The 70,916-nt window shown below is 45.3% G+C and overlaps 4 protein-coding genes, 1 long non-coding RNA gene and 1 pseudogene across 9 annotated transcripts; 3 read left to right on the forward strand and 3 right to left on the reverse strand.

Moving 5' to 3' along the window:
• Positions 1–11,172: 11,172 nt before the first annotated feature.
• On the reverse strand, positions 11,173–12,055 carry LOC120678620. The gene is made up of 2 exons (XR_005676657.1): positions 11,912–12,055; positions 11,173–11,431 (listed from the first exon to the last, which is right to left on the reverse strand). It is a non-coding gene; the product is annotated as an uncharacterized LOC120678620 (long non-coding RNA).
• Positions 12,056–20,132: 8,077 nt separating this feature from the next.
• On the reverse strand, positions 20,133–21,273 carry LOC120678621. The gene is made up of 3 exons (XM_039959873.1): positions 21,009–21,273; positions 20,476–20,863; positions 20,133–20,369 (listed from the first exon to the last, which is right to left on the reverse strand). Exons 1-2 carry the CDS (start codon positions 21,216–21,218, stop codon positions 20,501–20,503), a joined length of 573 nt encoding a protein of 190 aa, XP_039815807.1. The 5' UTR covers positions 21,219–21,273; the 3' UTR covers positions 20,133–20,369; positions 20,476–20,500.
• Positions 21,274–23,925: 2,652 nt separating this feature from the next.
• Positions 23,926–28,510, forward strand: LOC120678116 (ankyrin repeat-containing protein YCR051W-like). Its single transcript, XM_039959275.1, has 5 exons — positions 23,926–23,986; positions 27,248–27,313; positions 27,841–28,008; positions 28,126–28,249; positions 28,492–28,510. The coding sequence occupies exons 1-5, from the start codon at positions 23,926–23,928 to the stop codon at positions 28,508–28,510; spliced, it is 438 nt and encodes a 145-aa protein (XP_039815209.1).
• A 2,725-nt stretch (positions 28,511–31,235) lies between these two features.
• Positions 31,236–32,207, reverse strand: LOC120678117 (annotated as a pseudogene).
• A 22,196-nt stretch (positions 32,208–54,403) lies between these two features.
• Positions 54,404–57,438, forward strand: LOC120678622. Of its 5 annotated transcripts, none has more exons than XR_005676659.1 (4): positions 54,404–54,826; positions 54,960–55,304; positions 56,505–56,589; positions 57,116–57,438. XR_005676659.1 is itself a non-coding variant. In XM_039959875.1 (2 exons), exons 1-2 carry the CDS (start codon positions 54,554–54,556, stop codon positions 55,146–55,148), a joined length of 462 nt encoding a protein of 153 aa, XP_039815809.1. In that variant the 5' UTR covers positions 54,404–54,553; the 3' UTR covers positions 55,149–57,438. The 5 variants fall into 5 exon arrangements, 1 of the variants encoding a protein (XP_039815809.1); XR_005676661.1 differs by having other exon boundaries at positions 56,505–56,585; XR_005676658.1 differs by having other exon boundaries at positions 54,960–56,589.
• A 6,176-nt stretch (positions 57,439–63,614) lies between these two features.
• Positions 63,615–64,234, forward strand: LOC120678623. Its single transcript, XM_039959876.1, has 2 exons — positions 63,615–63,891; positions 64,043–64,234. The coding sequence occupies exons 1-2, from the start codon at positions 63,721–63,723 to the stop codon at positions 64,232–64,234; spliced, it is 363 nt and encodes a 120-aa protein (XP_039815810.1). The 5' UTR covers positions 63,615–63,720.
• Positions 64,235–70,916: the final 6,682 nt, after the last annotated feature.

Genomic DNA, 70,916 nt, shown 5'->3' on the forward strand with positions numbered 1-70,916 from the left:
CCTGACCTTTCAAGTTTTTATGCTTGCCGTCCCTGGACTCATGTTTTCATTCTAACCCCTCCGTTTATATGTTTAATCATAATCTAGCCCTTGGTTTCTTGCAAATAAGTCCCTGCAACCTTGTTTTGGCCAATCTTCTTCGTTTTAACTCTGTTTTCAATGATTCTCGCGCTCACGCGATCCTTGAATCATGATCTACATCTTTTTCAGCTTATTCAATTCTGTTTACACTGTTTTTGTACTTTTTCTTATTTTGTGCTTGTTTTTGCTTGTGTGATCATGTAGACGATGTGCCGTATGAGGAGGATCAAGAGCAAGTGAATGAGGAAGAGCTACAGCAATTTGGCGAGGAAGGCAAGTGGCCTTCCCCCTCTGCATATTCTGTTTTGTTCCAGTAATATCATGTTAATTCACTTTACTTTATTGTTGTATTGCATAAACTTGATGGGATAGCCACTAAGGATTTACCTAGTCTTTTTACCCAAGTCTTGGAACACCCGTTATAACTTTGTTGGGTAGAATTGTTTAGATGCTTTATCTTGGGTTGGTTATGGTTATAATCTTTAAATATTAAACATGACTTTATTTTTGTTGTTATACTTGTTTTAATTACAAGATCATGTTGTTTAAATGGAACATGGAGAACCACCCAAGAAAACCGTACAACCACAATACCACATGGTTCTGGTCTTGGCTGATTAATTAGAAACTATAGCTTGTGACAGTCTTAGTATAGCCCATTCTTCTTGGGGTAGCGGCCTCTACTAAGGAGCTGACCATTAGGGAGGGTTATGCTCTGCTTTTGACTTGAAACCTTAGTGGGTTGTCACTTGTTAGGGAATCTTTGTAAAGGCCTCATAGTGAACCCCTCTCCACTCACCAAAGGAAGTGTTTAATGGTCTTGCAAACCCGGGCGACACAGGGGGACACGAATTGTGGGGAAAGTGTACAACCTCTGCAGAATGTAAAACTGATATATTAGCCGTGCTCACGGTCATGAGCGGCTTGGACCCTCACATGATAATTGAACTTGAAGAATAAATAAATTATGGTTTTGGTTATATGATGTTGGTTCTTTTATGATCTTTATGCTTAAGTGGGTTGGTATAAACTTATACCTAGTAATTAGGTGCTGCTAATAAAATTTGACCAACTAAAATGCTAATTGCAATAAACCTTAGCCTTTCCTTGATGACCTTGCATCTTCACCTCACTTGCTGAGTACCAACCATAAGTGTACTCACCCTTGCCTAATTGCTGTTCAGAAGAGAACAATGAAGTGATTTTGAAGATTTCGAATAGGTTATCGGTGAAACGTTAAGACCTTCGTGTCTATCTATCGGAGTGTGTAATAAAGTACTTATTTCTTTTTATTTATGTTGTTGAACATTGTCTTTGATATATTCACTGATGACGTCTTCCATATGTGTGAAATTTGATCCTGGCGCACATATGTGATACATCTGGTGTTCTTTTCGAAACCGGGTGTGACAGAAATGGTATCAGAGCTACGTTGACTGTAGGACGCAAATCTAGATAGAAATGGACGAATTAAGGACTCATTTTCTAGCAAGCCTTTTAGCTCAAAAGTCTTATTTTACTTCATAAAAATCTATTTTTTTGTTTTGTTCTTTGTCAGTCTCGTTGATTTAAAATGAGTTCTGAGTTTTTGTTCTTGCTCTATCAGTTGACCAATACATCGGACGTCCCCAAGTTCGTCTGCCCCCGCTCAGCCCGTGGAAGAAGAAGAATTGGAAGAAGTCTACTCCTACGTTAAGTTGGAAAACTGTCATATCATGGAACATGGTAGCAACAACAACAACAACAACAACAACAACAACAACAACAACAACAACAATGCCAACACTGATGAAAATATGTGGAATGGTCCTCGTGTGATGAATGGAACTTGTGAGTTTCTGTCCTCAGCAGATGAGCCTGGCTATTTTCCCACTCTGCTCCAGGATGTACTATGGGAGTTGGGAAACACCGTGAAGCCCCTCTATGTCACCAGCCACTACTCCGAGCCTGGCTGCGATGACTACTACCGCCCCCAGGTCCATATCAGGGAACGCTTGGAGACTTCCAAAGGCATAAAGACCTGTTCGGCGCACAACTCCACCGTGCCCCATGCTACCTACGCTGCCTCTGTCAGTGACGCCGCCAGAAGAGCTCTGTGGTCTCTCTGCTACACTCATCACCAGGAACTGAGCTTCACCGAGTATTGTCACCTTCCTTGTCGTACTAGTGGAACTGAGGACACAGTAGTACCACTGGGAGAAGCTGGAGATGACCGTCTCAATGTTCTTGCTCTAGTCACCGCAGCTCTCAACACAGATCTTGAGGGTGCCACCGCCGAGTTGGACAACACCCGCGAGAAGCTACAAGAAGCTCAAGCCAAGATCGCACAGCTAGAGGCATAGCTCGCTGGAGAACACCCACCTGTGGATGCAGAAGAGCCCCTTTATCCTTCCATGTCGCCGCCCCGCAAGAGACTTCGCTATGGCGAACCAGGCTCCACCACCGGTCTTTTAGACTAGGCTTCTAGGCTATTAGGCTGGTTACCCTTTACATGCTTTGTTTCGCTAGTACCGTTCCTGTGAGGACGACGATGGTGTAATAATGCTTGCTTTTGTGAACAAGTGCTTGTTTCGTTTTGTTTAAACTTGGTTTGGCTTAATAAAATATTTTAAACATGTTTTGGGTTCATATCTTGGTTCTCTTCTTCTTTATCTATCTTATCAGTTCAACACTCTTATCCAAAATTCATTTCTCTAACAATCAGATGGTAAACACTAGGTCAGAAGGAGGGCAAGACATTCCTAGCACAAGGCGTGCACACATAGTCAATCGACAAAACCCACTGCCACCTCCACCTCCACCTCCAAATCCAACAATGGAACAATTCTTGGCAGCTCAGATGCAGCTTCTGCAGAACCTCACCGCCACAGTTGCAAATATGCAAGCGCAACAGAATCAGCAATAGCCTCATGTAGCCCAGCAACCCAGAGATAAGCACAGGGAATTCATGAGTCACCATCCACCAACATACTCCCACTATGTGGATCCACTTGATGCAGATGATTGGCTAAAAGTCATTACTAAGAAGCTAGATATCACTCAGTGCAATGACCGTGAGAAGGTTTTGTATGCCTCAGGTCATCTGGAAGGATCTGCAGCAGACTGGTGGGATGCTTACACTGCTGCTCATGCTGATGCCAACACCATCACTTGGGATGAATTCAGAAACAACTTCCGTGAGCATCATGTCCCAGCTGGTGTGATAAAGCTCAAATAGAAGGAATTCTTGGCTATGAAGCAAGGCAATATGTCAGTCAGTGAGTACAGGGACAAGTTCACTCAGTTGTCTCGATATGCTCCCAATGATTTTGATACTGATGCAAAGAGACAGGATCACTTTCTGGATGGTCTGATCGGGCCACTCAACTATCAACTGCAGAGTCATACATTTCCCAACTTTCAGACACTGCTCAACAAGGCTATAGGCTTGGATAGCAAGCGCAAGGAACTTGGTGAAATGAAGCGGAAGTTCCCGTCTCAGGGGCAATCTAGTAGCAATACCCGCCCCCGCTACAACTCTTCCCAGGGTTTTCCATCTCGTTCTGGAGGACAAGGTGTATCAACAGAATCAACAGAGTCAGCGCACTCAGCAGCAACCGCAGCGTTATAATCAGCAGACTCAGCGCACCCCCAATCAGCAACAGAATTGTTCAAGCAACACATCAGGTGCACCAGTGCGAAACAATAACCCAGTTCAACCCAATGGCTGCTTCAAGTGTGGTGAAGTGGGACATTATGCCAACAATTGTCCCAAGCGCAATGTGCAGACCCCCCAGAATCAGAGGAACAGTGGACAGAGGCAGAATCAACAGCAACCACAGTAGCAGCAGCAGCCTAGAAACAATAACCAGATTCCACAGGCAAACAAAGGCCAGCAAAACTATATGCGTGGAAGAGTGAATCATGTGGTTGTGAAAACAGCTCAAGAGGATCAGGATGTTGTGTTCGGTATGTTCCTAGTCCACTCAGCTCCTGCATCAGTTTTATTTGATTCTGGAGCATCACATTCCTTTATTTCCGCTCAGTTTGTTGCAAAATATGGTATTCCCGTGCATACTATGTCAAAACACATGCTAGTTAGTTCGCCTGGGGGCAATATGAAGGCCACGTATCAATGTCTTGGAATTAGTTTCAAGATTATGGACAGAGATTTCTATGCCAACTTTATAGTGCTAGATTCTAGTGGGATTGATGTCATTCCGGGAATGGGATGGCTAAGCAAAGTTGACGCAGTTATTCAGTGTGCCAAGAGGTCAGTGCTTCTCACAAGTCCAGAAGCAGAACGGTTTGAGTTCATTGCAACACCTCTATCCGCAGCAGACTGTGTAGTAAATCAGATGAAGGGAATACCTTTGGAAGATATAAAGGTTGTCTGTGAATATCCCGATGTCTTTCCAGAAGATTTGCCAGATATGCCACCTGATCGTGCTATTGAGTTCAGTATTGATCTTTTACCTAGCACTGCACCTATTTCTAAAAGGCCATATAGAATGGATGTTAAGGATTTGAGTGAATTAAAGAAACAAATAGAAGAGTTATTAAAGAAAGGATTTATCCGCCCTAGCTCGTCACCATGGGGAGCACCAGTTATCTTTGTTGATAAAAAGGATGGCAGTAGAAGAATGTGTGTAGACTACAGAGCACTTAACGATGTGACCATCAAGAATAAGTGCCCGCTACCTAGAATTGAGGACTTGTTTGATCAGATGAGAGGTGCTATGATTTTCTCTAAGATCGATCTAAGATCGGGATACCATCAGTTAAGGATTCGACTGGAAGATATTCCCAAGACGGCATTCACAACAAGATATGGTTTGTATGAGTTCACTGTGATGTCATTTGGATTGACAAACGCTCCAGCATACTTCATGTACTTGATGAACAAGGTGTTCATGGAGTATCTCCACAAGTTTGTGGTTGTGTTTATAGATGATATCTTGGCATTTTCCAAGAATGAAGAAGAACATGAGGAACACTTAAGATTGGTGTTACAGAAGCTTCGAGAAAATCAGTTGTATGCCAAGTTGAGTAAATGTGATTTTTGGTTGAGAGAAGTGTCCTTCCTTGGACATGTTATCTCAGATGGAGGAATTGCAGTAGACCCCAGTAAAGTTCAGGATGTTCTGAATTGGAATCCACCAAAGAATGTGTCAGAAATCAGAAGCTTCCTTGGACTTGCAGGCTACTACCGCAGATTTATTGAAAGATTCTCAAGGATAGTGAAACCTCTTACCTCTCTATTGGAAAAAAGGAAAAGAATTCAAATGGGATGCCGCATGTCAGGCTTGTTTTGAGGAACTAAAAACGAGGCTAACCACGGCCCCCGTGTTGATAATGCCTGATATTCACAAAGGGTTTGATGTTTACTATGACGCTTCACGTCTCGGTCTCGGATGTGTATTGATGCAAGATGGCAAAGTGGTAGCATATGCCTCTAGACAGTTGAGAAAGCACGAGCAAAATTATCCTACCCATAATTTGGAATTAGCTGCCGTAGTGCACGCACTAAAGATTTGGAGACATTATATGATCGGGAATAAGTGTCAGATCTTCACTGACCACAAAAGTTTGAAGTACATATTCACTCAGAGGGATCTCAACCTGAGACAGCGCAGATGGTTAGAGTTGATTAAAGATTATGATCTGGATATTCAGTATCATCCCGGCAAAGCAAATGTTGTAGCAGATGCACTAAGTCGAAAGGGTAAAGCAAACATGGTTGTAGCTCGTTTGATGCCCCAAGAATTGTGTTGGGAAATGGAACGACTCAACTTAGGGATCATTTATCATACTGAAGCTGTGACCATGGAAATTGAACCTACACTGGAACAAGAAATCAGAAAAGGGCAACTAGCAGATGCTAAAATCAAGGAAATCAAGATTTTAATTGGTTTAGGCAAAGCCCCGGATTTCACAGAAGATGAACAAGGAACTGTTTGGTTCAGAAATAGAATATGTGTGCCTGACATTGATTGTCTTCGTGAACTCATTTTGAAAGAGGCACATGATTCAGCTTATTCCATCCACCCTGGTAGCACTAAGATGTATCAAGATTTGAAAGAGAAGTACTGGTGGTATGGTTTGAAAAGAGATGTATTAACCCATGTTGCTTTGTGTGATGTGTGCCAGAGGGTGAAAGCAGAACACCAACGACCAGCAGGTTTGTTATAACCACTGAAAGTGCCCGAATGGAAATGGGAAGAAATCGGTATGGATTTCATCGTAGTGTTACCTTGCACTCGTGACGGCTACAATTCCATATGGGTTATTGTGGATAGATTAACTAAGGCTGCTCATTTCATACTGGTCAAAACAACTTATACCAGAGCCAAACTAGCAGAGTTATACATGTCACGGATAGTATGCTTACATGGTGTTCCGAAGAAAATAGTGTCTGATCGTGATACTCAATTCACCTTATGTTTCTGGTAGAAGTTACATGAATCAATGGGTACAAAGCTCAATTTCAGTTCAGCATATTATCCACAGACAGATGGTCAGACTGAAAGAACTAATCAAGTACTAGAAGATATGTTAAGAGCATGTGCTTTGAAGCATGGAGGCAGTTGGGATAAAAGTTTGCCATATGCAGAATTTTCTTATAACAATAGTTATCAAGCTAGTCTCAAAATGGCCCCGTTTGAAGCTTTATATGGGAGAAAGTGCAGAACACCATTGTACTAGAGTCAGATAGGAGAAAGTCAAGTATTGGGTCCAGAAATTCTTCAAGAAGCTGAAAGACAAGTTCAGATAATTCGGGATAACCTCAGGACTGCACAGTCACGACAGAAGAGTTATGCCGGTACCCGAAAAAGGGAATTGACATTCGAAGTCGGAGATTATGTGTATCTTAAAGTATCACCTATCAGAGGTCTCCACAGATTCAAGGTAAAAGGAAAGTTGTCACCTCGGTATATTGGTCCTTTTCAGATTCTTGAAAGGAAAGGCGAAGTGGCATATCGGTTGGAGCTCCCTGAATGATTGTCGCATGTTCATGATGTGTTCCATGTATCTCAGTTGAAAAAGTGTCTGAGAGTGCCTGAAGAGCAGTTACCTATAGAAGAGCTTAATGTGCAAGATGACTTGAGATATTTAGAGCATCCAGTCAAAATATTGGAGACATCCCAGAGAATTACTCGGAGCAAAATAATCAAAATGTGCAAAGTGCAATGGAGTCACCATTCTGAGGATGAGGCTACCTGGGAAAGAGAAGATGAGCTTATGGCAGAATTCCCTCAGTTGTTCTCAAATCTATCCGAATCTCGAGGACGAGATTCTTCTTAAGGAGGGTAGGATTTGTAACACCCAAAATTCAAATTTGTTTTGAATTCAAAATGAATTTACTCAAATGGTGTTTGTGTTAAAAAAAACAAACAAACCTTCTCTCTTTTCCATCCTTTCTAACCCAGCCCACCGTTCCTCTTCTTTTCCCTTTCTTTTCCGCGAGGCCCAAGTCGGCCCAAAACCTTCTGATCGGCCTAATCAGTCCAACAGAGCCGGCCCAGTCCATCCCACCTCCACCCCCTCTCTCTCACTTCCAGGTGGGACCCACCCGTCAGGGTCACCCCTAACCTCCCGCCATCTCACCTCCACCACTGTACCGATCGCCGCCGGCCGTCTACCTCCCCGCGGCCGCACGTCTCCTCTTCCCCTCCCTCATTGCGTCGCCATCAAGGCTCAGTGGAGCCGTTCCTCCCTACATCGCACCTCCTCCTCTTCCGCCAGTAACGGTCGCCATCACCACCGTGGCCATTAATGGCCGGCCACCGAAGCGCCGCGCCCCCAGCTCTCCCCGCCGGCCTTCCCCCTCCCCTTGCTCGGCCTATAAAGCTTGTGCCCAAGCCTCCTATCCCGCTCCTTTCCATGCTCCAACCTCCCCGCTCGCTCAGCGCCGCCGCGTGAGCTCTGCACGGCGCCGCCGCCATCGATCTGCCGCTGTGCCACCTCTCCTCGACGTCCAAGCACCGCCGAAGCTTCGCTGTGCTATGAGGATCTCCACCAGCCCTTCATTCCCCGAGTTCCCGCCCCTCCGTGCTGGCAATTCCTTGCCCCTCGCCGGCCTGGAACCACTCCGCCGCTCCAAACCGTCGCCCCGACACCTCCATCGAGCTCGACGTCACCTTCTCTACCTCCCCGGCCCTTCTGCGTCGCGAACCGAGCCCCAGAGCGCCGACTTCGGCTTACTCCGGCGACTGCGCCACCGCCCGCTGCCGCAACCCTCACCGCCGGCTCCTCCCGAGCCGCCCAGCGCCACCCGCCGAGCCACGTGCGCAACCGAGCTGAGCTCAGCAGCCAGCCAGCCAGCCAGTAGAGCCGCGAGCCGCAGCCGAGCCGCCCTCCCCGCCTTTTTGCCGTCTGATGGTGATCCGACGGGTCATATCCTTCCAGACCCAGTCAATACCGCTCAACCTGAGCCGGCCCGGTCCTTTTAGCTAAAGAGACCCTGTGTTTCTTCCAAATCAACCCGTCGTCCTGTCCTAGTTCAAAAGTAATTCTGTTTAGGTCCTATTTCTTTCGTTTTGGCCCCTGACCTTTCAAGTTTTTATGCCCACCGTCCCTGGACTCATGTTTTTCATTCTAACCCCTCCATTTATATGTTTAATCATAATCTAGCCCCTAGTTTCTTGCAAATAAGTCCCTGCAACCTTGTTTTGGCCATATCTTCTTTGTTTTAACTCTGTTTTCAGCGATTCTCACGCTCACGCGATCCTTGAATCATGATCTACATCTTTTTCAACTTATTCAATTCTGTTTACACTATTTTTGTACTGTTTCTTATTTTTTGCTTGTCTGATCGTGTAGACGACGTGCCGTACGAGGAGGATCAAGAGCAAGTGAACGAGGAAGAGCTACAGCAATTTGGCGAGGAAGGCAAGTGGCCTTCCCCCTCTGCATATTCTGTTTTGTCCCAGTAATATCATGTTAATTAACTTTACTTTATTATTGTATTGCATAAACTTGATGGCATAGCCACTAAAGATTTACCTAGTCTTTTTACCCAAGTCTTGGAACACCCGTTATAACTTTGTTGGGTAGAATTTCTTAGATGCTTTATTTTGGGTTGGTTATGGTTATAATCTTTAAATATTAAACATGACTTTATTTTTGTTGTTATACTTGTTTTAATTACAAGATCATGTTGTTTAAATGGAACATGGAGAACCACCCAAGAAAACCGTACAACCACAATACCACATGGTTCTGGTCTTAGCTGATTAATTAGAAACTTTAGCTGGTGACAGTATTGCCGAAAGGGAAGAGGGGAAGCATCGATGGGGTATAGCCCGGTCCTCTTGGGGTAGCGGCCTTTGCTAAGGAGCTGACCATTAGGGAGGGTTATTCTCTGCTTTGACTTGAAACCTTAGCAGGTTGTTACTTGTTAGGGAATCTTTGTAAAGGCCTCGTAGTGAACCCCTCGCCACTCACCAAAGGAAGTGTTTAAGGGCCTTATAAACCCAGGCGACACAGGGGGACACGAATTGTGAGGAAAGTGTACAACCTCTGCAGAGTGTAAAACTGATATATCAGCCGTGCTCACGGTCATGAGCGGCTTGGACCCTCACATGATAATTGAACTTGAAGAATAAATAAATTGTGGTTTTGGTTATATGATGTTGGTTCTTTTATGATCTTTATGCTTAAGTGGGTTGGTATAAACTTATACCTAGTAATTAGGTGCTGCTAATAAAATTTGACCAACTAAAATGCTAACTGCAATAAACCTTAGCCTTTCCTTGATGACCTTGTGTCTTCACCCCACTTGCTGAGTACCAACCATAAGTGTACTCATCCTTGCCTAATTGCTGTTCAGAATAGAACAATGAAGTGGACTACTTCAGTGACTTTGAGGAATTCTAGGAGCGTTCACCAGTCAAAATTCCTATGAGAGTTCATGAAGATATTCTGAAGATTTCGAATTGGTTATCGGTGAAACGTTAAGACCTTCGTGTCTATCTATCGGAGTGTGTAATAAAGTACTTATTTCTTTTTATTTACGTTGTTGAATATTGTCTTTGATATATTCACTGATGACATCTTCCATATGTGTGAAACTTGATCCTGGCGCACATATGTGATACATCTGGTGTTCTTTTTTAAACCGGGTGTGACAGACTCGGCCGCTGCGGCGGAGATCTTCGTGGTGTATGCTCTACTTCGCCATCCTGGCCCTTGTCGGGCACCTCAACAGAAGGCACAAGGGCGAGGCCCATCTATCTCTTACCGATGTCTGATTGAGAAATTGGAAGCCCTGGGTGTCTGAATTTTGTGGGTATCTATCGGTGCTCGGTGCAGGTTGGTGGGGGTAGGCCTGCGGTGCGGCGAGCTCTTCCCGAGAGCACCCGATCACACGGCCGTCTAGAGGATGCGCTCTTTGGCCCCGTCACTGCGCGTATCTACCTTGCTTCGTGCGTGCTCTTGGTCGTCGGCTTTCTGATGCTAATGCTTGCGCCGGCAAGGTCGTATCCGGAGAGGGCTGGCTACGTGGTTGCTGAAATTGGGTGGTTCCTTCACTTAGTTGCGTTCTGCACTTCTGCTTCATCATTTGCCCAGCACTTTGTCGTGAGGATTTTGGCATGTGCAACACATGACAAAGCCTTTACCTGGCACGGGGCAAATGTGTTGATTCCCCGTAGTTCATGTGTGCAAGTTTCCACTACTACAGGACATGGATGTAGTAACACCAACTTGTGTTACTATAGGTCATTAAAACTGTTACTGCGCTTCCTAGTAACACATCTTATTAGTGTTACTATTTCCAATGTTACTATAGTCTGATCTATTAGAACACAAGATACATGTTCCTTTAAATCCAAAAAAGTTTTACTACTTTGTAACACAATTTCTTGTCTGTTGGATCATTTATCAAGTGTTGCAATAATTATCAATGTAACACATTTTCTTAGCTGTAGTAACACTTTCACCATGTGGTATAGCATACAGTTTTGGATAAAGGAACATATGTCCGTAACACATATCCTACCTATTGTAACACATTCAGAATTTAAAGTAAATTATTATTTCACACCTGCATATAGCATATAATGTTGACACCAAATTTTAGAGTCAACATAACACATTGCACCAAACAAATATTTCAAAAACCATAGGACCTCACATTGATTGTAGGAAAGTTTCAATTGTAGTACTTTCTTACATCACATGACAGTTCGCTATACATAATTATATAATTCTAAAGAGCAAATACACATAGTAATGAAAAGTACAAGTCTACTCTACTCTACTAGAAAGCAAAATGTAAATATAAATATCTAGTATTCTTGAAATTCGTTGCTTCTGCATCCATCCGTGCACACATCGATTTAAGAATTCAATCGTTGGTACTCCAAACCTGCATAGAGAAAGGACTAAATCTTTGGTTCGTTCTTCTATTTAAAGGGCAGGAAACCATATTTGCAAGTCAGAGGGACGCTAGAATAACTAAACGTAGCAGTACGTAGAAGGCCAGATGTGCTTGCAGCCACAACAAAGACATGGAGTAAATTCAATTTGCAGAACATTCTAAAACTCCAATTTGCAAAGAATGCAATGTGTCACTAATATCTAGACAGTGGGGAACTTTATGTCTTTTCTGTCTATAAAGGATAAAAGTTTTCTGCTCTATTATTACTTGTTAGTTTCACAAACATTATTTTTGGAACTGTGGGTTTCAGAACAAGTTTTGCCGGTAAGATAGCTATATGCCTTTGTTCTGCTACTTTATTAGACTATAAAAGGTGGGTACTGATTATATAAGCACGTTCTTGAAGCAGCCTACTACAAATAAGCAAAGGAAAAACACGAGGGTGAGGTGAATGTAGAGGTTTCTTACCCAATATAATACTCTTTCCATGCCTGCAATCACCTAAGAAAAGAAACACATAAGTTTAAATAAATCAGACATGTAAAAATATTGCTAATAACCTTACAACATTCAAGTACCATATTATAGACAGATTACATGGCTTTATTATCATCAATTTATTATTAGCCAAGTCATTGGTGCAAGTAGAGTAGTGTTGGATCAAAAAAAAAACAAGGGAAACAGATTGTACCCCAATGTTCTAATTATAGTTCACTTTAGTTTTATTCTAAATCAACTATTGTAACTTTGATGTTGGATCAAGTTTTTATATAAATATATTAACACATTGTAGCGAAAATGGCCTCTCATGCCATATTTCAATATAATGTTTTGGTGATTGATATAGACAACACAACACTTGGACTAATATGATTGTTAAGATGACCATTCTCAGGCTTTTAGGTTCAAGTGATGACAAAGAGAAGATAGGCATAGCTAGGCCCGAAGGGCCGCCCCTACGGGGGTTCCGCTAGATATTGGTGAACGTCGGTGCAGTTGCCTTGAAACCTCTTCGGTCCAAAGGATTCGAAGATTGAAGAGACCATGAAGAAACCAAGTCAAAACAATCAAGACAGAGATATTTTAATCACCGGTTGAACCGACGCTAAGAAAATTACATACGTCGGTGCATTGACTTGGAGCACGTCTGGGAGTTTTGGTAACACCGGTTGAACCGACGCCAGGAAAGTTGAATACATCGGTGCAATGAACTCAGCAGCTGAGGCAAAATCTATACACCGGATGAACCGACGCTAGATATTGGTGAACGTCGGTGCAGTTGTCCAGAGAGTTAGTTTTTCAGCAACTACACTCACCGGTTAAACCGACGCTGCATCGGTTGATTACGTCGGTCGATTGAGGTAGCCGTTGAAGTATAATGGCTAGTTGGAAAATGCACTCACCGGTTAAACCGGTGATGACAAAAACGGGAGCATCGGTTTAACCGGTGATAACGCTTTTTGTCAGCCCTTTTCCAATGGTTAGTTTGGGGTGTGTGGGCTATATATATGCCACCCCACGGCTCATTTGAGAGTGCTGGAGACCAAGGAAGTATACAAGAGCCAAAGATCATCTCCAACCACCTTAGAGCTTCATTGTACATCATATAGGCTTAAGCACACTTGTGAGAGTGCTCAGTGCTTGTAATAGGGATTAGTTCTTGCGAGAGCTCCCTTGAGAGAAGTCTTGCTGCGGCAAGCAATCCTTGTGATCCGTCGTGTGACCCTCCGACTTGGTGTGGAGTGGCAACGACACTTTGTGTGGGGGAAGAGGAGACCCCCTACTTGGTGGAGAAGCTCCGTAGTGAATTTCGGCTGGGTGACCGAAAGAGACGGTGGTGGTGCACGAGACTCGGTGTCTTGTGGGCACTTGCCTTTGATTGCCGGCATCGCCTTGGTGGCATAGTGCAAGACGGTGATCGGAAGAGCCTCGGTGTCCCGTGGACGTAGGCGTTTGTACCGAACCACGTTATATGACCGTGTCTACTCGGGAGTTTGCATCCCTCTTGCACTTACCTCTTTACTTACCATATTACGTTTCCGCATTTACTTTATCTTGCGTGCCTTTACTTTCCTAGTTAGTTTGTTTAGGATTGGCTATAGGTTGCAAGCTTTTTGGGGTAAGTAGAGAGTAGCAAAGATAAACCTTAGTCATAACTAGCATGTATAGGACGTGTTAGGTTTATCTTATGCAAGTAGATTGAGCCCTAGGTTAAAAAGCGATTAGCGACCCTATTCATCCCCTCCCCCTCTAGGGTCGGACACCCCGGTGATCCTTACACACATGATGGTACAAAATAACTACACTATCTATACATATTTCATGATTGATTTAACTAACTAGATGTTGTAAATATTGGTTCATTCTTTTATAAACTTGATCATAATAAGTGAAATTTGACTTAGGACAAAATTAAACTGAACTACAATTTAGAACCAAGGGAGTAGTTCACAGCCTTTGTTGCAGTTTAGTGCATTTGACTACGCTTCGTGAGATGCAAATTAGCTGGGTACAATGAGAGTAATACAGTAGTCACTTAAGGCACTCGCTTTGTGTTTGTTATCAGGTCAGTCCGTCAGTGTCATCGTAGAACAAGTAGTAGATTTCGATGATGCCGCACACAAGCATGATTCCAGGCACATGAAAACATCATAAACCGGTGGGAGAGGAGAGCCATAGAAAGCAGGGGCGGCAGCCTAAGGGTGGCCGCGAGCTCCGGGACAGTGGATGGTTGGCGAGGAGGGACCTACCGGGAGCAGCGGGTGGGCCGAGGATGGGCACCGCCCTGCCTTGCGCCTGGGCAGGGATGGCCAGTGCCCTCGCATAGTACAGTGTGGTGGGGATGGGCGGCGCCAGCACGGCCACACGCCTAGCATGCCGGTCGCGCGGAAGCGCATCAGGTGTCGCGCGGCCATTGTTGGGGACGAGAAGCACCGGCGCGGCCGCGTTCAGGGACGGTGACGGGTCCTAGGCAGCCGCGGCTGGACAGGGGGCGCCGGGCGTGCAGCAACGGCCATTGATGGGACGCCTCTGGAGGCAGTGATGGAGATCGCCAGATTGGCACGGCGGTTGGAGGAATCGTGTGTGGTTTGGAGACTTGGATTCTGGAGTGGTGTGAGGACGGGAGAGAGATAATGACAAAATACCACCCAAAAAAAAGATGATGACAAAATGGTGTAAATCTGCAAACGGGCCCCTAGTTTTGTGCCAAATAATTTTGTCATCCCACTCTTTTTTCTTATGACACCCTTTCTTCAATCCATGACCCAACAAATTTTGTAGATACATTTTTGGATAAAATTAGCATAATTTTGTAGATACATGTTGGATCAAATTAGCACGATGTTGTAGGAAACATACCAAGATGAACCCAAGAAAAGAGAAATCATGCACGTAATTTTTTATATAAAAAAAGAAATCTAGCATTCATGTGTGGTTATAGAAGATTGGTTTGGGCTGTCTTCCGCTTGTGCATAGTTCAATCGGTAAGAGAGATAACTTCATCGTAAGGTTGGGTGAAAAACTAGTGGATCGGCTAGCTCGTTAAAAAATGTTACCAAGCCGAGCCAAGTATTTAGCTCATTTCAATAACGAGCCAGCTCGAGCAGGCTTGCGAGATGCTCAGGAGCTAAAATGAGCCAATGGGCTACATCCAAACGCTTTAGCCCAGATAGAATTCTGGATAGGTAATCAGTATCACCATATAAAACTTGTCTCAATGCCTAGCTCTCTAACTCTGTGTGTCTCTCCCGGTCGATCTCCTAGCCTCTTATTTTACCCCCTCCCCTCCAATTCTCTATAACAACGCAGCAGAGCACGACCGCCGGCCACACCCAACCGATCGCCTCCTAACCTCCCGACTTCACCTCCCTCGCAGTCGTCTCCCCTGGGTCCTGTGCCAGGTTGATAGCAACACCACGGCCCTCCATGTTACCCCTTACTCTGGCGTACACTAACCTCTTTTGGTGTTGCCCCTCTCCCATTGGACATTATTCTTAATATCCGATGGAACTACCCCCTTCCACCACCTGCTTCCATCTCGGCACTGGTGGCACAATGACACCTACGCCGCTGCCCACGACAACGGCCGTCATAATTTCATTGGACACCCATCCGGCACCTCCACCACCTGCTGGGGGTGTTCCACCGCCCGTCTACGGTGACCCACTTGCTGCCTGCTCCCTCATCATCTCTCTTGTCTCCACCGCTGGCCAATAAGCCATGGTAGACCCACATGTTCAAGCTAACCATTAAAGCTTGTTCAAGAAGGTCACCATTACCGGGCAGCACAAACATAGCATTCATGGTGAAGGTATCCGTAACACTTTTGTTGTAATATTAGTTTTGTGTTACTACAGTATATGCATTTGTGACATGCTTTACATGTTCTAGTCAAGTGTTACAACATACTACTATTTTGTAACATCTTGGTTGTAACATTAATTTTGTGTTACTATAACTGTTGTCTGTAATACATTTTTCAAAAAAAAAGCTATGTGTTACAACCTTCATTTGTAACACATATTTTTATGTTCCTATAAAACTTCATTGTATCACATTGGTGGTTGTGTTACAAGAGTGCGTTACCATATCTATGTTTTGTAGTAGTGTTCAAGCAAATGAAGAGATTATCAACTAATTTCTACACATGGATTTTAGCAGCATGTCAGTTTCTGTGATTTTCCAACTCTGATCTCTTGGTTATACGTGTGTGAGCTTACTCTGCTCAAATCTTTAAAGTGGGTTCTTTTTTTGGGCGACCGTGCCTAGGCAGCACGTTTTTCCGTAACAGGAAGAAGTTTACAGAAGCAATTTAAAGTAAGGTCGCGATGGCGAACTCAAACTGAAAGCAGGGACTACAACTAGGCTATTACATTGAAATGACTTTGCGACCTAAAGCTAGCAACTTTCGGGAACAGCTTCAGGAGGTGTGTAAAGCCTGCAGAAGCCCAAGCTTTTCCTTCGTCGTCCAGAATCTTTAGCACCATGTCCCTCGCCGCGGTTGTTTCTCTCCTTCCAAAGCAGCCATGCCACCAGGACGACCATAGTGTCGAAGGTCTTCCGGTCATCACGATGCATCTCTTTGCGCGACCATTGCCACCAGTCGATGAATTCCTCATGAGGCAGCCAGTTGGGCGGCTAGCCTGAACCAGTTCCACTTGTGGAGCAGTATGGTCCAAATTTCCCGTGCAAAAACGCACTCAATCAGGATGTGCGAGATAGTCTCTGGCAGCTGTAAACATGCCGTGCATGAGTCATCATCTTGCAGATTGTGTCACTTTCTTCTTGCTGCCGTCCAACAACGATCGTGCAGCACCAACCAGATAAAGAACTTGCAGCGCCCAGGTGCTTTATTTCGTTAGCAGCTTGGCTCCAGGGATGGGGTGTTCCTCACTGCGGCTCCAGTGGGTTCTAATAAGATTGTTGTCGGTGATTACTCGTAGATATATATAGTGCTTCTTCTCCTTGTTAGTGTTTTTTCCACAGTCTCCCTCCACCTTGTTAAATGGTTATAAATCATACTTTGCTGAACCTGTAAGCCGTGAGCTTCCCAAATTAATTCATTTTATTAGATTTCTTCCTTTTTTGTTGGATTGAAATAGTTGTCAGTTTTTGTTTACATGTGATTTGCATGGGCTTAGCCGCTTAGATTTCAGCATATGAGCTCCTGTCCTAATGCGCATAATTTACATGTTAACACCAATTGAATGCTTTCTTACATTTCCAGCTGCCACGTATACATATGATCCAAAAAATTAAATTGGCATACCATATAACCAGGTTTACCTTCTGTTTGTAAAGAACTTGTTTGATATATGGACTTAAATATTATAGTTTGCTGGAGCTGATTTGCGAGTATGTTTTCCTGTTCTTATGCTACTTCAGTCATTAGCCCTTAATTTAATTTGATATTAATCTAGACTAGAAATATTGATTTCTAAGTCCATGGATGAAACTTAGTTGATAGGCGTATCACTACCGGAAAACTGTACTTTGTTGTGTGCTCGGGCCTTTGCCGAGTGCCAATCCTCGGGCACTCGGCAAAGAGGCCTTTTGCCGAGTGCCAGACACAAGGAACTCGGCGAAATCTTGGCACACGGCATATCTTTTCTCGAAGCTATTTGATGGAGAGGTGGTTTTTCTCGAAGCCTTCATCAGGTCATATCTTTTCTGCAACTGTGGGTTATTATTTAATTATTTCATTATGCACACAGTGATTTATTTCCAAAACAATTAGTTTGGTCCTTCTTTATAAGATGGTTTATAATATATATCGTAACGAAATTGGTAAATGATGCATGAAATTAAATTAGCGCCTACTATTTAGTTGATGCTTTCTTTGGCTTTCAGTTTATCGGTAACTGCATCGTCACTTTGCTTCAATAACGCATGTGTTCTTGCCTTACTATACTGTTGGGCTTTACATTATAGCATGCCATTCCTAATGACATATATGCTCTTGTTGCAATTTCAGTTTAGAAATGTGTGGTTGCTTCCCTGGAGTACAAGTAAGAGAACTGAATAATCGTTCCTGTCAAATGAAATGTTTTATTTTTAAGCTGCTTTCACGGTATTGATAGAGAAGTGACTGTCAATGAAATGTTGATTACTGTAAGTAACAAGTGACTGGAGTGGCAGGTTGTTATGCTACATCCTCAGTTCCAGATTGTGGAAGTGCTATCATCTCTAGGATATTAGATAGTAGTCTCCATTAATTACATTCATGTGTGGCTTCTGAAGAAGTCAGTTTTGCAACTGAGGATGGTGAAAGGTGCAGTATATCATTTCCAGATCACAGACCCGGAACTATTTGCCGTATCTCCTGTGTAACAAGATATGTATTTGTAATTGCTCACTTGTTAAGAATCTGATGACATTGGCATACAAGCCTGATGTTCCATTTGCCCTTCTCCATAATTCATCTGTTGGTCGCAAAAATTATGTTGTGCTGACGTGCGTGACGCCATCTTTCTAGATGGTTCGCTGTTAATGGTTGCATTTGGTGTGCAGGTGGCAATATAATTAGGAATTCAGTCTGTTGGAGGATTGGAGCGGGTCGTGGCAGCGGTGATGGGCTATGCAGCACGGATACAAGATATGCGTATCGGTATCGGGCCGATACGGATACGGGGATACGTCATTTTTCCAAAAAACCCGATATGCGGATACGTTTTAGTATTTTTTTATAAAATAAATATTAATACATATTATTGGTAGGAAAAGGAAAATAAAAAAAGAAAAGAAAAAGAAAGGAGAAGAAACTTAGAAAGTCCAGCCCAAGAGACCACCAAACAACCCATATAATCTTGACCTAGTGCTGCTACTCTCCCGAGACACCATCAGGTGCCGCCTCTCCCCCCTCGTCCCTTTCTCTGGCCCTCCCCATCCTACTCTCTCTCTCTCTCCCGCCGCCCTCTCCAATGCCGGCTCCCCTCCTCCCGCACCCCGCCGCCTCCCTCACCACTGCTCCTCTCTCGCCGGCCCTCGCCTCCCCGGAGCTCCCTCCTCCTGGCGCCGACGGATCCCGGCGGCCGGATCCTGGCACCGCCAGCCCTCCACTCCCTCCCTCCCTCTCGTCTCCTCCCACACCGCGTCCAGGCTGGTGGCGGCGGCGCGTCCCACGCCGGTCGCTGCAGCGCTGCCCCTTCGCCCTCCCTTCCTCGCCGGATCTAGGTGATGGCGGCGGACGGCGGGCCTCGTCGTGGACCTGCGGGCTGCGAATGGCACGGGTGCAGTCGCGGGGCAGCACCGCCGGCCTTTAGCTCCGCCCCACCACACTCCGCCATCTCCCTCTCCTCTCTAGGCCGTATCCGACCAAATACGTATCGAATCTGAGGTTTCCCGGCCCAATACGGCCCAGCTCGCGAATACGTCCAGGATACGTATCCTTGGCGTATCCGTGTCGGATACGTATTGGATACGCGATACGGCAGTAGGGTCACATATCTGTGTTTCTGAGGTGATGGGCAAGGCGGCAACCCCGATCTCTGATCATGCCAGGCGCCAGCCGTAACTACCGCTTTGGCGCACCGAGACGGGCGCGGCGGGGCACGAGAAGAAGCTCCTGCCTGACCGAGGTTGTCGGCCCGGTTGTGCGCTTGACATCATTCGCGACCAGTGCTTGTCGCGTGATCTGCTCCACAGTGGCCGGTCAGTGGTCACACAAGCGGCGGCGCCGCAGCAAGTGCTGGTCGCGCATCTGCCGCGTGCAGCGCGCGCCCATAGCTCGCCGGCGGCGGCCCCCCGCTAGCTAGCAAGCGCGCGGCCGTGGCGGTGCGCCAGTTCATCAATATCCCTCGAGGGGGAAAAATCAACAAATGAGACCATGGACTCGTCACTTCTACCACTACCGGTCGTATTCTGGTCGTGTTCAGAAAACTATATGTGCTAGCCGATCGTTGGTCAGACGGTCACGTCCGTGCAGGCTCCCTGCCGACCCCGACCACACTACGGGATTCAGATTCTTTGCGGCGCACGGCATAGATCGGCCGGTAAAATCAGGTTTGCCGTGTGTTTTTTCGAGTACACAACAAAGGTTTTGCCGTGTTTTTGTCTCGCCCACAGCGAAAAAAGCAACGCTGACAGCCGCCAGCATTGGATGTCTGAATTTCGAGTGCGCGATATGTACGTCTGAACCTACGGCCGATTCTAATCCACATACGGTTACATTACGGTAGAACACTTCATGGATCGGAGAACAAGTGCACAACCACCACATGAGTAGAGAGCACTACGGCAATTGGCAGTATTGGTTTCACAATTCTGGGAACAGAAACAACTACTAGCGTGCAGTAGCACTAGCTACTCCTACCACTTAAGCTTGTAGACTTGTAGTTCAACTGATGATCAAAGTCACTCGCAGAAGCCAGCTGTAGCTCTTTTATTAGTTCCATCAAAATGCTCCGATCCCCGGAACTGAAAATGGCTACAGCGAAACGTCAGTAAAGTGCATAGTCTTCTCCGATTTGGGTACACACAAAACAGGTACCAATTAAGCCTGAACAATCGAGGACATCCAAAGAATCTCGTACCTTACCAGACGCTATGCCGGTGCCGCTACCGCCGCATCCCCGGCCCGCAGTTCGCTGTAGCAGCCATGTAGTCGATGACCATGACGGGCAAGCCGTGCACGCACGACAGAACGCAGGGAACGAAGAGCAGGATCTCGACGAGGATGCCTCCGACCCCACCGAGGCCCCTCCTTGCAGGCGCACCAAGAGTCGGGCGCAGCGGCGGCGGTGCCGGCCCCGGCATCCTCTTCCCCCAGATGGCGCCGCCCACGGCCGCGCCCGCGGCGAGCCCTGCGAGGAAGCAGGCGGCGGCGACCCAGAGCAGCACGCGGAGGCACGCCTTGCCCATCAGAACGCGCTCCCCGAGAGCCAGCACGCCGGCGAGTCCGGGGCCTCGGCACCGGCGGGACTGCCATGACCATCCATCAGGATTATTCAGGCACGAAATAAACCCAGAAATCTAGATGATGCCCAGGAGATTACGAGCACACGAATAAAAAGGGGGCGGCGCGGCGGCGCCAACGCCGACGGACTGACGACGGAGATGTGCGTACCTTGGGGAGGATCCCGTGGAGCAGGTGGAGCTTGAGGGCGTCCCGGGCGAGCCAGGTGCTGTAGAACAGTAGGGCGAGGTGGAACGTCCTCGCGCGGAAGGCCTGGCCGCGGATCCAGCCCCTGAGGATCGCCGCGGCGAGGCAGGCGGAGAGCAGCCACGCGGCGGCGGCCCGGGCGTAGAACTCGGCGTCGTCGGAGAGGAGCGCCATGGGATGGGAGTGCGGGAACCCTAGGGTCCACAAGCTTGTGAGCCGGGGTGGAACTGAAGCAGATTGCAGGGGCTGGTGGATTGGTTATGAAGGAGATGGCCATGGCGGCGGTGTGACTGTGACCTCGTGGAAAAGGAGGGCGAGTCACGAGTGAGACGGCCGACGGAACGGCAGGGTCTTGTCGGGTTATTGGGTGGGTAACGGAACGGCAGATCCTTGTCGGGTTATGGTGCGTGGCTAAAACCATGCTAGAATTTTTTCCTCTCATAATTTTCATATATTCCAACTGAAATTTCCACAATTTCAGGTTACAAATCTATGACTATCCTCCTGTCCTCCATTCTTAATATATCTATAAATTTGTTATCACTATCGGAAACGGCTATATGCTGAGTGGCAGGAGATTTGCTGAGTGACTTTTTTGGTCACTAGGCAAATAAATTGTTTGCTAAGAGCAGGATGAAAAACACACAATATAAATGATACACTCGGCAAATTATCTATTTGCCAAGTGTCATAAATAAGGCACTTGGCAAAGCATCGATTTACAGAGTGCCACATTAAATACACTCGGCGAAGCTGTGGACGTGCCTGCCACGTGCGGCATCCATGAGGCAGTCGCGGCCGCCATTACCTCTTTACCTCTTTGCAATTAAACATTAGTCGGCGAATCGTCCACAGTCCATCCACGGACTGTCCGCTTGTCAAACGTTCGGACATCCGAACCTCGGCAAACATCTGTTTGACAAATATAAAAAAAACTTCCACTCCCGCCCTTCAAACCTTTTGCTTTGTTCTTATGCTATACGAAGTACTAAAAATTAAAATTTGATATATTTCTCGTTAAATTTTCTATACTTAATTAATTTATTTCCTTAACATGATATTTGGGGATAATTCAAAAATTTGAACTGCAAGTGATTCGAATAATATAGTATAATGAATGGAAAAATAATATTCATGTTACTGAGTCCAATTTGAGGCATTGTCAAAGCATTCAAAGGAAAATTCGAACATCTTATTCATGAAATATGACCACGAATGTGTGGCTGGATTGTTCTTAAATTCTATAAAGAAACAAATGAAGTCGGAAATCATGAGATTTGTCATGATGTCATGATATCATACGTGGAGACTATGGTAACAAATTGGGAAAGTTTCGCAAAAGTTGGCATGTGCTTTGCTTACAAATTGAAATATCTCTGAAGAAGTTCCAAAAAGTTGTGAAGGATTTATTAGGATTTGGAGTCAAAGTGACGATCAAATAGAGTTTTGAGTTCAAAACTTTTTGTATAGGCAATACACAACTTAGATTCTTTCATGCCAAATTTTGGTTATTTTTTGGATCCATTTCATAATTTTAATTTTTTTATAATTAAACATTAGATGGCGGACGGTCAGCTTTTGGGCAGGGGACGGTCCGCCGGCGATACCAGACGCGGATCCGGCGATCCGGCGTGGAGACCACGTCATCGATCCTCTCTCCCCTACGCCAAGCGCGTGCCGCGGCGGATCCCTTATCTCCCCCCGCCACCGCCTCCCTTCTGTTCCTCGTCTCCCTCCATGCCGCCAAGTGCATTCTCTTCCTCGTCTCCCTACCCCGCCGCCCCTCACCTTCTCTTCCTTCCCCGGTGGCGCGGCCGCGGAGAGTCGGTGGCCACGCGAGCGAGCGGTGGCCACGAGCACAGCGGCAGTAACAGCGTCGGCGTGTGGGCCGTCTGGACTGTCCGCTGTCCGAACTTCTTGAATGGCGGACGTTGGCGCCGATGCATGGGCCCCTTTTTTTGTTTGACTTCAAAATTTCAAAACATTACCCGGTGGACCGTCCACCTTTCAAGAATTTTCGGACATCCGAACTTCTTGAACGGCGGGCAGTCCGCTTTTGGACAGCAGACGGTCTGCCGCTTTTGAATCCATCTTTGCTAAGTGCCCAGGGCCTTGCACTCGCAAAGCCGCGTCACCGTCAGTTGGCCGTTTTCATTGCTTTTTTTGTGTGCCGAGAGCCCTCTCAGCACTCGGCAAAGGTTTTCCGAGTGCTCAATAAAAAATACTCAGTAAACTCGACTTTGCCGAGTATTTGGTTGTCGTGTGACATATGTCGTGGGTGGCACTCGGCAAAGCCTTTGCCGAGTGCCCTAGACACTTGGCAAACAAGGCGAATCTGGTAGTGTATGTTTCCATTACTCTCCTCCTATCCTCCATGCTTGACATATCTATAGAAAATTTTTCATGTTTCCACTTTCCACTCAAAACATATGATTAGATCATTGCATCAGTCATGTTTTTGTTTTGCCTCTTTGTAGGCATGTTCTTTCCTAATAATATATCAATAGCAACTTGGTCGCTGCAAATATGCACAGGTTGAACACTTTTAAATCTCTTCTGTGTCAAAAATGATTAGCAGCCTCATGCGTCGTCAATGCTTGGGATCATTCCTTCCACCACTGGTGATTTGTGTTCGCTTGGCTGTGGCTGGTCGCTGGTGCTGATTTGCTATGAAAGAAAAGTACTGCTAGTTAGTTGGTAGTTGGTGGCTGGTGCCGATTTGGTGTGAGAGAAAAACACTGCTAGCTGGTTGGCTGACAAGCCAAGTGAACAGGGGTATGCATGGAGATATAGATGTACTCGGAGATGCACGGATTGTTGCAAATGGCGAATACTCTACAGAGGTCATATTACTAAATGCAAATGAGTCTCATTTCCGGCTATGAGAACCTTCACAAACCGCTCCCCAAAGCCGTTGTGCAGGCCACCCGTCCTCAGTGCCAGTGAGCGAGAAAACTTGTGGGCCCTAATTCATTGAGAGAACAGGGACCTATCGTGGCGTGTCCGTGATCTCGATGACAGCAGGCTCTCTTCGCCTAAACGGCCGTTTAGTCCGTTTAAACAGCATTTAAACGGTAAACAGAGGTCACCCGTGTCGTTTAGGTCCTAAACGGTGAATTAAACGGTTGGACTGTTTAAACCCGTTAAAACTGTTAAAATCCATCTAAATCGTCTAAATAGAGTCGAGTTAATCATGATTAAATGAGCTAGAAGATCGTTTAATTTATAATTTAGTCAATAGGAGGATTACAACTACCACAATCAATACCGAACCAAGTAGCATCATAAGTACATGAAATATTGTGGGATTTAAATTTCTTCTAGAAAGATTATTTGGCGGAATAGTTACTTTTTATATGTGCAAATATGTAGACTTTCTAGCATATTTGACATTTACATATATAAATATGCATATTTTAATGTTACTATGCCAAACCGTTTAGGCCGTTTAACTCCGTTTAAACACCATTTAAACGGTCTAAACACTAAACAAAGGGTGACCGACCGTTTAACGTTTAGGAAAATATTGACAGCAGGTGACTACATGGTGATGAACCCACTCAAGTGACTACAAGGTGGCTACAAGTGTGACCAAACAAAATCAACCCAAACGTATTGTCGGCTAGAGCTAGAACAAGAAACCATACCCTAAGCAAATTATTATTGCTACACAAGGTTTATAGGTTGGCTTGGCTTAGATCTCAGGTAGGATAGTGTCTACACCAAACAACCAATCGTACCCTAGATGTCAATGCACATAGAAAATAATAAGTAAAAATATAGTTGATGACAAGACAAACCTAAACTATTATGGGAGAAAATGACGGTTGTGCTTGGTCCTAGCTAGAGACTTCTTGGATGGCATAACACGACATGACGAAAGCAAACCAACATGACAACTAAGTTTGATATAATTTGACACAAGGCACAAAAGGCTCCCAAGTGGCAACTCTATATAAAGTATTTCCCAAGAAATCAAATAGGTTCACAAATACATAAAAGGGAAAATACCTAAGATTGCGTTGACGAACATTGGCGAGCGAAGATCTTCATGACCATTATCTCTAAGGACAACACATCCACTTATCATTTTATTTTCTTATGTGTTCTCCTTTCGTAGCAATAACTAGAACTGAATCCAACGTGCGGCTCTGAAGATGATTTAGACATGTAATACATGTATTTTTAAATTTCTTGCAAGTAACAAGAGCTCCACGGATTTATTAGTAAGAATACTGTCATCAGCAAGGCCAAAGCAATGAGAGGGCCATTGTCATTTGAGTTTGAATGCTGAGCAAGACATTCAACTTAAAGTCTTAAACCTTTCCATTTCTTTTTATAAATTTAAGTTTCTATCATTTTAATATTCCTGTTTTCATGCTTCGTATTTGATTTAGCTAAGTACCATATGAGACCATACGCATCCATATTATTTGCTCTAGTCGGGTGCGTTGATGATGCAAGTAATGGGGTGAATCATGCCATTTCTTTTTCAAAAAATTATGAATATTGTCATTAATTCTCCAAACATTGAAATATTGCCAAAGAAGAACTTGGATTTTACATTTAATTATAGTTAATATGACGGTGAAAAAGATCATCAAAAGATATGCGATCTATTAGATATTTTCATTTTAAGATCCTATAAAAAAATTAAAGCTAAATTCGGATTGCAGTCATGCCAATTTTTAAAAAATTCATGAGTATATACAACAGGTGGGGGTCAAATTGTCATTAATTTTCCAGGCATTAAAATGGAGCCAAAAATGATCTTGGATTATGCATTTTATTTTAATTAATACAATGGTGAAAACATATTATCAACAAATACACATGATCTAGTAGATTTACTCATTTTTAAACTTCTATAACCAACAATTGGAGCTAAAGTATGGAGTTGGGATTGCAATCATGCCAATTCTGTTTACAAAAATTATGAGTACAACAAGTGGGGTCCACTCATCACTAATTTTTCCAAGCATTGAAATTAGCAAAAAATAAAGATCTTGGACTGTACATTTAATTGTAGTTAATACGATGGTGAAAACAGATCATCAACAGATACGTGATCTAGTAGATATTTTTTATCTTAGACTTCTACAACCAAAATTTGGAGCTAAAACACAACGTTTGGATTGTAATCATATCAATTTTTACCTAGTATAAGTATAACAGATGGGGTCCACTCGTTATTAATTTCCAGGCATTGAAACATAGCCAAAAAAAATATTGGATTGTACATTTAATTGTAGTTAATATGATGGTGAAAACAGATCATCAACAGATACGCGATCTAGTAGATTTTTCTATTTTAAACTTCCACAACCAAAATGTGGAGTTAAAGCACAGGGTTTGGATGTAACCATGCCATTTTTTAAAATGATGAGTATAATAGGTGGGGTCCACTCATTAATCATTTCTAGGCATTGAAGCCAAAAGAGATATTGGATTGTACATTTAACTGTATTTAATATTTTGGAGAAAACAGATCGTCAACATATTGCGATCTAGAAGATATATTCACTTTAAACTTCTACAACCAAAATTTGGAGCTAAAACACAACATTTTGATTGCAGTCATGCCAAAATTTTTAAATGACTTGTTATTAATTTCTAGGTACGTATTCAAACATAGCTAAAAAAGATATTGGATTGTAGATTTAATTGTATTTAATACACTGGTGAAAACATATCATTATCAACAGATATGCAATCTAGAAGATATTTTCATTTTAAGCTTCTACTATAGTCTCTACTATCTGCTCCTCGACCAGGTACGGTGCTGGTGCTGGTACATACACTCCTGTGCCTGCTCTACCTGCTGCACCAACACCGTGTCCAGCTTGACACGACAGCACAAAAAGCGAGAGAAAGGACGGAGTGTGGCCAAGCTGCAAGGCACCAATCCAACCCCCCCACCCCCCCCCCACCCCCCGGAAGCTTCGTTCCCTCTCCTATTTCCTCACACACACACACACACACACACAGAGAGAGAGAGAGAGAGAGAGAGAGGGATCAGGATGAGGCGACCTGGGAGGAGGTGACATGTGACAAGGCAACCCATGGTTTTGTCAACCGCCGTTCCTCCGGCAACAACACTTGTATGTGACCCTGCTCCACTACTATTCCTACCGCTCTCGTGCTCTTGTGTGGAGATGCCTTTGCATTTTTTATGGTTGTAATCTGTCTGGTTTCGTGCGTAGATGTGCATGCAGATGAGGACGCGCTATTCAGCGCCGCCACAAATAACGACCTCGGCCGGCTCAAGGGTCTGCTTCTTCTCTTTGCTGCATCGATCTATCTTGTTCCGTAAATGTTTGACTGTTGGGCAATTCATGCTCCTATATGCTAAAATTCCGTTTGGTGGATAAATTGTGGATGGCGGGTCTTCTACCATGCTGCATTTATCTATGTCATCATGCCTTTGGAAGTAAATTGTTTTTGGTAGTTCCATAGATGACTGGCATTACTGAATCATGTATTAAACTTGCCTTCATAGGGCTTGTTTGAGCATTTAAATGTGCAAACTAATCTGTTACCTATATTGATGTTGTTTATACAAAATGGAACTGTGTATACTCTTGTACTCTAAACAAATCCTGGTCAAATCTTTTCACTATATATGTGTTAAACTATTTTTTTCTTTTCAATATGTGCTACGATAAATTTTGTGTTATGCTATTGTTTTCTTTTCAAAAGGGAAATCATTGCATAGAGAGGTTTTGAAATTGTGTAGCACTTGTTGGCTATCCACTTTGTACTGTGATGATGTTTTTATGTTTGCTTTGGGACAAAGGCATAGTGGAGACTCTCGGCGAAAGAAATGGCGACCGAGCATCAGTTCTTTCTCTTAGGATGCATGGCTATGGGGTGCTCCACTGTGCAGCATCCTATGGCCATCTAGAGGTCTACAAGTACTTGATGGAGGAACTTGGGGGTGATGCAAATATGACTGGAGCTGATGGTCCTTCACTTATTACTCTTTCCCCCTTTGCAAATTGGCAGCTGTTATATATGATTAATATTGGCCCTTGCTGTACTATTAGATATATGAGCTCTTGCTTATATGCTTTTCATGCAGGTGTGACGGTATTGATGGCCTCTGCTCAGCCTGATGATCTTTCTACTGTGAAGTATTTTCTTGATCATGGTGGTGATCTGATGAAAGCAGAGGAAAAAGGAGGGACAGTTCTACACCACGCTTTGTATTATCAAATATGTTGTTGTGATTGTACTTTGGACCATAAATCTGCTTCTGACATTTTCATGTGGATAATTTAATTACTTGTTTGCTTTTGTTATATATCGCTGATGGGAGGTGTTAATTTTGCTCTTTACCATACTTACTCATGCTGTCATGCAACTTGGTCGTTACTAGTTGTCTATTATTATGTACTCCAATTATTCTATTTCTCATGACTTTAATTTGAACTCATCTTGATAGCAGGAAGCTCAAAGGTAACTGAGTTCCTGCTTTTAAAAGGAATAGCTGTTGACATAGACTATGGTCATGGGACACCACTCTACGGGGCTGCTATCAAATGGGCAGGATAAGACTGAAGATTTTGTTGGATCACCACTCAAATGTATATAGACGTCGTGTATTTCTTTTTCTTTTCATTATTCCAAAGTCAAATATGGATAGATAGATATTTCTTTTGCGTGGCCACCAACTACTTACCTGACGAACATATATGTGTTTCTTGGTTGTTGCAACCAGCCTATCATTTAAATGGTATCTCATGATCCTTTCTTCTAGTTTTTTTGTTTATAACCCTAGCAGATGATTAGTTTATATGATGCCATCAGAGAGAATTGAAAGAATCTGAATCATGTCACTGAACTAAGTTGTTTAGACAATACTACCCCAAGACCTTGTAGGATTGTGTGAGGATTACTCCTGGCAACCTTTAATTATACAGAAAACTAAGCATTATATTAGATGACCAAGTATCTTTCATGGAATGTGATCCAGTTTGTTGAATCCAACTGAACTTCTCTTTTAAAAGAATTTGGATGTCAACTTGAACTTAGTATGTGTCCTACGTACACTCACTCTAATAGGAACTAATTTTTCTCTTTTTTTATGTTCTTATCTGAAACATATAATTTAACATTTAAAACACTACTATAGAAACGATTTGTAGCAACGCCCTGAATTGTTTTAGGGGTGAACCAAAATTTGACCCGCTGCTACAAATGGAGCGGAATTACTGTAGCAACAGACCCGCCCATAAAAATACATTTTTAGGGGCGGGTAGGGGTGACCCGCCTCTACTAATAATTTTCAAATTTATTTCAGAAATCCATTTAATTCAAAAAGTAGCAAAAAATAAAAAAAAGTGAAATTTGTACCATAAACCTATTGTGATCTATAGAACTAGAAAAATATTAAAAGTATATTTTATTGTACATAGTGATTATGAGTGTGGAAACTACAAAGTAAGCATTAAGAGTGAGAGAGTCATATATTATACTTTCACACTCTTAACCATTATATACCCTGAAATATAGTTTTGATATTTTTGTTAAATTGTACATGTCAAAATATTCACATTTTTTTGAAGTGTTTTGCTATTTTTAATGAATTAAATGATTTTTTAGAATACATTGGAAAATTATTTGTAGGGGTGAGTGGGGGCCTCACCCCCACCCCTAAAAATGATTATAAGGGGCGGGGTGACACCCGCCCCTACAAATCGTCTTCAGAGTTAATATTAAAGAATACCATGCCTTATGATGTCACAAGTGATTGTGTGGTGTGGTGATAAGAAAGGAGCACATGAGGCAAGAGGTACATGGTTCGAATCCTAGGTGATGCAAGTGTACATATTTCATCAGAAAAATGGTACCTCAACACTACAGGCTTGTGATGGTGGCTGGTTGCTTGAAATATTTTTTTCTTTTTTATTATGCAGTTTTCATTTTTTTTATTTTTTTGTTTTCTGGACATGGATTTGTAGGGACGGACCATGGCATGACCCGCCCCTAAGAATTGATTTCTAGGTTTGGGTCACACCATGACCCACTCCTAAAAATATTAGTGGTAGGAGTTACTAATAACAAATTCCACAAAGTGTTGGTAAATAGTTGTATGCAGGCTGCTTATGCTTAAGAATGAGAAGGAAGCACAACCCATAAGCAAGCTGACACATCGTCAATCCAAGTGAACATCCTCTCGACCAATCAGGAACAAGTACGAGGATTCACGGACCCACATGGCAGCCTAAACCATGAGGTGAACAAGTACAAGTATTGGAGCCCACCAGCAGCCTCCAGACCAAAGGGAGGTCGGAGGCCGCCTTTTTAGGTCGCCCAGCATGTAGGTCGACCGACCGACTTCTGGTGCCACCGACCTCCATCCTCCACGTCTTCTCTCCTCATTCGATGGCAAAGGTGGTTCTAGGAGGCCAGGGCTTCATCTCGCAGTAGAAGAGGCCATGGCACCCCTTTATAAATAGTAGAGGGGGGCTCAAATGAGGAAACAACTCAACACAACTCCTCTCCCACTTTCAGAGTTTAGGAGCTCACCTTGCATTGGAGGCTTAGTGCTGCTTAGGTAGTTCTTAGAAATTAGGGAGAGAGTGAGGGGAACTTGGGGAGGCGCTGGGTTTTCTAGTGCTTAGTGCTCTCCGCTTGCTTGTACCTCGACAGATGCTTATCAATCATAGTAAGTGTTCGTGATCTTCTTTGTGCTTTAGCTTCTTAGTTAAGTAGTGGTAGTTTCCTAGTTGTTTATGGGATCAATAGTTCACTAGTTCAGTGGATGCCTCTAGAGTAGGACTCCTGATAAAGACTGATAATCCTGTACGACTCTAGAGTTAGTAGAAGACGATGTAGACATAGTGTCTAGACTAGACTCTACCTATTGATTGTTGTATCACCCCATGGTTTGTACGGGTAGCTTGCAGGTGGTGATATCCCTGTTTTGTGCCATCGTAACCCTCCACATTCGGGTATACGACAGTAGCCTTATTATCAAAGCTTCTGGTTTTATCTAGGCGAAGCTGATAGTCCGAAGTAAACAACTAGTTAGACATATCTTACCTTTGGCCTTGAGCCATATAGAAATCCTCTCTGCCCTTTACCTATTCGGTAGTGTGGTGTCCTTGGATGAATTCGAGCCTTAGATAATATACTCGCATTCATCAGTGGATACGATACCCTAGAATACGATACCCTGGAATACTCCTAGGTGAAAGCTCCAACGATATCCGTGCGCCTGCGGATTTGATTCGTGATGCTCCTAAATGTCAACACTGACAAGAGTGGGGAGCAATCGCCAACCAATCTATCGAATGAACCCTCACTGATCCTCTCGAGACAACACTATCCATTATTCCTAATATACAGCCTGGTTGTTGCCTACATTCATGAGGTACATGTCCTCTCCTTTCATAAGCTCCAGGAACTCGACGACCATCTTGTCGGCAACGTCCAGGAAGGCCTCTTCAGTCTTGCGATGTGTGCATGCAAGCACCGTGAGCACAGTGAGGTGGTCATTCTTGCTGTTGCTCCAACATGGCTATTGAGTTGGCGGCTTCAGGCTTGAGCAATCGCGCTCTCAGTCGCACTTTCACCGCTGTTAGTCATCGTCGATTGTACACGGGGGTCTTGATCGGCGGGCCGGCAATGATGGGCAGGCTGGTCCTGGTGATCTAATATTGTGGTGCTGGTCGATTGGTCGGGATCTTGGTCCTTCTGCTGCTCTTCCTTGCACTGTACCAAGAGCAGGCCGCAGAGCTCGTGGTGCACGACAATGTAGAGGTTGGAGACCAGGAAATCCATGGCGTCAGGGCCGTTGAAGCCATCGTAGAAACCGACGAACACCCATCCCTGCTCCTCGGACACCATGATGTGCACACAGTTCTCGTCAGCCTTACCCTGTGCCTACTGCAACCCACCGAAATTGGCGTTGCAGGCGGTCACGGAGAGACTCTGGTGGAGCATGGGCATGGTGCCTCCCATGCCACCGGAGGTGGCGGCGCCCGAGAGGGGCCTGGACATGAGCGCGGCATCAAGGGGCCCTGAAAGGAACCCCCTCTCGATTGACCCGGAGACAAACCCACCCCCGATAGGTGTGCAGATAGGCCCCGACGGGAACCTCGGGATCGGCTGCAGCAGCACGATGGTGAAGGAATCGGAGCTCGTATCTGGCCTCATCCACCTAGGGATGGATCTCCATCAACCTGCAGCCGAGACTATCGGCAACAACTTCCACATGTGGATTCACACGGAATCTACCGAGATCCGGCCGCCCATGCATGCTTTCTCTACAAGGCCACCACGCCCATCCCATCTGCTCCCAGACACCACTGCTTCACACCTCTGGCTAAGCTCGACGGAGGGGAAGAAGAAGGGGCTGCAACATGAATGGTTTGGAGGGGATGGCAAGACTAGCCAGGGAGCGAGGGAGAGAGGAAGGGGGGAGGCAGCGCCGTGGAAGAGGTGGGGATGAGTGTGACAGAGAAGGAAGGAAACGGGAGAGAAAACATGATTCATGAGCGGGATTAGGAGTGGGTATAGTGGGCGGGTAGATTTCTCGCCGGTGAAAAAAAAAAGCCGTTACGATCCGGGAAACATTTTAGAAACAGTGATTTTTTTCACTGCTCATCAAAATTTTGATGTCCACCTTCCCGCCATGTAGGGACACCATGAGGGGTGGGGGCAAGTTTTACTGGTAGATGATGTTTTTAAAAGTTTTCGATCCTTATTGTATAGATTAGTAGCATGAGAGAAAGAATTATGAAACTTACAATAAGCATGCTTCTTCAACTCATCAATTGGTGGCATAGTATGAGAGAATTTAATCTTCCCAATTTTCACTAACTCATGAAAGATCCTATCACATTTAGATACATCGACAGTGAATTGAACATCGTCATGCCGATTTTTTTTTTGAATCAGCTTGAGAGAAGCGCAAGTGCTTGGCTTATCTTTAGATGACCATAAAAAATTCAGCATCATAAACCTCTTTACTCTCATCATCTGAATCACAATTTACCGCATGCATGCCAATACGATCAGATTTACGTTAACTTCGGCTTTCTTGAGCCAGAGCTCTTCGCAACACTTGGTTAATGTTAGAAACTTATAGCCTTCTAGTTTTCATTAGTATGAGATCTCAAACCATTAAGAGCTAATTCAGCAAGATCTTTTTCAGAAATAACCAATCTATGACATTGGTTTTTCGTATCTCTAAACCTTCTAATATATTCAACAACAGGTTCATGAAGCTTTTGCCTAACCGAGGTTAAATGAGATAGTCTCAATTCATTATCACCATTATAAAAAGGCTCATGAAATTTACACTCTAATTGAGACCATGTATGAATAGAGTTAGGACATAATACTGAAAGCCATGAGAAAGCAATACTAGATAATGACAATGGGAACATTCTGATTTTTAAATGATCTAGACTACCATGAATACCATTTGTGTATTAAATTGGCTAACATGAAAGAAAATCTCAGGATAAGGTTTTTGACACACAAGAGTTTTGTCTTTCAGTTCTACGCAGAAAGTTTCTTTAAACATAATAGCCAAATCTCTGTAATGTTTTTCAAGCATCTCATTAAAATAAGGATCATTTGGCTTTTGCATACCAGAGTTAGTGTTATTCGGCGCATGATCTAGTGCATGGTTTGGTTAAGTATACAATGATTGCTGCAAATAACCATTCTTTAGCACTGTACCGTATGAAAAAGCTAAACTTTGGGGAGGAATAGGATATGTATTATATGCCATTGCAATAAATGGAGGAACACAATAACCAGCAAATCCATTTGTTTGGCTAAGATCAGCCTGAACAAGTGGTATACTAGCAATTGGTTCGTGAGATTACTGATATGCGATCAAAGATCCAGAACCAGTTAGACCGGTTGGTACCAGTCCCCCACACCTGGTCTGACCGGTTCGTGAAACCAGTCAGGCCGTTATGTTCTCACGGTACTTTTATGGACTTTTTTTATCTTCATAATAGTTCATCGACATGCCAAATTGAGGTGTGGTTGCTATCGATGACTCAGGAGGCATAGTGTTATGTTGTGAAGTACCCACATCATTAGACTAAGGAGCATTATTATCATTGGTCAAGGGTTGATTTCCTAATGATCCATCAATCATGTTTTGAATAGTAGAAAGCATTCGATCTTAACCATCAACTAGTAAATGACTAACATGTTCCAAAGTAACGGGTGATACTATTGTACTCACATTGGCTTTTACCTCAGCTTGGTCGTCCTTGCTCGAGACAACGACCACCTCCTTGTCCTTGGAGATGTCGCCCTTCCGATCTTTGGAGAAGTGAGATAAGAAGCATCGATGTGCTTCTTCATCTTCTTTTAGATTTGTGTCGTATGTTCTCCTCTTCACGCTCCTTCATGAAGGCTTCATATAAGCTTGACAATCCTCGGCCAACAATTCATCAATAGTCGGCCTAGAGATGTTGGGATCAACTCAACAAGGTTTTGGTAGATTCACCATAGTAGTAGATCCCTTCGTTGTCTTCCCCTGCGGAGTCACCAAAATGTGTTGGCGTGAATTTGGGGCAACACACGAGAGCACTAGTGCGTGCATTGAGCAGGGGCATGCATTGCAGTGCCGTTGCTTAGTCCCGATGAGACCGGTTTGATAGGCCGATCAGACCGGTTTTGCTAGCAGGTTGGCAAGGATCGAACACTCGCCTGGGAGGGTCCGCATGCCACCTAGAATGTCTTCAAACGGCGTCGATACACAGGAAGAACAACAGATACAAAGGTTGAAGAGCTAGGATTTGGATAAGACAAAAAGTAATGAAAAGTAATAGATTGATATGTTTTGATTGGTTGGATACAGTAAATCGGCCATTGCCCTTTATATTTATAGGGAGGGGACGTCTTACCCCATTAGGAGTCAAAACCCTAATTGATTTTGTATCAAAATACAACTCCTAACTCGGACTAGGCTGTCTAAACCGGTCTGACCACCCTAGCCAACTGTTCTGACTAGTCCGGTCTGGGTGAAATTTTCCTAAGGTCATAACTCTCTCATAAAAATCCAAATCGGACGTTCTATACATGCATTTTATTCGCCTTGATGAGAGCTACACAATAATGAAGTCAAATTTAACGAAGTCACACCAAAATCAGTCTGACAAATTTGTGCCACTGGTCAGACGGTGGTCTGCCAATGTTTGCGCGAATGACGAGGGGGTCGTTGTGTGGGTAGTGCTGAAGACTGAGATCGGCTTTGGAAAATGTAATTGGGACATGGGACCAAGGGGTGCGGAAGTGTTTGCCTTCGCACACATGTGAGACTGCGCGGAGGTATTCTTTCCTCTGCCGCTTTGTCTCGTGCACAGGCTCGTTTGACCCACCGGAGATGGCATTGATGACATTTACCGTACCTCTGATAGGATCGTTGGCTCTTTCTAGGACTGTGCTAGGTTCTAGCTTTGGTAGTGGGGGAAGATAGAGAGCTTGTGGTGTGGGTGGTGGATGCCACGCTTGCTGTGGCATCGAAAGGGTGGGGATTTGTGGGAGTTGGGGTGCCGAAGGGGCCGGAAGAGCTGGGGGGCGGCTATATGTGGGGTTGTAGTGGAAGGTTGGGAAAGATGGGGATAATGTGGGGTATGTCGAAGTCCAATGGGATTGTTGCGAATGTTGCCACTGGATTTGTGCTGGCAGGCCTCGCGGCTGGTTGATGTGGCTATAGTTGACAGGCTTCGGTGGTTGGGTACTTGTGCTTCGATCAAACTCTTCTTTCTTCGGCCATGAATGCAGCAGTATGGAACTTTCTGCCATGAATGCAGCAGTATGGAACTTTCTGCCTTCGGCTGGAGTTATCTCCGCGGCCGCGGTTGGAGTTGCTTCGATCGCTCCTCCCTCCTCTGTTTCGATGAGGTTGGGAGTCACGGCCTTCATCACCGGAGACCGTGTTCACGACCTTCGGGGTCTTCGTCTGTTCAGCCTGATGCGGCTTCGCATGGTCGCGATTATGCGACCTCTTCTCATTCACCTCTTCGATTTTTTGGCACTTACCTTTGTCTGAAATGCAATATTCTTGTATTATCTCGAAGAGCCTGTTCAGGGTCTTCGGCTTGCGGCGCTCGAGGTATTCCCCGCATGGGCCAAGGCTTAGGCCAGCGATGGCGGCTTCGATGATGGTCTTCTCCGCTACGTCTGGTGCCCTTGCGCGAAGCCTGAAGAGGCGTTGTAGGTACTCTTGCAAGGTAGATCCTTCTTACTTCAAGTTGTGGAAGTCATATGATTTGACTTCGTCGGGCTTCGGCGCCCAAAACACAGCAGTTAACTCCGCTCGCAATGGTCCCAAGTGTGGATGTGACCACTTGGGAGATTGGAGTACCATTGTTGAGCGAGGCCCTTCAGCGAAAGAACGAATGCTTTGACCTTGCATGCTGGACCGCCTCCGGTTGCTTCGATTGCTGCTTCATACTTGAGGAGGAATTTTTTTGGGTCGGAGTCTCCGTCAAACTACGGGAGGATAGCTGGGTTGAAGCGTGGAGGCCACTGGAGCTCTTCGAATTCTACTGAAAGAGGAGTGCCAAGGCCTTTTTGCGGCCGATGCTGATGTGGCATTACATATTCGCCTTCCTCTTCATCTGAGTACAGCTCTTCCTCGAAGAGAATGGGTTGTTGGCGAAGCCTTTGGGGCTGATGTGCCTGCGACACGGGCTTCGGGGCTTGCCGAGGTGGTTGATTCTGCTGCATTATTGCCAGACGATCACAAAAGGTTTGCCGCATGGCCTTGCAGCGAAGCTCTTCTTCTCTGAGCTTGTTGAGTTCCTCTTCCAACTCTTGTGCGGTGAGTTCCTGCTCCTTGCCCTTCGATCCTGTTGTTATTGGCGCGTTCGATGTGCCAGCCTAGGTTGCTTGCTGCGCGTGACGCATACGCTCGGAGAGGTGTGCGTCGATTCTCTTCATGGCCTGTATGTCTTCGGTGGTGATGCCCAAGTTGAGGAGGTCGACCTCAAACTCTCCTTCGGTGAGGTCTTCGACCGAGACATCTTTGCCATGGTCATTTCGTTGTTGTTGTTGCCATTGTTCGTCGTGACGAGGGCGTTGTTCGTCGAAGGCCGGGCTTCAGTCGAAGCGTTGGCCTCCTCCGATGTCACACCCCAAAATTTCAATTTTGGGTTGTGAATATCTTTTCGAATATAATTATCCATCTTTTAAGTTTTTCGAGAACTTTCTAGATTATTCTATCATTTATTCTCACTTTTCCCTAGAGCTAAAGCCCATTTGTTGGAAAGTTCTAAAATCTTTTCATGAGATTCAAGTATATAATTTGAAGCTCCATGCTATCCTCCAGATTTTTATCTGGAAATTTTAAAATTAAATTTCTTTTCTTTTCCATTTTATTTTCTCTCTCTTTTTTCAACTTTTCTTTATTTTCCCTATTTTTTTTCTCTTCTCCTTTTCCTTCCCGTCAGCTTCCTCTTATTTTTTCCCCATCTCACTGATCACCCCTCATACCACTCTGTCACACCCGGTTTTTAAAAGAAAACCGAATACATAACTATATGTATGCCAGGATCAAGTTCCATACATATAGTGACGTCATAATGGCAAAATGAGCAACAATGTCACGTAAAAGAGACTTACAACAACTAAAAGGTCTATCAGAGATACACAGCTTCATCTTGGAAATGACGGCGCCATACTTCACAGGCAATCGACTGGAAGCACGCTCGCCTAGAACTCATCGAAATCTCCAGAGAAATCCTCAAATCTCTCGTCTGAGCAGCAGTCCGGGTAGTGTAGATGCAAATAAATAAACACAAGCGTGAGCACATGTCTTACTCAGCAAGAGATGAATAGTATAATAAACATGCAAAGCTTTATAAGTGGAAAGGCTGATGGGTTTAAGCAGTTAGCATTTTAGTTGGTCAAATTTTATTAAGCAACTTAATTACTAGTAAGTATAAGTGTATACCATCCCACAAATAATGTAAAGCATCTCCAACATAAATTAAATGCACAATTTAAGTCCATCTTCCATAGTTTAATCATGTGAGGGTCCAGACCGCTCTTGACCATGAGCACAGCTAACCAGTTAGTTTTACACTCTGCAGAGGTGGCACATCTTTACCCACAAGTCGTGTTTCCCATGTTGCCCTGGTTTGCAAAGCCCTTAAACACTTCCTTTGGTGAGTGGCTAGGGATTCACTGCGAGGTTTTTACAAAGATTCCCTAGTGCGGACTGCTCGCTAGGTTACATGGCAGCACAGTGTATAAAGCTCCCTTAAGGGTAACATGTCTTAGCTAAGCCCACAACCCAAACAAGCAGGTCTATACACCAACTACCGACACCCCCCAGCCCCTTTTAGGTAAAGCATATCGCACACTAAGGTTTCTAATTAATTGACCAAGCCAGAGCCATATAGCCATGTGGTTGCACTGTTGTCCTGGGTGGTCGCTCCATGTTCCGATTAATATTTATGGTCTTATAATTAAATCATCATAGTTGAACATAAAGCATAAATAAGTGTTCATGCTGTTTAATACCATCCCAGTTAAGCAAACTAAGTAGCATCTACCATCATAATTAATTAAGTAACCCGGTTACAAGGCAAGGGTAAAAGAATCTAGTCATCCTTATTAGGAACCCATCAAAATTAATGCAAGCAATAAATAAACAGTGTAATTGAAATGCATGTTGTACAGGTAAAGCGGGTATGCATCAAGGACAATTGCCTTCCACAGGATCCGGAAGCTGCTCAGAGTCTTCAACTCTTGCTCTTGAAACTCTTAATCCTCAGCTCTTGAACTGCGCTCCTTTGTTTCTACTCGCGACAAGCATCGGGCACACATAAAAAAACAAGCACAACTAAGAACACAGCACCAAACAAAAGAAAAATATTACAAGAACACATTAAAGGAGAGGCTCGAAGCTATGCTCGTAGAACGCCAGAAGCACTGGAAACAGAGCTACGGTTGAAAAGACACAGCTACCGAAAGATTTATATTATAGCAGAAAAGAAAACTATAAGCTTGATTTATTTTAATTAAGAAAACGTAGGTAGAGGATACATCTAATTAGCTCAATGTAATTATATTTGTAAAGACGAAATCAAACTTAGCCACATTTTATTTATTGGGTTTCAGAATAAATTAAACTAGTTCACTATTTGACTAGCAAATAAAAGACAAGTGAGAGCATCTAGCGTAAAACTTTATCATCCATGATTTGAACTAAACAAATTATATAAAAGAAACATTCACGTTGACATTAATCAATTTAACATTAATTACGAAAACTGGTGTACAACTCTAATAAGATTTTAATTTGAAAAGCTAGTTGAAATAGATATTAATCAAATTGATTCTAAATCTATTTTAAAAACAGGAACTACCATGCAACAGCACTACTAAGCTATAGCTAATGCTAAAACAAAGCTAACGCAACGAAAGCGAACTAAAACAGAGCTAAAACGCGAAAACTAAGAGAGCTTTGGATTTATACCATACTTGCGCCAGGATGTAACGTGGAAGGTTGCGGTGGCGGTTCTGTCCCTTTTCTTCTCGCTAGGTCATGGCTGCGCAGGCAGCAGGGCACGCAGGACCCCTTCTCTTTTCTCCATGTAGCAGCAGAGGAGGTCGTCGGGGAGGCTTGAAGCAGCGGACGATAGCAGCCTCTGCGCGGCCCCTAGCGGTGACGCACTGCATCTTGGCTAGCTTCTAGAGTCAGCGCTGGGCATCATGAGGGATGCTAGAGGAGGTTGTTGTGGTAGGGATGTGCGCTGTGCACGGTGTAGCGGGGCACGAGGCCGAGGGAACACGGGACCACGGCGGCAGGGCAGGCTTGCCGGCGCTCAGCACAGGATAGCAGGGGCGATGGAGGAGGCGTGGCTGCTCGGGTCTTCGATCTGGTGGCGGCGCTGGTAGGGATTCTACAACCTTTGTTTGCTACGCAAGAGTACAAAAGGCAAGGTGGCCTCACGGGCCAATTGGGCCGATGGAGGGGTGATCAGTGAGATGGGGAAAAAAATAAGAGGAAGCTGACGGGAAGGAAAAGGAGAAGAGAGAAAAAAAATAGGGAAAATAAAGAAAAGTTGAAAAAAGAGAGAGAAAAGAAAAGAAAAGAAATTTAATTTTAAAATTTCCAGGTAAAAATCTGGAGGATAGCATGGAGCTTCAAATTATATACTTGAATCTCATGAAAAGATTTTAGAACTTTCTAACAAATGGGCTTTAGCTCTAGGGAAAAGTGAGAGTAAATGGCAGAATAATCTAGAAAGTTCTCGAAAAACTTAGAAGATGGATAATTATATTCGAAAAGATATTCACAACCCAAAATTGAAATTTTGGGGTGTGACATCCGAAGTGCCGGGGTTGGGTTTCTTCTTTGCTGCCATGTGGTCGCTTCGGAACGAACCGTGGGTGGGCGCCAAAACTGTTGATGTAAGATACCCTTCGAGGCAAAGAGGTATCACAACAGCCCGGTTCGACGAGGGCGAAGCCTCGAGAAAACAGTGGCAACCACAGTAACAACACGAAAATTAAGGCGCATGTGAAATCACTCTGTATTCAATGTCCCATCACATAGTTACAGGGGGTATTTATAGCCCAACGACTCACCTACTCATTGACCTAAAAACCCTAAATGCCCCTTAACTGCCAGCATCTAGGAATATTCCAGGTGTAATCTAGTAATGTTACAAAACCGACAATGAGTAGTGGATTACAGCTGGACTCAACATCTCGTACAATTTCCCGACAGTGGGCCCGATTTGCTTCGCGCCCCTTCGCCGCTAGGGCCTTCATCGGCTTCGTCTTCAACTCCCTTCCCAGGGGGGGTTCGTGGGATCGCTTCGTTTCGCGCCTCTTCGTCTGAACACTTCTCCTCCTCGTCTGCCTTCGGTGGGACTCGACTGTGTTCTTCCCACCTTCACTCTTGGGTCTTCGGACGAGTCCCCTTCGACTCCCTTCGGCTTTGATGCTTGCTTCGCCACGCTGGATCTCTTCATCTCGCGAGTAGTCGAGTCCCTTCGGCCACGGGCGAAGGTGGTGTCCCCAACACCCCCCACCCGTAATAGACCACCATTTTCCCTCCTCCTGACAACACATTGTTTGCTCGAGGGAGGTGCTGTTTGAAATCGAAAAAAGTGAAAAGAGAAGGGAACGTTTTAAACTTTATTTCCTTCGAGTTGAGGTCGTAGGAAGTAAGTTGACGCTAATCCCATATCTTTTCTATGCTTTTTGGGTAGTTTTAAGGCTCAGAAGGAGCTCTCTTTGCCTCTAGGTAGATCTAGATCTTCGTAGTGTGGATTTGTCATATGAGGTTCCATTTTACGTTGTCAAACTTTTATAGGATGTTGGATAATTTTAGTAGGAGAACATGATTATGGGCCCAATCTATAAGTTTCTAGATCCACGGAAGGAGAGAAAGGAAGAATTTATTTTTTCTATATTTACACAAATGAATGATAGTTCTTATCCCCAAGATTTAGTGGTATAATAATAGATTAAGTATTGGATAGTTTTATCTAGTACATGTTAAGTTGACATTTTCCAATATCAACACATATAGAAGTATATATTTGTGGCCATTTGGGGCTTCATTTGCCTCTAACTTATTGGATGAAGATCTGTTGTTTTAGTTGGAGAACAAGATTAAGTTATCCTTTGGTTCCAATCCGTAAGTTTTAGCATCATTCCTAAGTAAAAAAATTTCTAGATCCATGGTGGAGGGAGAGAAAGATTTGATTTAATTTTTTTCTATATTTACAAAGATGCATGATAGTGTTTTTTCTTAAGATTTAGTGGTACAATAAAATGTTGGGTTTTGATTTTTTTTAGTTATTACAAGTTAAATTATTATTTCCTATATCCACTCTTATATAAAAGTATATATTGATTTATTATTTATTAACCCAAATTACTGAAGAGATTGTTTTCATCCATTTAAATTATTTGTTATTATATATTCAGAGAGGGATAGGACATAGATGTATAAAGCACGAAGGACGGAGGCCTATTTCCTTGGAGAACTTGGCCACTGGGGTGCATTCTGCCCTAATCATCAGGGGCGGGCCCATGGTGTATCAAGGGTATTCAAATGAATACCCATTATTTCTGGCAAAATCTTTTATATATATATAGTGTATCATATACATATGAGGCAAAAAATACAAATATTACATAACATAACAGGCTTCCAACTTCTAGTTTCTGCTTCGTGCTGAAAAATCATGGCAGCCCACGTCCCACCCCTGCCACCCGACGGTTCACAGGTCAATTATCGGTCAGGTAGCTAGTGAGCCAGGCAGGCCAAGCGCCCGTATGCCCCCTCGGTCCCTCAATTCCCAATCCCCAGCTGCAAGGCCGCAACCCAAACTCCTCGAATCAGCGATGCCGGCAGTGAGGGTGCGATGAAGCTAGACGGACAGACAAAAGCATGAGCTCGTCGGCCGTGAGAACGGACAATGGTAGGGGCTCCGCGGTCAGGCTGATAGACGATGTTATGGGCTTGGCGGCTGGGTGGGCCACGAGATGCGAGTAGCAGCCAGGCCAGCGCCTCAGCTAGGCAGAGGCGCAGGGCTCGACCGTGCACGGCGTAGCGTGCGCGGCTAGGGCAAGGCATTGCTGTTTCGCCTGGATGGTAGGGCCTCCAAAGCACTGACGCTCCGGCAGTCCGTGTCTCGTGGGTCATGAGCGAGCAAGCAGGAGCAGTTCTGAGTGAAATCAAGCTGAGTGCAAGATGAGTAAGTTTACTAGAGATAAATTTCCTTTATTTTAAAATTACTATTGTATTTTAAGAATTTTAGGCTATAAAGAACTTTTTTACATCTTTTTATATTTTGAATACCCACCTGTTAATCCGTAGGGCCTGCCCCTGCTGGTCATGTGCGTCCCGGGTCGTCGATTCGTCGTGTCAACCCGCATACGCTTCCCTGCCTGACGCTGCTGGCAGTGGTTGAGCGCCCTCGACCCCGGTCCCGGGCATCGTTCGCGGCGCACACTGGCCCTTGCGTGTTGGGAATTTCGTGATCGTCGGGGAATGTGCAGATGCGCGTCGCACCACCGGCTCTTGCCTTTGGGCAGTCGCTCCAAGGTGCTCCTAATTTCCCTGCTCGATCGCGCGGCGCCATTCCTGATCCTGTCAAGCCGTGCTAGATGAGCATTGTCCACAGCTGGTGCCAATTGGCAATTTCACTACCTCGAGTTCAGACTTCATACTGATACATGCATGGAAAACACTGAGGGTCTGTTTGGGTGCTACTAATAATTTTTCACCAGTAAACGAATCCCACCTATAAAGTGTTCTGCACAAGAAAACAGAAGGTTTCTTTTTTCCATCCTGAAAGTGGCTGTTTGGGTAAGGGGGAAAAACAGCTATACAAACAAATTTGAGTATTGAGCAACATGGTTCAGAAATGCCTTAACTACCTAACTGTGAGTAGGAACGCTGCAAGATGATGACGACGGGAGCGGGAAAAAATTGGCCGCCGAAAGCTCCGCATGGCGCCTCAGTCGAGTCATAAGATTATTGTATTCCGATGGTATTGGACCAAACCGCGCTCGTAATTTTAGTGGGTTTTAACCACTCATCCAAGCAGCATTTTGGAGTCTGTCCTGGAAAATGATCAGGCGCTATAATTTACAGGGGTTCAGGGGCGGAGCCAGCGTGGGGCTCCAGCTCCCCTACCCCATGTTGTGCATTGGAGCCCCCACAAGTCCGTCCTAGGAAATTTTGGCATAGTGAAGAAGAGGAAGAAGGAGAAGAGAGGAAGAAGAAGAGAAAGAGAGAAGAGAGAAGGAAAAAGAAGAAAAATGAGCCCCACTTGATCCGAACTCTGGCTCCGCCACTACACGGGTTGTAGACTTAAACTTGTTTTCCCAACAGCCCATAAAACTGTTCAGGCTGGATTTGAGTATGAAAATGGTAATGATAGATATGAAAAATGTTTGTAATATAATCTAGATCTAGACTTCTAGGTAGTGCTTGGTTGAGAGATGTAAATGGTAACGGTAACGATATATATCATAAGCCAGCGGGATCTGATACAATGTAACACAATACGATCATTGTTTGGTTCGGAACTGCCAATTAGGTAACGATATCAGTCACCAAAGGGCAAAGCCCTCTCTCTCCTCTAGAAGATTTGTTTTCTTGTTTGGGCACCAAGTCACTAGTGTAGTTGTCTAAGAACTCGCTTGCCTGATTTAGCGCTGACGCATGGCTCGTCACGCCAACCACCTTCCAGCGGGTGGTAGTGCGGACATATCTGATAATATATATATGGGATACTTTAAGTGGTATCAGGATTGTACAAAGATGGTAATGGATACCAAAGCAGTTCACCGCCCATCTGTACCAAACGGAAACAAATATAATCAGTCAACGGATGTAATCGGCTAACGTTACAAATGATGGAACCAAACACTACCTTAGGAACCAAACACTCATCCCATAAAATGTATATGGCATTATTCTCTTTTGCAGCGACAGTCCAAACATATCATGAACAATTGCACATACCCTAGGGTAAAGACAATAAATATATATTATTGTGCAAGTGAGATTCTAGATTGTTACAGCAGATTTATGTCAGCTAAAAGAGAAAGAAAAATTGCTTGCGTCATTCGAATCGTATTTGTAACAATTTTAACGGAGCACTCCCTGTAGGAAAGGTAGGATACGTATAATGTGGTCGATTGTATTGCAATGAGCCCCTTGGGCGGTATATATAGGAGTACAAGACTTGGAGGGCAAGGCACCTCCTCTAGAGATAAGTAAGGCTATCACGAGATTACATCAATCCTAAACTATCATATTTGGAGTTGCCTAATATACTCTAACATCCCCCCGCAGTCGTAGTGGTAGCAACACGAATGGTCAGACTGGAGAACAATGGAGACGTATCCCCCCTGCAGTCGGAATGCCGGTGCGAAAGCTTTGACTGGAGACTCATGCAGATGATAGCCCTTTAGTGCCGTAGTAGCCGAAGTCGAGGTGGACGTGGTCGAAGCCGTGGAGGGGGCGCGGGTCGAAGCGTCGTCGAGGTGCTCGAATACACAAACTCAGCAGCTTCTTGCCGAAGATAGCAGCAGGACGGTGCGGCGGATGACGATGGTAGACGGCGCGGTTTGCGACTTAGGTCACGCTCAGGACAGGGGTGGCGACGGCGCAGGTTGCAGCAAGTGTCGCGCTCAGATCAGGGGTGGCGACGACGTCTTCCTTCAGGAACATCGGCGGTGATGTCCGCGCGAGAAAGGCTGGAGGCGCGGAGGCGGATTGAGCGCCTGCTTGACGAAGACCGGTAGCGAGTGGCGCCACCGCCTGAAAAGGCGACGACACCGTTAGGGTGGCTTGATCATGAACGTCGTTGCTGCAGCCTGGAGGGCGCAACAACAATCTCGTCCTTCGGGAGTGTCGACGATGAACGGCGACGAATGGCAGGGCGATGCAAACCCGATAACGAATCGGGAAAAAACCTAAGAAAAACACACAGCAGCAACAGGGTGACCTTCGGGTACAATCTTGGGTGCCGTAGCGAATTCCTCTCTCCTCCTTGTCTCTTCCCCGCGTGGTCAACACGGGACAGAGAAAACAGAAGGGATTGGAAAACCCGAGTGGCTCTCCTCCGATCGTCAGGCCAAGATCCGCCCCCGCAGCCGCGTCTTCTCGAGAAGCAGAGGCGGCGCTGGGGGAGGAAGGGCGGCGGCTGATGGCGCAGAGGAGGTAGCCGGCGAGGAAAGGGCAGTGGTGTGGAGCCCACGACGCGGAGGCCCGACAGCGACGTCGCCCGGCGCCCGGCGATGCTGCGGCCCGTCCGTCCGATGGCGCGGTCTTGGCTCCTCCCCTCCAGCCGCGCACGCACGCGGTGCGCAGGCCGTACGGCGGCACTGGGAGGGGCTCCTCCCCCTCGGCAGTCACGCACGCGCGCTGTCGCGCGATGGCAGCGGCGCTGGGAGGAGGGCTGGCCTGAGGCGCGGAAGGGGCGGGGAAGCTGTGAGCGGGGCCGGAGACGACGATGCAGAGGCGGCGGCGGCCCAAGGCGGGGCCATGGTGATGCCGACGAGCGACGCGACCACGGCGACGGTAGAGGTCAGCCCTCCTGCTGCTTGTGGACGACGACGGCTGCGCGGATCAGAGGGATCCGCGGCGCATCCTAGGAGGACGCTGCCCCCGACGGAGATCAATCTCCCCGGGGGGGGGGGGGGGGCGGGTGCAGCAGAAGCGGTGGCGCGGCTAGGGTTATGATCTCGTAACCTAGGCGTCTGATGCCATGTAGGAAAGGTAGGATACGTATAATGTGGTCGATTGTATTGCAATGAGCCCCTTGGGCGGTATATATAGGAGTACAAGACTTGGAGGGTAAGGCACCTCCCCGAGAGACAAGGAAGGCTATCATGGGATTACATCAATCCTAAACTAACATATCTGGAGTTGCCTAATATACTCTAACACTCCCCTAGCTCTTACTCTGGGAGCACTCAAATTCGTGAGCCTTGAATTTGTTGGATTTTGGTGCCCGTGGCAGATTGGTCGGGATGGAGGCGCCAAGGAGCCCGCAGCACAGCCATGTCGTCGTGAAAGCATTGAAGCGCGCGGCTTTCTGGCTGGACTCTATGATCCGATTCCCGTGTCCATCCTTGTCTCGTTGTTCATGGTCCCAGCAGTGGGTCTTCTGATGCAGGAGCTTGCGCCGGCTAAGGGGTCCTCCATGGAGATGGTTGTTTCCACATTTGTTGACATCTTTGTCTTCATCCACACGGTTATGTTCTCCTTCGCCATTTTTTCAAGAATTGTGATGCGCCGGAGGGCTAGCTCCGCCAAGCTGAATTGGTGTAATGGTTTACGCTGGTATCAGTCCGTTTTGTTGAAGGTGTGCATTCGTTCCACTCTTTGATTTTACCAGCAGATTGTTGATGTTGACTCATTTCTTACATGTTTGTGTATTCTACTTATTGTTACTTGTTGTAATGTTGACCTTGTTCCGTGGAAACTAGAGTTAATTAGGACCTTATGTTATGTGACATCGGTTCAGGTTTTGTTCCATTGTTCTGCCGTGGAAATATAGTAGTGCAGATCTTCATTTATGCTACTCGAACATATTTGAGCTTGACACTTCTGTGCACCAATATTTGGAATTTATGAAGTCTTATGCAAACTGTACTGGGAAATTCTCACAGAGAAAATTCATTTAGTTAGAAGATGGATACAGGACATGTGTTCTTGCCTCAGGTAGTATGCTTAGGATTACATAATGCGAATCACAAGTTATGCTTTGCTTTTTGTCTTCATGATGGTGTCTTTTTGTGCATATCCGAACTTATGATAGATTTATTCTGTTACTACCTCAAAATGTAAGCAAGGTTTTCAAAAATTCAACATCTTTTTATTTTGAGATGTTTATTTGAATTTTTTAGTAATTAGAGGGAAACAAATCTTTGAGCTTGTGGCGATGTTGTTTTTGGTTGGGATTAATTGTGTTGAAACTCCTCGATTATTAGTTAGAAGATATGCACATCCAGATGCCTCGACTGATCATTTGTTGCTCCAATGAAAAATGCCCTTCCAATCTGATTTTTGCTTCTGGACATTGGAGAGATCATTTTTCCCCTTTCTGCCACATCTTTTCATATCTTCTTTTGTAGTACATCTACAAAGTACTTGTAAGATATCCAGAAAAAGTTGTTTGACTTTTACGCATTTTCTATTAGCAAGCTGTATGTTGTGAATTTCCATCTATACTGTCTAAAGTGATTTTTCAACTCTATTTGATTTTGCAACAAAATAACATGAGACATACAAGTATACAACTTTATAACTATTGGATACATTCGGCGCCCCTCGCCTCCGCAATGTCTGAGGCCGTAGCAGTGTGGAAGGAGACGGCGAGCCGGGTGTTGAGGTCCATCCGCCGGTATGCTCTCTCTCTCTCTGTCTCTCTCTGACTCTCTCTCTCTCTCCTGCACACCCCGCGTTGCCTCCCACCATCGCAGTCTGCAAGGCGGCAGCGAACCTCTCTCTCTATCACCCCGCGTTGCCTCCTGAACTTGGTGCCGAGAAGCATCCTTCCTTTTACTTTGAGCCGTTCTAATTCTTTTTTTGTTTGTTGACCACAGATCTCAGCACATGAAAAAGGTGCTTGAGGCTGTGAAGAGGAGGAAGGAGGACATCCTTGACCTCATCACACCTGACGCCGAGCAGCTCTCGAAGTTGGTCGACATGGTCAAGGAGAAACTGGCGAAGCGAGAGACTCTGCCGGACTCAGACACTGACGCCAACGCCAACCCCGCTGTGTCGTCAGGCCTGCCCAACAGACACAGCCGTTGGATTCTTGTCGGGGTTGCTATTCTCTTGCTATGCGGAGGTGGATGGGTCCTTGTCCGCCAGTAGGTACCAGCACGTGAGCTTTGGTCAGCCATTTTTTTCAAGCTAGTTATGCTTTCTACTTAAGGTTAACCCTCGTTATCGCAGGGGCTTGAGAGTGATGATTTACCTCCTCCAGCTGGTCTGCGTCTGATTCTCGAGCCCCCTGATGGGGCCGGCGTCGCCGCCCAGTTCATTCGGCCACCGCCACCAGTCAGAGGTAGCCTTCATTCAGCTCGTTATTAGGATTTGTTCAAGTAATTTTCTTCGATTTTGAGAGGTTTTCTAATGCCAGGCCGTACAAGGTGCATGATCCTGACGACGAGTGGAGTCGTCTTGATTGTCTTTGGATCCGGTTTGTTAATAGTTGTCAGGTAAATAATCTTGATGGAGTGAGATAGTTTTCTCTGTCAGCGCGCCTCCTATGAGTAAGAGGACCGCGGACATCCACTCTATTTGGGAACTCAAATCTTTATTCACCATAACTTAGTACAACATAAGACTCTTACACTTTTTATGTACTACCCTACCATAACATTACTACTCTACATGACAACTTTGCCATCTTCTACTTGAGATCTCTTATGCCATAGTGTGCAAGAGGGGATGGGAGCACCCCTATCTATAGGACTCCATGGCTCAAATGGTTTTGCCATGTGTCCATCTTCTACACACTTTCTACAAAATATCTAACTCTAGAATTTTTCTCATGCTTATCTAACCATATAAATATCTAGTTTCTAGAGTATCCCACATTTTACCATAAAACATGGAAACCATAGTTCATGCATACTCTCTAATCTTCTAGAAGCTTCTCACAAGTATACATTGCTATTTTAACAATATTGAACTCCATCATTTACCAAATTTAGTATTTCATCAATGATGCAATGAAGGAATGAAGCTCTAGACGTACTTTAGTGCATGATGTAATGAACTTTGTAACCTATATCTGTTCGATTTGATGTTCTGAACATATAAATTATGAACTTAATTACTCAATTTGCAAAACCGCTAAATAAGGTTAGTGGTAGCTATATCCCGCTATAGCCTTCTCTTAGCCTTTGGAAAACTGACCGCTCAATGTCTTAGCCCGGTATTTTAAACGTTGAGTTGTACCCAAGGTTGTTAGTCTTACTCTATTCAGCAATTTGATATGGAAGTTCAGATAGTGCAAGGATTTAAACTACAGTAGACACTTGCTTCAGTTCTATGACAGAGTAGACACTTGAGGGTAATTCTTGATCTCCGCTGTTAGTATAAGAACCTTCAGTAATTTTGAAAGATATCAAAGCCTCTAAAAACATCTGGATCAAGTCCTTTGATAGTGGTTGAAACTCAACTCTAACAAATGGCATGCTTTCTTGTGTTTTTCATCTTTCTTTATGGCACAAAATAGGCAATGTGTTCCTTGTGTGTGTGTGTGTGTGTGTTTTGTGCAGTATGTTTTTTTTCCTTTTTCTAAGACAAACCAGGAAATGTTTCCTTGTGTTAGCAAAACAGGCATTAGCAGTTGCCATATAGTAGTGTTCCACAGTTTGTTGCATGCATTTCTCAGTAGAGTTATGATCTGGGACGCCTCCATGGATTTGCAGCTTTGCTATTTGAATGCTTACCTCAGTGCAAAAGCAGGGGAGAGGTGATTTGGTAACCAATTTACACAGTAGGCAACTGATTGGTTGTCATTCCTTTCCCTGTGTGGTACAACCTCATGCTGGACCATAAACCCCTCAGGCCTCAGCACCATCAAAGGTTGGCACAGGCCGAGAGCACACTGACCAACGTGGCCTCCTCGAGCCTTCGTCACATGTTATCGAGCAAAAATCCCCTGAACACGTCGACAGCGCACTGGCGCCGGCCACTGCGCGACAGGCCAGACACAAATGTCGTCCATGACGCAGCATCCCTAGTCGGCATCTACTCAAAGAAGGTCGCCGCCGCTTCGAGCTCCTCGAAAATGCACAGTGCATCGAGCAGAGCGTTGTAGGTGGCCAGGTCCCGGTTCCCCTCCATTTCGCCGAACACCTTGCACGCGTCGCGCTCCAGTGGCCCGTCTAGCTGTAGGCACTGACGAGCGAGCAGGCGACGAAGAAGTCGCTCGCGAGGCTGCGGCGGAGGCATTGCACGTGCAACGCCCCCACGGCGGAGGCAGAGCCCGAGGTGGCGGCGGACTTGAGGAGGGAGGGAAGGAGTGGTGGTTGGGGCACGCGCTGCGGGCGGGCGTGGCCGAGAAGAAGGGCAGCGGGGCCGACAGGAAGATGAACCTATTGTGTGAGAACTGAGAAAACAAGACCGTTAGTGGTAGGTGAGCGATAATATTATCTACTTTATGGGGCTATGCTCATCCACCATGGTGCCCCTAAAAATACCATTTGTAGCGTTGCAGGTCACTCCTCACTCCGTCTCTAAAAATGGTGCTACTTTTAGAGGCAGGTGAGGGGGTGACCTATCTCTACAAATAGCATTAGACCACCATTTCTCCTCCTCCTGACAACACATTGTTTGCTCGGGGGAGGTGCTGTTTGAAATCGAAAAAAGTGAAAAGAGAAGGGAACATTTTAAACTTTATTTCCTTCGAGTTGAGGTCATAGGAAGTAAGTTGACGCTAATCCCATATCTTTTCCATGCTTTTTGGGTAGTTTTAAGGCTCGGAAGGAGCTCTCTTTAGAGATATAGATCTTCATAGCGTGGATTTGTCATATAAGGCTCCATTTACGTTGTCAAACTTTTATAGGATGTTGGATAATTTTAGTAGGAGAACATGATTATGGGCCCAATCTATAAGTTTCTAGATCCACGGAGGAGAGAAAGGAAGAATTTATTTTTTCTATATGTACAAAAATGAATGATAGTTCTTATCCCCAAGATTTAGTGGTACAATAATAGATTAAGTATTGGATAGTTTTATCTAGTACATGTTAAGTTGACATTTTCCAATATCAACACATATAGAAGTATATATTTGTGGCCATTTGGTGCTTCATTTGCCTCTAAGTTATTGGACGAAGATCTGTTGTTTTAGTTGGAGAACAAGATTAAGTTATCCTTTGGGTCCAATCCTTATGTTTTAGCATCATTCCTAAGTAAAAAAATTTCTAGATCCATGGTGGAGGGAGAAAAAGATTTGATTTATTTATTTTCTATATTTACAAAGATGCATGATAGTTTTTTTTCTTAAGCTTTAGTAGTACAATAAAATGTTGGGTTTTGATTTTTTAGTTATTACATGTTAAATTATTATTTTCCTATATCCACTCTTATATAAAATTATATATTGATTTATCATTTATTCACTCAAATTACTGAAGAGATTGTTTTCATCCATTTAAATTATTTGTTATTATATATTCTGAGATGGATAGTACATGCATGTATAAAGAACGAAGGACGGAGGCCTATTTCCTTGGAGAACTTGGCCGCCGGGGTGCGTTCCACTCTGGTCATCAGGGGCGGGCCCATGGTGTATCAAGGGTATTCAAATGAATACCCATTATTTCTAGCAAAATCTTTTATATATATAGTGTATCATATACATATGACACAAAAAATTCAAATATTACATAACATAATAGGTTTCCAAACTTCTAGTTTTCTGCTTCGTGCTGAAAATCATAGCAGCCGACATCCCACCCCTCCCCACTCGACGGTTCACAGGTCAATTATCGGTCAGGTAGCTAGTGAGCCAGGCAGGCCAAGCGCCCGTGTTTCCCCTCAATCACTCGATTCCCAATCCCCAGCTGCAAGGCCGCAACCCTAACTCCTCAAATCAGCGATGCCGGTAGTGAGGGAGCGATGAAGCCAGACGGACAGACAAAAGCAGGAGCTCATCGGCCGTGAGGACGGACAACGGCAGGGGCTCCGCGGTCAGGCAGATAGACGGTGTTATGGGCTTCGCGGCTGGGCGGGCCACGAGATGCGAGTAGCGGCCAGGCCAGCACGTCAGCTAGGCAGGGGCGCAGGGCTCGACCGTACACGGCGTGGCCCGCGTGGCCAGGGCAAGGCGTTGCTATTTCGCCCGGATGGTAGGGTCTCCAAAGCTCTGACGCTCCAACAGTCCGTGTCTTGTGGGGCATGGGCGAGCAAAGCAGGAGCAGTTCTGTGCGAAAAGTTAATATTGTATTTTAAAAGTTACTATTGTATTTTATGAGCAAGGTGAGTGAGCTGACTAGAGATGAATTTTCTTTATTTTAAAAGTTACTATTGTATTTTATGAATTTTAGGCTATCAAAAACTTTTTTACATCTACCCACCTTTTAATTCGCAGGCCCACCCCTGCCGGTCATGTGCGTTCCGGGTCTTCGTCGTGCCAACCCGCATACGCTTCCCTGGCTAACGCTGCTGGCAGTGGTTGAGCGCCCTCGACCCTGGTCCCGGGCGTCGTTCGCGGCGCACACTGGCCCTTGCGTGTTGGCAATTTCGTGACCTTCGAGGCAAGGTGCAGATGCGTGTCGCACCCCCGGCTCTTGCCTTTGGGCAGTCGCTCCAAGGTGCTCCTAATTTCCCTGCTCGATCGCGCGGCGCCGTTCCTGATCCTGTCAGGCCCTGCGTGCTAGATGAGCATTGTCCACAATTGGTGCCAATTGGCAATTACACTACCTCGAGTTCAGACTTCATATTGATACATGCATGGAAAACACTGAGGGCCTGTTTGGGTGCTACTAATAAATTTTCACCTGTAAACGAATCCCACCTGTAAAGTGTTGTGCACAAGAAAACAAAAGGTTTCTTTTTTTTCCATCCTGAATGTGGCTGTTTGGGTAAGGGGGGAAAACAGCTATACAAACAAATTTGAAGTATTGAGCAACATGGTTCAGAAATGCCTTAACTACCTAACAGTATGTAGGAACGCTGCAAGATGATGACGACGTGAGCGGGAAAATTGGCCGCCGAAAGCTCCGCATGGCGCCTCAGTCAAGACGCCCCGATAGTTGTTGTTTATTTTACAGACCTCGTCACAAGATTATTGTATTCCGACAGTATTGGACCAAATTAACCGGTCGCAATTTTAGAGGGTTAACCACTCATCCAAGCAGCATTTTTGAGTCTGTACGTCTTGGAAAATAATCAGGCGCTATAATTTACAGGGGTTTTAGACTAAAACTTGTCTTCCAAACTGCCCATAAAACAGTTCAGGCTGGATTTGAGTATAAAAATGGTAATGAAAGATATGAAAAACGTTTGTAATCTAGTTCTAGACTTCTATGTAGTGCTTGGTTGAGAGATGTAAATGGTAACGGTAATAATGATATATATCATAAACCAGTAGGATCTGATACAATGAAACACAATACGATCTTTATTTCGTTCTGAACTGTCAATTAGGTAACGATATCAGCCACCAAAGGGCAAAGCCCTCTCTCTCCTGTAGAAGATTTGGTTTCCTTGCTTGGGCACTACGTCACTAGTGTAGTTGTCTACAAACTCGCTTAGGCGCTGACACATGGCTCCTCATCACGCCAACCACCTTCCGGCGGGTGATATGGGATATTTTAAGCGGTATCAGGATTGTACAAAGACGGTAATCGATACCATAGTATCGGTTCACCGCCCGCTTGTACCAAACGGATGTAATCGGCGATGGAACCAAACACTACCCTAGTGTATATACTCATCCTATGAAATGCAGTATGGCATTATTCTCTTTTGCAGCGACAATCCAAACTTGTCATGAACAATTCCCCAGGCCCTAGGGTAAAGACAATAAATATTATTGTGCAAGTGAGATTCTAGATTATTACAGCATAATTATCTCAGCTAAAAGAGAGAAAAATTCTCGTGTCACTCGAGTCGTATTTGTAACAATTTTAACGGGAGAAAAGAAAATCCGATTGGCACAAGGAGATGAGATTTGAGCAAGTGGGATGAGCTGTGGCAGTACGCCGCGTGCTCCTAGCAAGCCTTCGGATTGGGCCCCGGTGCTCCTAGCAAGCCTTCCGATTGGGCCCCGGGGCACGCGCGCAGCGCACTCCCGGCACGTGCCGTGGAAAAAGTAAAAACCAAAGCCGCCTCCTCGTCTTCCTCCGTACGCCCGCACTCACCAACGAAGCCACCCACTCCCAGCCCCGCCGCCACCCGCCCTCGAGAACCCTCTGGAGAGCCTAGGGTTTGCGCTTTCGCCCATGGATGACCTCGAGGCTGCGCCGGCGCCACCCCAGGCGTCCCCCGCACCGCCGCGCCATCCGGCATGGGGAGGACCGCGTCGGCAACGGCTCTGGGCGGGCTCCTCGCGCTTGCCGCCGGGGCCTTCATCTTCTGCTTCCTCATCCAGCTGTGGGTGGCCAACGCCGCAAGCGCCGTCTATGTCGCCCTGCGCTGGTCCTGCGGCCAGGACTCCCACGCCACGGTCGTCGCGCTGGGGTTCACCATGGACTGCGCCTTCGCGTTGAGGGTGTCCTTCCCCGTCCTCATCCTGTTGATGCTCTGGTGCCTTGTGAACATCCAGGCCAAGGCCCGAGAGGTATTGGTGCGCGATTTCAACCCCTTGCCGTCACTAGTCGATCTCCAATTGATTTTTGACTCCCCTAGCTCTTACTCTGGGAGCACTCCAATTCGTGAGCCTTGAATTTGTTGGATTTTGGTGCCCGTGGCAGATTGGTGGGGATGGAGGCGCCAAGGAGCCCGCGGCGCAGCCATGTCGTCGTGAAAGCACTGAAGCGTGCGGCTTTCTGGCTAGACTCTATGATCCGATTCCCATGCCCATCGTCGTCTCGTTGTTCATGGTCCTAGCCCTGGGTCTTCTGATGCAGGAGCTTGCGCCGGCTATGGTGTCCTCCATGTAGATGGTTGGTTCCGCATCTGTTGACATCTTTGTCTTCATCCACGCGGTTATGTTCTTTTTTGCCATTTTTCCGAGAATCGTGATGCGCCTGAGGGCTAGCTCCGCCAAGCTGAATTGGTGAAACGGTTTGCGCTAGTATCAGTCCCTTTTGTTCAAGGTGTGCATTCGTTCCACTCTTTGATTTACCAGCAGGTTGTTGATGTTGAAACATTTCTTACTTGTTTGTGTATTCTACTTATTGTTGCTTGTTGCAATGTTGACCTTGTTCTGTGGAAATTAGAGTTAATTGGGACCTTGTGTGATGTGACATCGGTTCAGGTTTTGTTCCATTGTTCTGCTGCGGAAATGTAGTAGTGCAGATCTTCATTTATTATGATACTCGACCATACTTGAGCTTGACACAACTTATATGCACCAATATTTTGTATTTATGAAGTATTCTGTACACTGTACTGGGAAATTCTCTTGGAGAAAATTCATTTAGTTAGAGATGTATACAAGACATGTTTTCATGCTTCAGGTGGTATGCTTAGGACTACACAATGTGAATGTATCCTTTGCCTTTTGTCTTCGTGATGGTGGCTTTTTGTGCACATATATCTGAACTTATGATAGATTTTTTCAGTTACCACGTCAAAATTTAAGGAAGCTTTTCAAAAATTGTATCTATTCTTTTGAGATTCTTAGTTCTTAGAGGGAAACAAATCTTTGAACTTTTGGCAATGTCATTTTTGTGAGATTAATTGTGTTGAAACTCCTCAATTGTTAGTTAGAAGTTATGCTCGTCTAGGATGTCTTGATTGATCATTGGTGCTCTAATGAGACATGCCCTTCCAATGTGCTTTGTGCTTCTGGGCTTTGGAGATCGTTTTCCCCTTTTCTTCCCTATCTTTCACATCTTCGTTTTCCCCTTTTCTTCCCTATCTTTCACATCTTTCTTTGTATCAGTACATCTACAAATTAAAGCACTTGTTAGATATCCAGAAAGTATTATTATACTCTGCAAGAAAATTATCCAGTTTCAGAAAAACTTTGCAAAAAAATTATGTGCCGATGAACTCTGTTTCATGTTTCTTTTAGCAAGGTGTATGTCGTTATGTCTTCTGTGGTGAATTTCCAATTGTACACTGTCTAAAGTCATTTCCAATTCTATTGATTTTGCAAGGAAATCACATGAAACATACTACTTTATCACTATATAGGTAATTACTTAGTTATAAATTTACTTATAAAAATATTGATCGCTCATAGTGAGCACTTACTCTGATTTCCTGTTTCTGATAACAAGTGCTTACTTGTAAGCATAAGTGTGTGTTTTGATTACTGACAATGATGGCTTCATTTCTCCAAATTCCAGATTCCAGCAGTAGATGAATAATTGCCAATTTTGTGCTGAAGTCACATAGGGAAGGGAGGCAGATGGAGAAAAGGGAACCATGTTGGTGATTTTCTTTTTCTCAGTCTCCAACACCTTAGGAAATGTTTATGAATCATATTCACTGCTTTTGACCAGTGAGAAGTCATGGTTTTAAAAGTAGTCCAGTAGATCTTGTTTCTATTTGAACTTTAATATATTGGCAATCATGGTTCATTTAACATAAGGTATCCATTGTAGTCGTTCGAGAAAAGGTATGTATTGTAGTGTACGATCTTAATTACCACAGGTTGGATGTCTAAGAATTGAATGTTGTGCCTAATTTCTCATGGAACTGATCGGTGTGTACCATCATCTTATTCCAGAGAAACTGATAGCAGCAACTGAGATTTGTCTTAGCTCCTCTCTTTTTGCAGTTTTGCTGCTTTAGCTTTCTATTTCTATGACTGCAATCTGCAAATTTATATCCCTTTTACCAAATAGTTTGATATAATAATTGAAATAATTGAATGTTTTGCTGACGCTGGTATCCTCACCCATTTTGATTGCTAATTTTCTCAGTGTGCATCTGACATTGTTTGTTGCAATTTCAGTTCTGGAACATTCGAAATTTCTGATTGGAGTAAAGGATGCTCAATTTACCTCCTGCAAGTTACCAGAAGATTTGTTTGACTTACAAGTGGCTGGAGTAACAATAATCGATGCAGCTGCAGGTTATGCTCAGCTGTCTGTCCATGGAACCATTGTCTAAACTTGTGTGCCACATCCTGCTAGGACTATGATATATCTCTCTCTGTTTTGTGCATCTTATATGAGCCACGCGAACATGCTAGGCAAATGGTACATTGGGCTGTTTAGATATATCACACGTGCATTCCTGCTGCGAATAATGAGACATTCTATCATTCAGACTTCAGAGTGAACAGTCCCACGCATGTTTGTTGCAGCAACCAAATTAAAAAGACCAGGGGTGCAAATTGATAACCTTAGGTGCACCTTCAATTCTTTTCAAAATTTTGTACTACTCCAAAATAAGATCTCATTTTAAAGAAATAGTACAAAATTTTGAACTAAAAAGAGTTGGAGGAGCACCTAAGTGTCACTGATTAACACCCTAAAAACAGCCTAGCGCCAGTGGGGGCATTCTAGGGGCGAATCCTTCCAGTTGGAACACCACCGCTAAGATTGCGTCGTGCCCACGGCCCACCAGCCCCCACCTCAAAACACCCCTTGCTTTACTCGCCTTCTCCAGTTCTCCTACAAAATCACCCAGCATCCGAGGTATTTAACATTTTACCATTATAACAGAGTGTATCTCTTCAGATTTCACTATTAGTTTTGCAACTACGGAATCAGCATATGGGAGATAAAATCGATACAATTTTACCACTCTTGTTTGCGTGGACGCCACCGTGTTGGTCCAGTAGACATCTAGGTCAAGCCCCCCGGGCCGTGCCGGACCCGGAGTCTAAATTTCCAGCCCACGCGCCCAAACCAAGCCCACTCCACTCTCTTCTTTCTCCTTTGCTCCACGATGCCCTCCTCCCACCCATGCAGCGCCGCCACCGACGCCATGCCATGTCGTACTATGCCGAGTCATCTCGCAGCTAGCTGTCCTCGCCGCTGTCGAACGCAACTCACCATGCCGCCGTGTCATGGTCACCACGCACCGCCTTCCGCACCGCGTCGAAAGTGAGCGGCAGACGGTCCGGCCTGTTGGGGCGGACAGTCCGCCAGCTAACATTCAAACGGGCCAGTCTTTTTCGGATGTCCGAACGTTCAAGCTTACATGCTGACGGTTCGGATGTCCGAACATTTTGTGCTACAACAATCCGCAAAGGGGTGTGGACAGTCCACCTAACATTCAAACGGGCCGCTCTAGGGTCAATTTTGAAGGTCAACACCTAGGGTTTAATGTACTCTAAAAAATAACTTTACCTTGTTCTAATAAATATTTCTAAAAATAAACTTTACCTTGTTCTAATAAATATTTTAAAATAAAAGAAGCATGCGACAGTAAATCTCACGACACTAAAATAATTTGGATGACATATCTATATATATACTTATTTCTAAAGTATGTAACATTTTTACCTAAATTTTTATTTGGTCAGTCTTGCATCATTGATATACGGGTCTTAGTCAATCTCATATACGAGTCAGATCAGCCCTCAGTCCATAACTCGATCACATAGGTATCTACAAATTGAGACACTGGCACCTATATGTATCCGATACATATACCAATTTGGTTCGTATGGGTATATTTTTCTAGTAAAATGATAAAACAGAAATCCTTTTTTTCAAAAAAAAATATAAAAATTCAAATGCCGTTATAAAGAGCCCCATGTATCCTCATCAACCATAGAAAGCTTGCACTGCAAATCGTGTACATCTAGTGGGTGTGGACAGAAGAATCCCGTTACAGCTGGAGCAGCCACCTGTGTGCTCGCACCCGGTAGACTGGTGGGCCCACCTCAAAACCCCCCGGCCCCTGCTTCGCTCGCCTTCCCCTTCCGCAAGGCCACCGCCACGCCACCCCAAGCGCTCTGCCTCAGCGCGCCGCCGCCACGGGAGCGAGAGCCAAGCACCAGCCGCTCCACCTCGCCGGATCGGAGGAGCTTCTAGAGCCTAGGCGGGCCCCTGCTCCCATGGCGCTCTCCGGCTACTACGACGTCTCCTGCTACGCCGGGGCCTCGCTGGTGCTCTACAGCGTCGCCAACGCCGCGGCCCGCAGGGGCTGCATCCGCGGCGACGGCGCGGTCAAGCAGGCCCTGGTGTACGTTGCCTCCGTGATGCTCCAGAGAGCCTTCTGGGCGACGGTACCGTCGCCGGACTCGACTCCCTTCTCGCTTTCCTTCCCCTCCGCCTGGATCTCCATGGAAGGTCCCTAAAACGCTGGATTTGTGCGGGTTTTCTGCTGCGGCGTGCCGGCGTTCCCATCCGCGTTGGCTGGCAGGTCCGTGGGTGCAGAGTCGATTGGACGTCCGAGGCGTGCTACTGGGTGAGTGCCTTCGCCGTCTCCGTCCTCGTCTCCGCCCTCGATGCTTGCGTGGAGGCCGTGATCAGGAGGTGGGAGAGGCAGCCTGCGCCTAGGAGAGGGCGCGGTGGACGGAGGCCGCATGTGTGATCGTCCAAGGTATAACCTGCTCTGCTCCTCACTGCATGTCGCCATCCGTTCCAAGCTGATCGCCGCATACCCGCAAGGATGATCCACATTTCTGTTGATTTGTCCAAATGGAAGCAGAGTACCAATTGCTGCTGGTTCATGTTTTGTTTGGGATACTTCGTAGTGCTCTTGGGCACCACCTTGCTTGTTACTTCGATGTCTGGGGCTGTTTTGCCTGTTTTACTAGTGCTGCCAGCAGATCCTACCATTTTGATTCCGTGGAGTTTCACTTGAAATGGAATCATCATCATTTTAGAATGTTAGTTGAACTCTGTATTTTCTGTCTCATTAATAGTCATACTCGTTTTTTGGCCTGTCTATCTACTGTATTCTTACAAGGTGGCAGATCTCCATGCCTTCCAAATATGTAGTGTCCTGAACTAGTATTACCATTACCATTACCATTACCATTACCATGCATGATCTAGAAAATATCGAGTTCATTAATTGTTGACTACTGCAATTATGACATTGCTGGTATTAGTTCCTCTTTCAGAAAAATGGAAAATTTAGTATGCCACAAATATCAGTTGACACACTGGATTTTCTTTAGAAAACATTAGCACACTGTTGATATCGATACAGCTGTTGGACACTTTGATCGGCTACATTTCTGAATATTCTAACATGAGTCATCAAATGTATTTTGCGGCGATGTATAGTATTCTTAGTTAATTCTGTTGTTGCTGAGCATGCAATTTGGGCAGCCTAGATGTCAAATTGCACTATTGGAGTTAATTTTTGCTGGACAAACAAAACATATTCAGGTGACTTTTTTCAGAACTATAATACTGAAATTTACCACAAAACTTGACAAGTTTCATGTGTGCATGGCTTTCTGATGTTTTTTTTTGAGAAACTAGGCTTTCTGATGTTTTGTCCTCAGTGCACCTCTCTTTCATTTCATATCATATTAAAAGATCACTTTGATGTTGACAGTTGACTTGAGAAAGGATCAAGGTTTTCTTTGTCTAGTGAAGTAACATTGGAATCAGTGTCAATGTGTTGCAGTGTTTAGGTGAGAGATATTTTTCCCTTCCATGTTTTCTTGATTTGCTTCATATATATAATGACTCCATGTGTGATGTGTCTTCGTATTGGTAGTACAACATACTGCCTGGGTAGTGACAATGAGAGATTATTTAATTTATATTCGTTTATTGTGCTCTCTTTTTTGTCTTACAGTGTACATTGTCTTATTTGATAAACTCTTTAGCTAGCAGGTTAACCTAGACAATTTAAATCACTATTCTAGTTTAACTGTTGCCTTCGCTGTCTTTATGATGAGAGTAAACGGGGTATGCCTGCTTTGGTGACCACTTTCCACTGAATGCTGAATTAGCAAAACCTTCAGTGAGGTGTTGATTTAGAGGTTCATGCATAGGTGCTTTTCAAGTCTAGATACTTAGCATGAACTTACCAAACTGATTTAGAGCTTCACAAGTATAATACAGTAGGTTGGTTTTGCTTTCTCTTTGCTTGCGAAAGTGAATTGATGTTTAGCATGAACTTACCAACTGTTGTGACTAGTACTGAGTCTTCTGGAATCCAGACTGCTTTGGTTTGCTCCAATCTATCTTCTTTGAATACAGATACATGTTTGGAAATAGAATTGCCGATGAGCCAAATGATAAGGAAGCTCATCAATGCGTGAAAAACTTCTTTTAAATGTTGGTTTAAAGAAGAATACACGGTTTTCTATTCTAACAGCATAAACTGTGCCTAGCCTTTAATTGCATCAGTTACATTTACTCGTGGTCATGCATAGTGACTGGAACTGTACTTGGTCCTGAAGATTTGAGACCTCATTTGTGTGTTAAGGTGATCTATCTATAAATTGTCTGAATCTGTACCTCTCAACAGCTAAGGTCATCTAGCAGAAGCTTGGTTAGCACATCACCCCATTGGGTATTTGGGTGCTGGTTAATAATTTTCTTTAAACTGATGCACAGTATATATTTCATCATAAACTTGAGAAATTTTATCTAATAGTCCTTGCTCTTTGGCCTTCTGTTCAGTTGTATACCCATGTGTTTTTATAGTTATCTTGATTCTTTTTATCCTTGGCTTTCAATTTCTTTCAACCAAATGATACTGCAAATTGCAACTTGTAGTGATATAACTGAATCAGTTATTGCTGTGCTCCATTAGTTCTGACTGTCAATTTACTAGGTAAAACTGACATTTTCCGTTGTTGCAATTTCAGTTCTTGAAGACACACTTGACATTGTTTTCGTTTGGAGAAGAAGGCCTTCAGTTTACCCTCCTGCAAGCTAGTAGGAGTAACAAGACTCGATGCTACGTACTGCAGGGTTACGTTCTGCAGTTTGTGTCCTGAAACCACTGTAGAAAAACTTGCGTGCTATAATCTTCTAGGATATCGACCAATACCTTTTACGAACAGCATACACATGGAGGCCTGTCACGAGCTTCTTCAGCTCTGAAACGAAGACCGGAAAAACCTGCGGTAGGCGGTGCGCTCGTCGCGTCGCCGGCGCTCTAGCTACTTGCCGAAGAATGATGCTTGAGCTGTTGAGATGATGGCATCCATCGAGAATCGTTTGCGTGAAAGTTCTGTTTGCTTAACCTGCTGTTGTCCTACTGTTCTACTGTTATGTGTGTAGCTCAGTTGTCAGTCATCTCTGTGGAATATATATATAAATCTGTTGCATTGCATCCTGTTAGCATCCACGCCGTCCGCCTCTTTGCATGGGACGCGAACGCAAGCTCTTGCCGGCAGAGCTGGAGGCCGCCATGGGCGTGGCACCGTGCGGCACTGCGCCGCGCGCACAAGGGGACACGACGGAGAGGCAGAGCGCCGCAGAGTACTGCGACCGATTTTCTGTGGTGCTGTGTCTCCATGCCGTGCGCCTGAAGTGGCGGCTGTACGCGTGTGTTGTGAACTGGGATGAACAACACTACCAACAACTGGACGCGGCAACTGCAGCGAGCCGGCGACAACGCGGATATATTTGCCCGCCGCGGCCATCGATCGTGTACGTTAACTTCCCTCTGACAAGCTGCAGCACGGTTACTTTGCCTCTGCGTGCGCCCCCCCTCTCGCACTGCGTGTTACATTACCAGACCCGACCGACACGAAGAGAAGAGTTGCCTAACCCGAACGCCGGCCGGCTGCTTGTCTCCACGCGTGTGCCCCGAGCCGTGCGCCGCGGAGCGACGGAGCCCCGGGCCCTTCGGCGCTGGATCGGTTGCGACCGTGGGAGTGCTCGGCGCGCGGCATGTGGGAAGCGCGCAGCCGCGCACCAACCTGCGCGCACGCCGACGCGATCACGCGAACCGGTTGGTCTGCTCGCGAGGCTATGCTTTGTCCATTTCGTGGGCATTACTGCCACTGGAATCGGAGCGCATGTTCCTTCCCTCGTCACAAAACGTAACGCACCAACCCTGCCATGTACTAGCATCCATTGCCTACTTTTGCAGAGCTGCAATGCCAAAAGCCTCCCGCATCCGTGGCTTTGATGTCGTACGTAGCCTATGTATATAGTCACGACCATTATCACCCCCGACAAAATACGCACGAGCAGCATGTCAATGCCACGATGAACCTCGAGACCCTTCAATCAGCCACACAAAATTTCTAGATCTAGATGGTATAAAAAAAAATCTATATGGTATGGTAAATATATATGGACAAATGGTAAGTCACATTCTGAATTTTCAAATGCTAGATGCATCCCAACCGCACTAGTAAACCACATGCTGCGGTCCAAGCCGTGTACATCAACCGGTACGCGCAACGGAATTCCCCTCTCCACAGCTGGAGCTGGCTGGACACGCAACCGATTTCCTCGCACCCGGTAAAGGCCCCGTGGTGGGGCCACCTCCAAAACCCCCACAGGCCACAGCCTCTCCCCTGCCTCGCTCGCCTCGCCGCCTTCGCCTTCCGCAAGAGCACCGCCAACCCCACGCCCTCCGCCGCGAGAACCGAGAAGCAACCAACCAACCACTCCGCCACCGCGGAGAAGCCTCCAGAAGCCTAGGGTCCCCGCGCGCGCTCCGCTCCCTCCCATGGATCTCTCCAACTACGAGGGCGCCCTCTGGTACGCCGGCGCCACGCTGGTGGCCTACTACAGCGCCGACATCGGGGTCTGCAAGGGCTGCATCAGCGCCGACGGCAAGGTCAAGAAGGCCCTGCACGGCCTCACCGCGCTCTTCTTCCAGAGAGCCGTCTGGGCGGTGGTAATCCTCGCCGGGCGCTCAATCGCCTCCCTCCTCTCCTCCCCCTCTTCTCCGCTTCGCGCTCCCTGGCCTCGGGTTCCTGACGCACCGGATTTGTTTGTGGGGTTTTCGGCGGCGGCGCGCTGACGGTTCCCACCCCCTCCCGTGGCAGGGCCGGAGCGTCGACTGGGCGTACGAGGCGTACTACTGGCGGAACGCCGCCCTCGGCATCGGCGCCGGCCTCGCCTTCAACGCTTGGGTGCTGTGCTTGAGGAGGAGGAGGGAGATGGCTAGGGAGCCGGTGCCGCCACCGGCGCCGGAGCGTCAGCCTGGGAGGAGGGGACGCCGTGCGCGGAGGAATTAGCGTGCGGTCTTCGAAGGTACAACCTCTCTGCTCTTCCGACGTATCGTACCGTACCAGCCTGTGCGATGCCTGGATGTGTCTTCGTCCATTCCGAGCTGATCGTTGAAGGTTGATTTGAGTTTCTGTTCGATGTGTCCGAACTGAGGTAGATTTCCAATTGTAGGTTCATGTGTGGGGGGGATACTCTGTAGGGCTCATTTTTGATGCGTTGCGTACCAATTTGCTTGTTAGTTCGATGTCTGGACGACTATTTTAGTGCTGTCAGGTGGCGCTGCTTTGATTGCCACCCGAATTTTGCCCGAAATGGAACCTTCATAAATTAAATGCGGGTTGTAGGTTCCATCTTCTTAATAGCAAATCATTTTGTTTGGGCTTCTCTGTTCATGTCACAAGGCGACAAGTTTCCGCACCTTCCAAATATACAGAGTCATAAGCTAGTGTACATGATGTAGTGGCCTTAAAAAGTTTGTGTGCATTAATTAGTATGTGATGTTGTTGTGATCTTGCTGGTACTAGACCCATATAAAAAGGAAAGTTCAGTATGCCACAGGTATTGGTAGTCGCGTGCTGGATTTTCTTTGAAAATGTTATCACAATATTGACCAATATGTCCTTGTTCAGCACACTGAGGTCTAAATTTCTGATAATATGCCAAATATGAATCATCAATTACAGTTTGCATTACATTGCACCTAGTTAATCTTATTGTTCTTGAGCATTTAACATGGGCCTAGAAGTAAATATGTGCGACATGAGTTAATTTTTAATTGTTAGAGAGAACTAGTTAGGTGTATTCGGAATTATGGTGCTCTGAAATTTTTCCCAATGTTCTTTCTATCTAACCAACTAGCCATGGGTAAAGCTTGATAAGTTTCATGGGTGCATGGCCTCCCAATGTTTTTTCCTTTGGGCACAGCGCTTTTTGTTTAAGTCATATCAACAGTCCATTTCGATGTTTACTTAAGAAATGATCAAGGTTTGCTTTGGCGCGTAAAGCAACATTTCAATCAGTGTTATAGTTTTTATGTCATGAGTCATGACATTTTTTCCCTGTCCACATATATTCTTATTTTGTTCCATAAGTTTTAATTTACTCTCATTTGTATTTTTTTTGCTCTGCTTTAATTTTAGTCTTGACAATACACTCAAGTTATTGACTGTTTCAGTAAACATTTGCTATTAGTGGGTTACCTTAGCCAAACTGGAAATCATTTTGCTTTAGCCGTCATCTTTATTGTCTAAGCAATGAATTTAATAGGGGATGCTTTGCCTGCATAGCATTTGATAAATGTATAAGATCTTTGTATGTGACCTGTTCGCTCTTAGTATTCTGCGTATACCTAACCTGGCAGCTAAATTTAGGTTCTTGTCCTCAAAGAAAAGTTCCAACAGTCGCTACCTAGTATTCTCTCTAGTGTGTTTGGTTTGAATTCATGTACCTAGTGAAATAATCTTTAGTACTCTGCTGCAGGACCAATTTTCCAGTCACGGTCAGATTGCTGCATGAATATGCTGCTTAGTTGCCATGTAGTCCATAGATTCCTTGCTTAAAAAGTTCAAATTAGATCCTCAGCTTGACTAACCATAGCACCAATGTGGGTTGAATTTCTTGTTATTTCCTTTTTCTGTTGATGCTGTGAATACATTTGAGCTTCTCTTTTTTATAACCTTTGTTTCTATACGTGATAGTTCTATGTCATCAGGCAGTTTGGGTTCTCTGTTTTCATAGGTAATAGACCTTATCAGCTTGCATATATGCAATGCCACGACCAAATGGTTAACATGGTGTAGTTCCCTTAAAAGTTTGTGTTCATTTGTTGTTGAAACTGTTGCAACTTTGATATTAATTATTCTTCCAGATTATGGAAAGTTAATGTGCCATTAGTACTATTTGTCAAATACTGAGTTCTCAATATCAAACATTAGCTGTCCTCCAAATTTACTTATTGGGCACCTTGATCTACTAGTTCTGTGACAAGATGGACCATCATATACGTAGTAGTATGCATTATTCTTCCCAGAGTCCATGTTATTGAGCATTCAGCTTGGGCCATGGAGTAAAAATGCAGTAGTGAGTTATTAATAATAGTATATATTCTTATCCACATAGGTTATGGGCGCCTAAAAGGCGAGTTCTATCCCCAACTTCCCTAGAATACATCACTGTGTTTGCGCCTATTCAGGGCCAACACACGAACGCGCTCGAACGCGCAGCGAGCGACGGCATAGTTGCAACGCCGATGCTCAGACCGGTCAGGGTAACCGGTCAGACCGGTTCGCCGGTGCAAAACGGCGAAGTCCAATGAACGCTCGCCCGGGAGGGACTCCGTCAGGGCAGGCGCACGTAGGGTTGTTCTAGGGTCGACAGGCCACCTAGAATGCCTTCAGACGTCGCGGAGACGAAGGAAGAACAGCAGATGGGGGTTGGAAGAGCTAGGGTTTGGAGATAAAAGTAAAGGCAATAAAAGATAGAGAAAAAGTAATGTATTATTGTGTTTTTGATCGATTGGATACCCTCAATCGGCCGTTACCCTTTATATTTATAGAGTGGGGTGGACTTATCCCGCAAGAAATACTTTTATAGATCTAAATCTATGAAAATCTCTAGTTGTACATGAATTCTATTTAGACCGGTCAGACCCACCGGTCAGACCGGTCGGTCGTGCCAGACCGGTTACGGGAACCTCAACCGGTCAGACCGCTTGAGCATACCGGTTAGACCGGTCCCTGCCAAATTTGGTCATCAACACACTGTACCATGATCACTATATGTGCTGAATGATATTGGTCGCACCAACTTCGATTTCAGTTAGCTTCTCTGAGTGCTGTTACAATAGTTTTCAATTTCTTTCAACCAAAGGACTGCATAAGAAAATTGTGATATTGATTTAGTCCGAGAATGTGAGATATTGGTATAATTGAATGTGTTCCTGTTCTTATGGTCTACTAATTTTTGACAGCCAATTGTGTATACATCTGATCTGACATCGTTCATTGTTGCATTTTCAGTTCTGGAACACTTCCTTGACGTTTCTGTTTGGGGTAGAAAATCTTCGGTTTACCTCCTCTGCAAGTTACCTGGTGATTTACAGTGGTTGCAGTAACAAGGCTCGGTGCTACGGCACGCTACTTTTTGTTAATTCTGCCCCTGAGACCATTGTGATATACTCTGCTATCGCTCTCTTTCGTGCAGGTTACACGTGTAGAAATACTCAGGAACTTCAGTTTTGAGACCGAGATGAGGGAAAACCCTCGTGTTAGCTTATCACTTTGCCGTCACCAGCACTCTACTGGCCGAATGGGACTTGAACTGTTATTAGTTGCATGCATTCCAGCTGATCAGGAATGAAGACACATATAGCTGCTCCCTTGATATTCTGTTTCACTCTCGTTTATATGCTTGTTGCTCAGTTATCATGCCCTTGTTGGAATCATGCCGCTTCGAGTTACCCTGGAATGTAGGATGTGAGATTTGGTGCATACTGCGTCCTGTGTTCCTGTTGCCCGGCCGGTTGCTTGCTTTGCTCCCAGGATGTTTGCAACCTGTGGTCGCCCGCAGCCACGCTCGCGCTCCTCAGACTAGCTCTGAAACTCCTCTGCTCCCGCGCCGCAGCTCGTCAACAACGTTTCCATGGCGGCGCCGTCGCTGGCTCGTCTACCTGGCGGTGCTTCCCGCGTTCCTGCTCGGCGCACCAAGGCTGGCGAGCGCCCTCAACACCTCCAGCTCCAGGTCCGGAGCGGTCTGCCTCAGCGCGGCGGAGGGCGCGGTGTGCTGGCCGGAACGTGCGTACGGAAGGGGTGCAGACGTGCAGTGCGTGTGCTCTTCGAGTCGCGGCTAATCGAGTCCGTCTCCGACACGGGCGGCAAGCAATGCCCAGAAAAGCCACGCCGTCGTGATCGACAACGCCGAGCCCCTGCTGCGTGTGCACGGAGCCCATCGAGTGGGTGGCCGTCGGCCGGTGCGGCCACCGCGACATCTGCGCCGGCTGCGCCACAAGGATCCGCTTCTTCCGCCACGACCGGCGGTGCTGCATCTGCCGCGCGCACTGCTCCACCGTCCTTGTCACCAGGGCCGACGGCGGAGCTAGTGGTAGCAGCAGGCAACAGGGTTTCGTCCTCCCTGCTAGGTTGCCGCCGATCGCCGCGCCCGGTCGCAAGGGTAGCAGGGCGGGCTCCTACTGGTACCATGGTGTCACGGGGGCCTACTTCGGCGCACGGCGCCCGTACAGGGCGGCGGTGAAGCTGTGCGTAAAGCCGCCGCCGCCACGCCCGGCGAGCCAAGGTGCGGTCGCCGTGAGTCACGGCGCGCCTTCCTCGCAACCTGCAGCTGGTGCGGACGCGATCCCCGACGCGCCGCCCCGCGCACCTCCAGCGGAAGGGTGCCTACGACTGGTGAGTAATCTGCTTGTAGCTAGTTGACGTATATATGTACATGAGAGGTAGTCACTTAATTTCGACGTGGTGCGCTGACCTCATCTCCTGTGAAAATTTTCCTTTTCAGACATTCGCTTGCATTTACCTGGGCGTCATTATGCTCCTGGTCGTGATGTTTGAGCTCTTCTTCGAAGTAGCTGACAATTACTACAAGAAGGTAACGATCGTTTTAGCATTTGGCCTTCTCTCAGCAGTGGTCACAGTTAGCACAATTTCTGCATGGCACAGATACAAAAACATCCTGATCCTTAACCGTGATGCATGATTATTCTATGTGACAAAGTAGGTATCTTCAGTAGACCTTTTGGAGTATTCTAGGTTTCTAGGTATATATACGTACTGGAAGAGTGATCATTGTAAACAAGTAAAAACAACATTGCTTGTGTGACACACACACACGGAGAGAGAGAGAGAGAGAGAGAGAGAGAGAGAGAGAGAGAGAGAGAGAGAGAGAGAGAGAGTATTCTTCCTTCATGTTCGTTTTTTTATTTTCATTGTTTGCCCATCTTTAACATTAATTACTAATTGGAGGAAACGCATTAATTCTCATGAGATGTGATAAAAAGTTATAGAACCTTGGGGGTGTTAATTGGTGATGCTTAAGTGCACCTCCAACCCTTTTTAGTTCAAATTTTTGTACTACTTTTTCAATTTGAGATCTCAATTTGAAAAAGTAGTACAAAATTTTGAACTAAAAAGGGTTGGAGGTGCACCTAAAGTTCACCAATTAACACCCCTAATAGAATCTTTTATGAACAAAATGCATCCCACCAGTACACTAAAATAAATAGAGATGCGGCTAATTGGGAGGATAACCAATCAAATTATTACTCCCTCCATCCAGTTTTGATAGATATATTTCAAAAACTCAATTATTCAAAAATGATAGCCATATTTGCTATTGGCATATGTGCTGTGGCAATAAATAACACTAGTAACAAGAAGTTCCCAGTTCAAACATCGAGGACAACCAAAAAGTTTGTGTTGCATTTATTAGATTGATAAGCACACTTGGTGTCCTTAGTCATTGTGCCATATGAAAATATATCTATCAAAACTGGATGGAGGAAGTACAAGGGTCCTATTTAGTTCTTTTTTCTAACTACATGGGTGAACGCAAAAAGGAGGACTAAGCTAAGCCTCTATTGGGTTGAGACTAGAGAGATATTTTCTTGGGGTAAGAGGGTAGAGAGATACTCCCTCCGTTTTATAGTTAGTTTGACTTTTTTAACTTTAAGTTTAACCACTTGTTTTATTCAAAAAATTTATACAAATATAGTCAAATTAGGTTATTATTGAAGAACTTTGATTAATAAAGAAAGCCACAATAAAAAATATAGTCAAATTAAGTTATTATAATTTGGAATTGAGGAAGTATACAATAATAAGGCAGACCTGCTGTAACACCCTAAAATTTACTTCTAAAACTGTTCACAATAGTTATATAATTTTCGGAGTCAAAAGAAATTAATTTTGCAATATTTAAAACTCACCATATGCTTTAAATTGAATTGTTGCATTTATGCTGGTGCATATTTTATTTTTGTATGAATGTGTTCGAGTTTATGAAGCTCCTAGAAATTTTTCCGAATTTTCTGAAGCTTTTATCTATTTTTCTATGATTTAATTTCAATTTCTAGACACCAAAACCCTTTTTCCTTTTTCCTTTACCCTCTTTTCTTTTCTTTTTCGTTTTTCTTCCAACTTGGGCCGCCGGCCCGTTCCATCCCGCGCCTGCCCAATTTTTTTTCGATTTTCCACTCCAGCCCGTTTTCCCTTTCTCCCCTTTCCGTCAATCATTTCGGCCCACACCGGCCCGCCAACTTCTTTTCTTTTTGTTATTCTCTCCACCACCGACAGGTGGACCCCACCTGTCGGGGTCTCTTTCTACCCCGAGTCAGGGTCGGACCCGAGTCTGGCGCGCCTGGGCCCGCGCGGCCCGCACGCTAAGGCCAAGTTGGCCTCGGCCGCGCTGCCTTTTTCTCCCCCTTGAGTCGACCCCGTAGGCCCCAGAACCCTAGCTGCATTTTTTGCTTTTCGCCCTAGCTCTGCCACCCCATGTGCGCCGCCGCCTAGCACTGTTCCGTGCTCCCCGCCGTCGATCTCCTTCTTCACCGCCTCTTGAGCCGTCTTGGTAAGCCAGGTAGTTCTTCCGTCGCCCCCCCCCCGGTTCGAATCCCCTCCGTTTTGCACGGAAACCGTGCCTGGACAAGCTCCAAAGCGACCGCCGGAGCTCCGCCGCTGCGCT

The sequence above is a fragment of the Panicum virgatum genome, chromosome 6N, assembly GCF_016808335.1.
Source record: "Panicum virgatum strain AP13 chromosome 6N, P.virgatum_v5, whole genome shotgun sequence".
Taxonomy (NCBI): Eukaryota; Viridiplantae; Streptophyta; class Magnoliopsida; order Poales; family Poaceae; genus Panicum; species Panicum virgatum.

What these genes read in the sequence shown, in the direction of transcription:
- LOC120678621 (XM_039959873.1), bottom strand. Translation starts at nt 21,218, where the DNA reads ATGGCGCTCCTCTCCGACGACGCCGAGTTCTACGCCCGGGCCGCCGCC. An exon ending in TCCACGGGATCCTCCCCAAG is followed by an intron (nt 20,864 to 21,008) that starts GTACGCACATCT and finishes TGGTCATGGCAG; the next exon opens with TCCCGCCGGTGCCGAGGCCC.
- LOC120678116 (XM_039959275.1), top strand. Translation starts at nt 23,926, where the DNA reads ATGAGAACCTTCACAAACCGCTCCCCAAAGCCGTTGTGCAGGCCACCC. An exon ending in CGACCTCGGCCGGCTCAAGG is followed by an intron (nt 27,314 to 27,840) that starts GTCTGCTTCTTC and finishes TTTGGGACAAAG; the next exon opens with GCATAGTGGAGACTCTCGGC. An exon ending in AAATATGACTGGAGCTGATG is followed by an intron (nt 28,009 to 28,125) that starts GTCCTTCACTTA and finishes CTTTTCATGCAG; the next exon opens with GTGTGACGGTATTGATGGCC.
- LOC120678622 (XM_039959875.1), top strand. Translation starts at nt 54,554, where the DNA reads ATGGGGAGGACCGCGTCGGCAACGGCTCTGGGCGGGCTCCTCGCGCTT. An exon ending in TCCAGGCCAAGGCCCGAGAG is followed by an intron (nt 54,827 to 54,959) that starts GTATTGGTGCGC and finishes TGCCCGTGGCAG; the next exon opens with ATTGGTGGGGATGGAGGCGC.
- LOC120678623 (XM_039959876.1), top strand. Translation starts at nt 63,721, where the DNA reads ATGGATCTCTCCAACTACGAGGGCGCCCTCTGGTACGCCGGCGCCACG. An exon ending in AGAGAGCCGTCTGGGCGGTG is followed by an intron (nt 63,892 to 64,042) that starts GTAATCCTCGCC and finishes CTCCCGTGGCAG; the next exon opens with GGCCGGAGCGTCGACTGGGC.